At 43.5% G+C, this 72,089-nt stretch overlaps 3 protein-coding genes, 3 non-coding genes and 2 pseudogenes across 6 annotated transcripts in view; 4 read left to right on the top strand and 4 right to left on the bottom strand.

The window, feature by feature from the left end:
- Positions 1–12,265: 12,265 nt before the first annotated feature.
- Positions 12,266–17,354, top strand: LOC133130141 (oocyte zinc finger protein XlCOF22-like). The gene is made up of 4 exons (XM_061244444.1): positions 12,266–12,611; positions 13,454–13,596; positions 15,497–15,617; positions 15,755–17,354. The coding sequence occupies exons 1-4, from the start codon at positions 12,329–12,331 to the stop codon at positions 17,347–17,349; spliced, it is 2,142 nt and encodes a 713-aa protein (XP_061100428.1). The 5' UTR covers positions 12,266–12,328; the 3' UTR covers positions 17,350–17,354.
- Positions 17,355–23,854: 6,500 nt separating this feature from the next.
- On the bottom strand, positions 23,855–33,773 carry LOC133130142 (oocyte zinc finger protein XlCOF6-like). Its single transcript, XM_061244445.1, has 2 exons — positions 33,441–33,773; positions 23,855–26,925 (listed from the first exon to the last, which is right to left on the bottom strand). Exons 1-2 carry the CDS (start codon positions 33,721–33,723, stop codon positions 25,082–25,084), a joined length of 2,127 nt encoding a protein of 708 aa, XP_061100429.1. The 5' UTR covers positions 33,724–33,773; the 3' UTR covers positions 23,855–25,081.
- Positions 33,774–36,516: 2,743 nt separating this feature from the next.
- trnar-ccu (transfer RNA arginine (anticodon CCU)) lies at positions 36,517–36,589 on the top strand. The gene has a single exon. It is a non-coding gene; the product is annotated as a tRNA-Arg (tRNA).
- Positions 36,590–39,575: 2,986 nt separating this feature from the next.
- On the bottom strand, positions 39,576–51,065 carry LOC133130476 (zinc finger protein 569-like; annotated as a pseudogene).
- On the top strand, positions 44,430–44,502 carry trnar-ccu (transfer RNA arginine (anticodon CCU)). The gene has a single exon. It is a non-coding gene; the product is annotated as a tRNA-Arg (tRNA).
- Positions 51,066–52,937: 1,872 nt separating the features above from the next.
- On the top strand, positions 52,938–53,010 carry trnar-ccu (transfer RNA arginine (anticodon CCU)). The gene has a single exon. It is a non-coding gene; the product is annotated as a tRNA-Arg (tRNA).
- A 2,255-nt stretch (positions 53,011–55,265) lies between these two features.
- On the bottom strand, positions 55,266–64,646 carry LOC133130475 (zinc finger protein 629-like; annotated as a pseudogene).
- A 4,804-nt stretch (positions 64,647–69,450) lies between these two features.
- The window catches only part of LOC133130158 (gastrula zinc finger protein XlCGF7.1-like), a 3,301-nt gene continuing 662 nt past the window's right edge, over positions 69,451–72,089 (bottom strand). Inside the window, exons 2-3 of the mRNA XM_061244476.1 lie at positions 71,337–71,566; positions 69,451–71,254 (exon numbers count right to left, since the gene is read on the bottom strand). Of these exons, the coding sequence (XP_061100460.1) occupies positions 70,266–71,132 (867 nt within the window). The 5' untranslated portion in view covers positions 71,133–71,254; positions 71,337–71,566 and the 3' untranslated portion in view covers positions 69,451–70,265. The remainder of the gene's footprint in view (positions 71,255–71,336; positions 71,567–72,089) is intronic.

Here is a 72,089-nt window from a genome sequence, read left to right as displayed (position 1 = left end):
GTTGTTGTTTTGACTGTAATGTTGTTATTGTCAATGCTTTAATACACAATTCACTTGTCAGGCAATTAAAGCACCTTTGAATCTTGAGAAAGAGAGAGGGAGGGGAGGGGAAATTAATTACAATTATTAATATAAATATTATACAATTAATAACTACATCCTGAATATTAATTAAAATTCTGAGAGAGAGGGAGAGGGGGAGGGAGGGAGGGGAGAGAGGGAGAGAGGGGGAGGGGAGAGAGGGAGAGAGGGAGAGGGGGAGGGAGGGAGGGGAGAGAGGGGGGGGAGGGAGGGGAGAGAGGGGAGGGAGGGGAGGGAGGGGGGAGGGGAGAGAGGGAGGGAGGGAGGGAGGGGGGAGGGGGGAGAGGGAGGGGAGGGGGGAGGGGGGAGAGGGAGGGGAGGGGGGAGGGGAGAGAGGGAGGGGGGGAGGGAGGGAGAGAGGGAGGGGGGAGGGAGGAGAGGGGGAGAGGGGAGGGGAGAGAGGGAGGGAGAGAGGGAGGGGGGAGGGAGAGGGAGGGAGGAGAGGGAGGAGAGGGGGAGAGGGGAGGGAGGGAGGGAGGGGAGAGAGAGGGAGAGGGGGCAGTTAAAAGTGTGGAAAAGGTTTGGCTGATGCCAATGAAGCAATTTGAATTTGAGAGAGGGAGAGAGAGAGAGACAGAGAGGGAGAGATGGGCAGAGAGAGCGCAGGAGATACAGAGAAAGAGAGGCAGGGGGATAGAGAGGAGAAAGAAAGATACATACATATATGGGGAAAGGTTGTTGTTGTTCACTATGTGTGTTTGGCTGGGGGGGTTGTTGTTGTTTACTATGTGTGTTTGGCTGGGGGGGTTGTTGTTTTGACTGTAATGTTGTTATTGTCAATGCTTTAATACACAATTCACTTGTCAGGCAAAGCACATTTGAATCTTTAGAAAGAGGGGAATTAATTACAATTATGAATAAAATGTTTATACAATTAATAACTACATCCTGACTATTAATTAAAATTCTGAGGGAGAGAGGGAGACAGTGGGAGGGAAGGAGAGAAAGAGGGAGAGAGAGGGGGGAGGGAGGGAGGGAGGGAGGGAGGGAGAGGAGGGGAAAGGGGGAGGGAGGGAGGGAGGGAGGGAGGGGAGAGAGGGAGAGAGAGGGAGATGGGGCAGTAAAAAGGCAACTCCTATATCTGGCTCAGAATAGATTCTATTTTACAATCTAAACCAGTCTTCCTCTGTGCTTTATAAATACCACCAAGAGATCCACCCCATTACAAAGAGGACTGTTTCTCTGATTTACAGAGAGAAACTGTTCATTTTCACTCACTGGGATATGTGCTGATATGTGGAGATTGAAATGCCAGAACAGGAAAAGAGGTTGATTTTATTAACTCCAATGGAAACACACACATATTTACACTCCTCTTAACCCGTCACCAAACACAACGGCCAGACAAAACAATGACAGTGTGGTCAACAAGAGTGGGAAACAGGTTCTGCAGCTCTGTAAAAGTCCAGGTCTGTTCATAGTGAATGGTCGGACCAGGGGAGACTCCCTGGGAAGGTTTACATATTGTTCACATTTAGGACAAAGTGTGGTGGATTATGTCATCACTGACCTAGACCCCTGCTTCATCAGGGCATTCCTGGTTAAACCACAGCTCCCTATATCTGATCATTGTCAGACTGTACTGTACCTGGACAGCACAGAGAAGCTGCTGAGCAGTTCACCTGCAGAGAAGATCTGTCCCCTAAAGCCCCCATAGAAATGGAGTGAAGCCAATATTCACACATTAAAACTAAATTGAGAAAACCCAAAAATCAAAACATTACTTAACTTACACATGTACCTTTGAAGATGTGAACCTGGCTAGCAGAGATTTTAATGAGATGCTCAATACTTTGGCCTCGTTGGCAGATATTCCTCCTGTAAACATGAGAATGATCTAAAGAACACAAAGGCAGGTGTGGTTTGATCAGGAATGCAGAGCAACAAGAAATTGTTTGCGTTCTCTTTCAAACAAAAAACACAGAGATCCATGCTACCAAGAGCTTTGCACTAATTATTAAAATGCTCTAAAAGTATATAAACAGCTCTTGCATCGTAAAAAAGGAAAACATATTGAAGCCAAAATATGTCAAATTGAAGACGCTATTGATAGACACATTTTGGGATCTACACAAAAAGTTTGATGATCATAAGCCAGGACCAGCTATTCAAAATGGCACAATTTGGAAAAATGACTTTGAAAATCTCGATAAGGAAATCAAAATGGCAGACCTGACTCCACCAGATCAGGACCAAATGAATATGACATGATTTGGAAAAAAACAATAAAATCTAATCAAATCCACGAGACATCTGTATTAACAGAACTGAAATAGAGGATGAAATCAAAACCCTGAAGCACAGAAGAACATGCGGTCCTGACAACATGAGCAATGAAACGCTGCAAGGCCTGTGAGGCACATGGAAGATGCTCTATATAAACTGATCAACTTGATATTGGAAGCGGCTGTTTCCCTGAGCTATGGAACCAAGGGCTCACAACCCCCAGCTATAAAAAGGGCAACAAATTTCACCCCTATAATATAGAGGCGTATGTGTACTCAGTAACCCAGGAAAACGATTTAGTCTTTTTACCAAAAACACCCAGCCACATTTATTCTCTTCACACCTTAATAAACCAAAATACCAATTGAAATCTCGAAAAAATGTTCTCCTGTTTTATTGATTTTAAGAAAGCCATATTAGATCCCAGCTTTAAAAAGTCGGACAAAGGACCAATTTAAACATTCCAGCTGGAATTTGCCAAATACTAGATGTCTACAGCAACACTTCCAACTATGGCTTGTAGAGCAGAACTTGGTCTCTAACCCACTGCATATTCAGATGCAGAAAAGAGCTGTACAATTCTGGTTACATTTGACTCAGTCTGATCACAATTCAGTCCAGTACAAAGCCCTTTTAAATAATCATTTTCCACAAAAGGCAGACCTTCTTGACCAACTTGCTGATCAGCTCACTAGCATTAATCAGAGCCATGACCCACAAATCAAACTGATCGACCACCACCTAAAATCAAACTACACAAAACATTGGAGAACCGAAATTGAATCACAAAGCGAAACTGAATGCAATAAGCAAGTAAACAGAGACATCAAATTGGCAAACTACCTTCAACACCCTACATTAAGAGAAAGGAAAACACTGACTAAATACAGAGTGTGGATCATGAATTAGAAATTGAGAAAGGGAGACACACTAAATCTTGGAAGTCAAGAGAACAAGGACTGTGTAACCATTGTGATTTGCAGGAGGTGGAGACAGAGACACATTTTCTGCTGTCCTGTCCAAAATATCGGACAATTAGAACAGAATATTTCCCCAAATTTAAAAAAAGAATCCCTAATTTTTGCTTGATCCCTCAAGAACAAAAACTATTATTTGTTCTTGGAGAGCATGAACAATCCTTGCCAGTAGTGGCAGAGTTTGTGTTAGAATGCCACAATCTCAGAGAGAAAAAGCAGGAATAAATGTATACTGTATATTACTTAATGTATGTTACTAACGTATGTTACTAATTAATTGTTTTATATAACTGTCATTATACTCTTTGGATTCAATTATTTTATATTATTATATTCTCACTTTGATTTTGTACATATATTATTATTTATTTACTGATTATTTGTCAATGTTTATGATATTTATTGTATTGCTTTGGCAACATTGGTATTTTTTCCTTTCATGCCAATAAAGCAAATTTCAATTTCAATTTCAATTTGAGAGAGAGAGAATTGCAACACATGGCTAAACCGGCAGGTAAATTAAATAAATATAACGGCAGTATTAAGAATCTGGCAACCTCTAATCTTCACAAGGGGGCTGAAAATGGAGAAAAGGAAAAGAACAATTGTAATGATCAGCAGCCCTGCTACAGTGTCCACAGAAGCGCTCCCAAACCCACTCTCCCTCGACTGAAAAGGCCAGGCCTCTTGTAGCCCTCATAACCTGCTATTTGGCCACAGCAAGACTACAGTGGCCATCCCTGTATGAAGGGGCAGTGCTGCCACCTGGTGGACAGCACCCTACTTTCCCTTCTGTCACCAGAGCCCCAAACTCACTTTCCCAACCAGAAACCTTCTGGAGTTAGGATGTAGGATCAAGAACAGCACTTGCTAATCAAAACACATTCACTCCATACAATCTTCTGTACGTTTATTCACCATGAACCACATATGATTTTCTCTCAGATACTTTTTTTTCAAGATTTCATCAAAGCTTGTCATTTGTTCCAGATCATTACACCAGCTCTTTCACAGTTACATGTGATGGAGTATGTAGGTAATGAACAATCAGAAGGACTTTAAGTGGTGGAATCAGTGAATGAAAGGTAGAAACACAGTAGCCAGGAGGAGCAGCTAGTGAAACCCACCCAAAAATGCAGGAGGAGGGGGGAGTTTAGACAGCGGGCTCCCTGATGCGATCTTGACCTGCCCTGAGTGCAGCTCTTGTGTGCGCAGGAGACTGGCCGTTCTGGCCGGAGGTTTCCCAGCAACAGTGCTGAAACTGCGCTGTAGGGTGCACACTCACCCACTGTATTGTAGATGTACACGTGAGTCTATGCGTGTTATCTGTATCTGTTTAAACTCCACAATGGGCCTCACGCTTTCAGGACATGTCACAACTTTCAAATGATGGTGCCAAGTTTTGTTCAGCGCCTCATCTCTAAAACGGAATCGATGTCAGTCTATTTTATTCATCATATCGCTGATGAATATGATGTTACCTGCTCCTAAAGCATTACACGAAAGCCACAGTGCCCTCTTCATTTAGGTCAATGTCCCTAATCCGCACAACTCTGATAAATCAGTGCCATCCAGTCATGGGAAAACACAGACCCCCAGGTAAATACACATTTGCCACAAAGGATAAGCCAGTACATAACTTGCCTCTCCAAAGGGCTTATGTACACATTTCAATGCAGTATCAATAAACAGAATGGATTATATGCCAGTGATAAACGAAGGGCATTCCAGTCAGGTAGGTGCTGGGTGCTGGCACTTAGGCAAGAAGAATATCCAAAAATCTGAACACTGTACAAAGTGTACTTAAACCTGAAGAATGGTCTAACCCTGCTGAGATAAAATAATTCAACATAATGTTATCACATCATGATTCTCTCTCCGTTAGGGGAGGTTAGTGAACTGAGCCTCAGGACCAGCTGTGAGAGGGGACTCTTTCCTTTGCTCAGCTCTTAGCATCGCAGGGCTTTGTAATGGTAAGAGTTGGTGTCGCTATTGTTGCTTCCAAAAGTTGATTGTCCTCTTTGATATTTTGATTAATAATGGATATTGACCTAATTCTGCTCTGCATGCATTGTTTGTTGTCTCTGTAAAATCTCTAAAATAAAAATGTAGGTGCAATTGTTTCATGAGTAAATTGATGAGTTGCTTCATTACAGTTTCTCAATTGCTAAGGTACTTAAACTGGATCTTTTAGCAAAAACTCCCAAGTGATTACTTCAGCTCACAGAGGACCAACACATCTCTTAAAACTAAAAACACTTTTCACTTGTTTTAACCCATGCTGCAGATGCTCAAATGTTTCCTGCAAATCTCTACGAACAAATGCCCTCATGAATCAGTGGTTACACGCTGTCCTCTTACAACAAACACACACAACCTAAACTCAGGTCACACCTTTCTCCAGATGGAAACACAAATCAGTCATCATCTCAGGATCAATCAATAGGGCCACAGCTTGTGTCTGTGAGCTTCTGAACAACGGATTCTCAAAATGAACAGTGAGCTAGAGTGCCCTACTGTAAATTACTGTATTACCTACTTTACTGTATTTACAATATATACTGTGTACCATTTTCTTGGACAGAATTCTTGAGCTTCATGCTCTGGCCGAACCCCACGAATATGTCTTTGTTGACATGACAGAGTTTAACCTGAGGGAAAGGCGGAGCAGTGGAAGAAATATCATTGGCCAGCATGCCATTGTTGAGGTGCCAGAACAACGAGGATACAACGTGAGCCAATGTGCCTCCATCAGCCAGTGGGGCGTCCTCCACCGCCTTGCCTTACAACATGGTCCACCTGGCTGCATTCCTAAATAAAATGAAAACAACATGGTACACCTGGTTGCATTCCTAAATAACACAGAAAACAACATGGTACACCTGGTTGCATTGCTAAATAACACAGAAAACAACATGATACACCTGGTTGCATTCCTAAATAACACAGAAAACAACATGGTACACCTGGCTGCATTCCTAAATAACACAGAAAACAACATGGTACACCTGGCTACATTCCTAAATAACACAGAAAACAACATGGTACACCTGGCTGCATTCCTAAATAACACAGAAAACAACATGGTACACCTGGCTACATTCCTAAATAACACAGAAAACAACATGGTACACCTGGCTGCATTCCTAAATAACACAGAAAACAACATGGTACACCTGGCTACATTCCTAAATAACACAGAAAACAACATGGTACACCTGGCTGCATTCCTAAATAACACAGAAAACAACATGGTACACCTGGCTACATTCCTAAATAACACAGAAAACAACATGGTACACCTGGCTGCATTCCTAAATAACACAGAAAACAACATGGTACACCTGGCTGCATTCCTAAATAACACAGAAAACAACATGGTACAGCTGGTTGCATTCCCAAATAACACAGAAAACAACATGGTACACCTGGTTGCATTCCTAAATAACACAGAAAACAACATGGTACACCTGGTTTCATTGCTAAATAACACAGAAAACAACATGGTACACCTGGTTGCATTCCTAAATAACACAGAAAACAACATGGTACACCTGGTTGCATTCCTAAATAACACAGAAAACATGGTACACCTGGTCGCATTCCTAAATAACACAGAAAACAACATGGTACACCTGGTTGCATTCCTAAATAACACAGAAAACAACATGGTACACCTGGTTGCATTCCTAAATAACACAGAAAACATGGTACACCTGGTCGCATTCCTAAATAACACAGAAAACAACATGGTACACCTGGTTGCATTCCTAAATAACACAGAAAACAACATGGTACACCTGGTTGCATTCCTAAATAACACAGAAAACATGGTACACCTGGTCGCATTCCTAAATAACACAGAAAACAACATGGTACACCTGGCTGCATTCCTAAATAACACAGAAAACAACATGGTACACCTGGTTGCATTCCTAAATAACACAGAAAACAACATGGTACACCTGGCTGCATTCCTAAATAACACAGAAAACAACATGGTACACCTGGCTACATTCCTAAATAACACAGAAAACAACATGGTACACCTGGCTGCATTCCTAAATAACACAGAAAACAACATGGTACACCTGGCTACATTCCTAAATAACACAGAAAACAACATGGTACACCTGGCTGCATTCCTAAATAACACAGAAAACAACATGGTACACCTGGCTGCATTCCTAAATAACACAGAAAACAACATGGTACAGCTGGTTGCATTCCCAAATAACACAGAAAACAACATGGTACACCTGGTTGCATTCCTAAATAACACAGAAAACAACATGGTACACCTGGTTTCATTGCTAAATAACACAGAAAACAACATGGTACACCTGGTTGCATTCCTAAATAACACAGAAAACAACATGGTACACCTGGTTGCATTCCTAAATAACACAGAAAACAACATGGTACACCTGGTTGCATTCCTAAATAACACAGAAAACATGGTACACCTGGTCGCATTCCTAAATAACACAGAAAACAACATGGTACACCTGGTTGCATTCCTAAATAACACAGAAAACAACATGGTACACCTGGTTGCATTCCTAAATAACACAGAAAACATGGTACACCTGGTCGCATTCCTAAATAACACAGAAAACAACATGGTACACCTGGTTGCATTCCTAAATAACACAGAAAACAACATGGTACACCTGGTTGCATTGCTAAATAACACAGAAAACAACATGGTACACCTGGCTGCATTCCTAAATAACACAGAAAACAACATGGTACACCTGGCTGCATTCCTAAATAACACAGAAAACAACATGGTACACCTGGTTGCATTCCTAAATAACACAGAAAACAACATGGTACACCTGGCTGCATTCCTAAATAACACAGAAAACAACATGGTACACCTGGCTACATTCCTAAATAACACAGAAAACAACATGGTACACCTGGCTGCATTCCTAAATAACACAGAAAACAACATGGTACACCTGGCTACATTCCTAAATAACACAGAAAACAACATGGTACACCTGGCTGCATTCCTAAATAACACAGAAAACAACATGGTACACCTGGCTGCATTCCTAAATAACACAGAAAACAACATGGTACAGCTGGTTGCATTCCCAAATAACACAGAAAACAACATGGTACACCTGGTTGCATTCCTAAATAACACAGAAAACAACATGGTACACCTGGTTTCATTGCTAAATAACACAGAAAACAACATGGTACACCTGGTTGCATTCCTAAATAACACAGAAAACAACATGGTACACCTGGTTGCATTCCTAAATAACACAGAAAACATGGTACACCTGGTTGCATTCCTAAATAACACAGAAAACAACATGGTACACCTGGTCGCATTCCTAAATAACACAGAAAACAACATGGTACACCTGGTCGCATTCCTAAATAACACAGAAAACAACATGGTACACCTGGTTGCATTCCTAAATAACACGGAAAACAACATGGTACACCTGGTTGCATTCCTAAATAACACAGAAAACAACATGGTACACCTGGTTGCATTCCTAAATAACACAGAAAACAACATGGTACACCTGGTTGCATTCCTAAATAACACAGAAAACAACATGGTCCACCTGGTTGCATTCCTAAATAACACAGAAAACAACATGGTCCACCTGGTTGCATTCTTAATAACACAGAAAACAACATGGTACACCTGGCTGCATTCCTAAATAACACAGAAAACAACATGCAGCAACAGGAAGAAGGGGAGCCAGGGTGGCCAGAGCAGTCGCGATGTTGTCATTTGGGAGAACGTCAGTTTCCATCCTGCTGCTCTGGTTCCTGCCTGGCTCAATGACCAGGCAAGATATCTTGGTGTTATTTCTGCCCAAGTGACTAAGGTGCTTCACTGAGACCCAGAAGGTTGGTGGTTCAAGCCCCAGTGTGACCACAATAAGATCTGTGCAGCTGTGTGTCTGTCTGTGCCGTGGATCTTTCTGCCTCCAAACTCCCTTCAAACAAAATCTGGTACAAATAAAAGGTGAGGGGATCATTGCTGCACCCATTTTACACAAAACTGCCATTTTAGATATTCCATCAACATCCCTGAACAGGATAATATTATCCTTCCTTAGTTTTGGATTGGTGTTTCAGGTGGGGGAAGGAATAAAGGACTTGGGAACAAAAACAGGACAAGACGAACTAGCAGCGTGCAACTGAAAAGGACAGGTATAAATACACAGGGGAATGAGACAAACTAGGCGGGGTATGGGAGTGAGGGTGGTCTAACAAATAAACATCAGGTGAGACACATGAAAGGGTAATGGGACAATAACGAGGGGGAAACGAAAACGCCGACTGGATTCACAAAGACACACATGTAATACAAACGGCTCCGGACTAGAGAGTAGACAATTGCAGAGAATCAGGAGATGCAGAGATAGAGAGAGACAGGTGCGAATACTTCGCTGAAACTAAGCAAGTCATCAGTGATAGAATAGGGAGGCGGAGTTACAGAACAGAATTGAAACTGGAGATGCGTTAGTAAGTTAGTTAAGTGATTTAAATTACAAATACCCAAAACTAATGAATGTTAGATTGACAAACATATTAGTGTGTTAGTATAATTAGTACTGTACAAATTCTATGTTAGTTGGGATTAGTATATTAGTGCTATGTACAAACATGATATGGAGAGAAAGCAGGAAGTAAGGAATGCAAGATTGGAAGGAAGATTGAACCCTGGAACTGCCGTAAACACCCGAATAGTGGGGCACGCAGACAAGGGAGTGACTGGACTAGTAAACATTCAGACTCAGACATCACAGGGGAAGACGAGTGCAAAGACTAATGAATGTAAACAGAACACCAGACATGAATGTGAAAAATAATAAATTACAAGACTAAAGATAATAAACAATGATGAACTAACACACAGAACACAGGAACATAACAGTTTTAAAGTCAGAATCATTTGTCCCAGTTATAATAATTAAAGAACCTCTTCGTGTGTGAGAAATGTGTGTTGAGCAAAAAGTATGTGTTCATAATTTGTGCCACTACTGCAAGCTACATGCATTACCTGCATTAGTTATCTCATCCCAGGCTAATATAACATTATCTGGTAGTGCTCAAAATCAGAGAAACAACAAACAACAAGTCATGTTATTGTGTTGTCTGGAGGCTACATCCGTTTTCTTCAATACAGATTTGCACACCCATGCCATGGCTCAGGCAGTAAGAGCAGTCGTCTAGCAGTCGGAGGGTTGCTGGTTTGATCCCCCGCCCGGGCTGTGTTGGAGTGTCCCTGAGCAAGACACCTAACCCCTAAATGCTCCTGATTAGCTGGTCGGTGCCTTGCGTGGCAGCCAATCACCGTCGGTGTGTGAGTGTGTGTATGAATGGGTGAATGGAGAAGCATCAATTGTACAGCGCTTTAGATAAAGGTGCTATATAAATGCCTGCCATTTACATTGTCTATTTTAATAACCCGCCTTAATATTTTCTGTCACTCTAAGCCCCTATCGCTGCCAGGTCCGGCCACCCAGCCTGCAATCACCAAACAAAAACATTTCCCTTGTGAAGACGCACACTACCAGGCCCACAAACCGAAACCAGCGTCACCAGCTTTTAAACACCTGAGTAAATGAGCTACTCTCGTACACAAAGAGCTCTTGTACAGCGCAATATGTTTGAACAGACACACAGTTTTAATAAAGTTACTTTGATCAAACTTCATCAGACTCCTTGCTTTTAGCTCCTGGAGGGCTCCATAGGTCACTTCCATAGGGTCCCTGCCATTAGACCAGTGATGTGCTGCCATTAGACCAGTGATGTGCTGCCATTAGACCAGTGATGTGCTGCTGGGTGTAAGCAGCAGCAACACCTGAAGTCCCTCTGCTGCACTTGCTGATCGTACCACAGTTTTTTGTTTCTCTAGGCCTGCTCCAGTTTCTGGCCAGCCCCCTCTTGATAGATTTTGAGACAGTTTGGCCGGCTCACGTGGAGCAGCATAATTGGCTCGTTGCTCCAGAGGGAGGGTCTTGGCAGGGTTAGTAGATTGCCGCACAATAAAGCACGTCGGGCGCCTCGGAATCACGGTCAGGAGCATGAGACGAGACGAGACGGCTTGAAGAAGGCGTGTCGCTCTCCTTCGGGCCGCCGAGGGACGGGGTGTGGGCGGTGTGTCGTGTGTCTAATACTAACTCTAATTGAATCAGACGGGGTACAATTGGCTACCAAACTTGGAGAAAAAGGGAAAAATCTGAAATAAATGTATCAAATAAAAATAAAAAGATTTCGAGACAGTCCTGCTTCTGCTAGGCGTACAAAATAATTTGTATGCCTATGCCCATATTTTGAGGACACACTAGTTTCAGGTGTGCCCACTTTTAGCAAACCCTGGAAATATGTACGTATATCATCAACAAAATTTTAGCTGAACTATTTTCTCATCCAGTATCTAGTGTACATAATGAACATATGCAATAGTAGACACATAAGCAATTTTTGACACAGCCTACGTTTCAAAAGTGCAAAGACGAATAGTTTTGTCTTGGGATCGACAAATCACAGCGATGCCGTCAGAAACTAAAGTAGGGCGTGGCAGATCATTTCTAGGGGAGGGTCTCTGGTCACACCCGCAGAACCGTTTAACTCCTCCAACAGACACCCACGACCCTTCTTTTTGAAAGAAGACATTGATAAGGTATCGAGAGACAATATTGTTGGCTCCCTGCACATTACAAAATTGCAAAGGGAAAATGTGCATTTAAGAGGCAAGGAAAGGCTTTAATCAAGCATACAATTATGGGCACATGCCAAAGTAAATGGGATAATGAAAGTAAAGGATAGAGAGTTTTTTTTGTTTTTTGTTTTTGGAGTGCGTAAAATAATATTGAGAGACTAGTGAACGGTGGGACAGGTTTGGGATACTTGGGAGGTCAGTAGGTGGCGGTATGCACCTCAACATTAGTATATCCGCCAATAAACTCAAGGACGAAGAAGATCCTCCCAACGCGAGAGTCCGCAGGACTGTTCCATACGCGTGTTGTGTGTAGTTAGTTTATAATTTGCAAGAAATGTCGTCTTGTGCTTCTTTTCAGGTTCAGGTGGCCGCCATCATGGAGGTTTTAGCGAAAACGGCGGTTGCAGAAATTACGAAATTAGTTGATGACGAGTCTGCTGCCTTACGATTGGCGATGTGCAGAAGCCAAAGAGAGAACGAAACGTTAAAAGATAAGTTACTGCTGATGGAGGGAGAGCTCAGGGCTGTGCGAGGATACGGAGAGGGAACGCCGGGCAGTTCTCTAGACCTCTCATTTGAAGTTCAGGTTTGCGACGAATTCAGAGAGGGACAAAGACGTGAGTTGCTCACCCTATTACATGAAAATGTGGTCGCACTTTGAAAAATATAATTTGTTGTCAATCGCAGCTGCAGTTGGAGGACAGCGCATTATTTCAGTTGTAGTTCTGATGTATTAGCCAAATGAAAAGGTGTTCACTTGTAGTTGACTAGTATTTGGTTTGGGGGAAAAAAGCGTTAAAATTCTAATAAACTAATAACTCCGTAATTTTATATCAAATAAATACATTTGCATGAACAGAACACTATGAATGCTTTTAAGGCATTATCCAGTATGACTCATGATGTTGTGACACTGTGTACCCCTGAGTAAAGGGTAAATAAAAACAAATTGAACAGAGACTTGCTAAAGTTTTACCTCAGTTTTGGGGTCCTTCAGAAGATTCTGTATGATGCCACTTCCTGTTTAAGGACTAATCAAAATAAAATGTTTTATGAATTTTCTCCAGATTGCCTGGATGACATTGATTAAAATTTCAGTGCTGGGACAGATAACTTTGAAGCCTAAAAATCTATTGAACGTGATCATATTTGTAATATTTTGATAGATAGTATAATTATGCCCAAGGGAGAGATTTTTTTGTTTGTTTTTTTAAACAATTTTTGTAGCATTTTTGCATTCAGCATGTTGGTGTGAGCAGCCATCCCGGATGACATTTTGCCAATCTGAAGTGTATGAGTTCCTTCAATTTCTAATGGTCACAATTTTTCATGTAATTAACCCATGGAGGATAGTATTGATTATTATGGAGAGAAAAAAAAAAAAACTTACGTTTATATCATGAATATTTCGGATTTCAAAATAGACACGTCTCGTCATTGACCCGTTTGCCTCCAACAGCTAAGGTTGCAGGGAAAGGAAGCGTTTCTGCCGCGGAGAGAGTCTTGGACGAGCGATCGAGCGCACATCTGACCAGAGACGACCAGAACCTCCCAGTGGAGAAGAGACGGGCAACAGCAGATGTCTTTGATATAAAGTATGAGGTAAATTCAATAGAATTGCATGAGTTTGTATTTATGTTTTGTGATTTCGGTGAGGACAAATGTGAAGTAATGTCAGGGTGGTTATTGCCCTCACTAAAATCACAGAGGGTAGTTGTCCTTGCCTTGCTGGTACGAACAAGAAAAACGAACAGCCAAGATGCAGTCTCTTTAATATTCTGTTGGCTATTAATTTTGGTATTTTAATTTATTTTGAATGAGTAGCTAACATGGTGGTTGGTCAGACACAGGTTTTTATACGCAATTTGCTCTAGAGGGCATTGGAGAAGCACAATTAAAGTATTAAATATGTCCATTCTTTAGTTTTTGGAGAAGTAAGCTAAATTTATCATGCTATTTTCAACCGGTTGAGAATGTTCTCCGCATAGTTCGTCACTCCCCGATGACTCATGACCCACAGTCTGCGTCGCTGGCCTCCAGGCAAGACAATCCAAATATTTGACTAACGTTAGGTTCATTTAAAGGGGCACTGTCACGCTTGTTTCAGTTGAGATTATTTGGATTAAATGCTTTCATTTTGTGTATGCCTTTTTAAAATCAGCATCAGTGTAGCCGTTTACTAAATATGGGGCAAAAATTCTAAGGGCTTGCATCTCCAGCCTGTGTTTCCCAGGAGGTAACGGGCGCTCGAACTCCACCCTTGAACGCAGGCCACCCATCCAGGCGGTCACATGACACTCCCAGTAAAATACGGTAACGTTAGCAAATATATCACGGAACCTAATTTGGCTAGCCTGAGCTGTAAGACGTACAGCTGACTTCGCCGAGTTAGAAGGAAGCGCTTTTCGATTTTGACGAAGAAATGCAATTTACAGTTTTGAACCGGAATTTACAGAGGAAGAATTACGTGAGCGAGAGAGACGAGGCAGCCGAACCCTGTGTGCGAACCCTTGCCTAACGTTACCGAGACAACAAGGAGTTTGCATCGCTTTACATCAAAGTATATTAACTTAGAACCCTTGCTACTTCCTGCAATACTTACCTACTTCTTCTGCAGCAATAGGAGGATTGATTGGGAGAAGTATCCACAGTAAAGATTTTGATACAGCTTGTTAGCTTGATATTTGCACTCCTGGACCCCTTGGTTGTGTATACTTCTTCCAATTAATCCTCCTGTTGCTGCATAAGAAGTTGTCTGTCAATCATAGCTAATTGACAGTTTCCATTACCACGCCCAGACAGTTTGGATGAACTTTTGTCATGGGAAATTTAGGCTTAGAAAATACACTTAAATGACCGAATAGTCTGCAAATTATAAAATGATTCGTTTTGTAGTTGGCTAAAGACAACTGTCCAAGTGTCTCACTTAAACACCATGTTGCTACTCCTTTAAAGCAATTTCAGTGTTTTGGTTTTGCATGCATTGCACTGGCGGCATTTAGTGCGCTAAAATGAATAGTAATGGAAGGAAATGCTGTTCTTTTTGCTTTGTTGTCTTTTGTAATGTAGCCTATATGATGTATAATATAGCAACTGTCTACCACACATACTACTTATATTCGTAGGTGACGTGCTCCTGAATGCGCACTTGATGGCAAAGTGGACACTACATATTTTCAGGAGCCAGTAGTTTTTGGCCGTGCCACCACTTTTAATGACTTTTAATGACTTTCTCGTGCAGTGTACCCAATTTACGTATATGAAATGGCAAGCAAGTAAGCTGCAAAATCGCATACTACCACACAATTTAGTCTGCCCAAATAGAATGTGAATGGTTTTAGGATGTCCGGAACCAATACCTGGACGTCATACAACTATAATTCACAGAATGTCGTATGTGAACACTTGGACACTATGCTAGTATCCCACAATACAATGTGATGGGTCTCAGCCCAAGCAACCAGGAGGGAAGTTCTGAATCTTCACACTTCCTGTTTGTCAGCCTGTAGATGGGGAGCAGGATTGGTCTGAATCTCTGCTGCTCAGTGAGGATAGGCTGGAAGAGGATCCAAAGAGCAGCCAATCACAGGCGGTACAGAAAATCAATGTGGAGAACACATGCGGTAATGGCCCATGGGGATTAATAATGATATATTTGTAATTAGTCATTACTGGTTAGTTGCGAAGGGCATCAAGTCAAGTTGTGACATATTGCCAATTAATTTTAGTTTTCTATGTTTTTTTCTGTATTTTTGTGCAGGCACTTCAGGGGCAGCTGCTGCGAATGATGGTGAAGGACCCCTCTGTAAGGAGGAGGAGCTGCACATGCAGCCCTGCCCTGCAGGAGACCCAGAAAAGGAGCTGCAAGCAGAACTCAAACAGGAGCCAGAGGAGCAGCCTCTCACCCCCACACTCCCCCTGCTGGAGTCCACAGACTTGGGGCTGGGGATTCAGGCTGTGTGGAGCGAGGCCAACAGCTCAGGAATGGTTTGGGAAAAACAGGGACATTGTGGGGGAATCGCTGAGCACGGACACGCCCAATTAGACTTCTCCCCTTGGAATGACAGAGGCTTGGAGAAGCACGAGGGGTCCATGTCACACCTCGAGCTGCAACAAAATGGCCGCTCCCTTGAGGAGAAGCGCATCCTTTGGCAGGCTGATGACATTTCGGCAGAGATGCCGTTCCCTCTGGGTTCTCCAGGACAGTGTGATGGAAGCGCCCCGTGTGAGGCGGGTTCTGACACGTCAGCAGAAGCAAAGAGTCCCTGCAGAACTGAGGGACAGGAGGAGGAGTTCATCTGCACACGCTGTGGGAAGACGTTCCCGGACGCTCTCGAACTGAAGACGCACGAGGAGCAGCACAGCGCGGGGAAACGGTTCAGCTGTTCAGAGTGCGGCAAGGGTTTCACTTCCTCCAGCGTCCTGGAGAAGCACGAGCAGGTTCACAGCAGGGTGAAACCGTTCAGCTGCTCTGTGTGCGGCAAGAGCTTCTCCCAGTCACACGTCCTCAAAGCGCACGAAAGCACTCACACAGGGCAGAAACTGCACATTTGCGCAGAGTGCGGGAAACATTTCCCCTACAAAGCCTGGCTTAAAGCCCACCAGCGTGTTCACACCAAAGAGAAACCGTTCACTTGTGAGCAGTGTGGAAGGTGCTTCTCCCTGAAGAGCAATCTTAAAATTCACCAGGTTACTCACACAGGAGAAAAATGCTTCAGCTGCACAGTGTGCAATAAGAGCTTTACTCAGCTGAGTAGTCTTTATTCTCACCAAAGGATCCACACGGGGGAGAAGCCGTTCACTTGTGAGCTGTGTGGAAAGTGCTTCTCTTGGAAGTGCCATCTTAAAATTCACCAGTTCACTCACGCAGGAAAGAAATGCTTCAGCTGCACAGTGTGCAATAAAAGCTTTACCTATCTCCGTGTTCTTCAGCAACATCAGAGAGTCCACACAGGGGAGAGACCCCACTGCTGCAACAAGTGTGGGAAGAGCTTCACCCAACTAGGCAGTCTTAAAACTCACCAAAAGGTCCACACCAAAGAGAAACCGTTCACTTGCGAACAGTGTGGAAAGTGTTTCTCCCAGAAGGGCAGTCTTAAAACTCACCAAGTTACTCACACAGGAGAGAAACCACACTGTTGCAACGAGTGTGGAAAGAGCTTTACCCAATTAGGAAACCTTAAAACCCACCAAAGGGTCCACACTGGAAGAAAACCGTTCAGTTGCACACTGTGCAGCAGGAGTTTCTCCCAGAATCGCACTCTTCAGAGACACGTACTTTCTCACAATCAGGACTCCAGACTAACAGGGTCCCAACGTCCCGGGGCAATAAATAATGTGTTTGGGAGGAACTGAAATCATTCCCAGGACTTCTTTTGTTTGGGGGGTGGGGGGTGGGCTAAATCTTTGTTACAATTTTCTGTCATCATCCTCAGAGCCAGTTGAGTGTCATCCCTTTGTATGCACTGGTTGAGCCACAAAAATATCTCCACTAAACCATTTCCCGAGCACTGGCCCCTGCTTGCACAAAAATCTAGCTCAGTGCAACTAGCTGTTTGTAGAGACTGCGTAACATAAAATGACCTTAACTAACGTTGGTTAAAAAAAATGAAAATCGATTAAAAACAGAAATAAGAAATGGCTAGCATTTATGTAGCGTGTACAATTGATGCTTCTCATTCACCCATTCACACACCAACGGTGATTGGCTGCCATGCAAGGCACCAACCAGCACGTTAGGAGCATTTCGGGGTTAGGTGTCTTGCTCAGGCGCACTTCAACACGGCCCAGGCGGGGGATCGAACCGGCGGCCCTCTGACTGCCAGACAACAGCTCTCACGACCTGAGCCAATGTCACCCCTACATAAGCAATCCGACATCGAACCGCAGCATTTGCTGGTTTAAAATAACACCACGCAGTTTGTCAAATTGGAAAGTGACTCATCGTAGCTCTGTAAAATACCAGCATAGCTTGTCTAATATTTTGCTAATTATAAACCTGATGGTTTTGTCATGGTATTGCGAACCCATGACTATACATTTATGAGTAGACTAGTGGCTATTTAGTGTACGTAAATTCTATTAGAAATGAAAATCAACCGGTCAGGAACAGACAAACCAAGTCAACAATTTGGTTCATTATGAACAAGGAAAAAAAAACAACTGGTGAACTAAATTGTCAAAAGACCTGGTAGACTGAGGAAGACCACTGTCGTGGATGACCGGAGAATACTCTCTATGGTGAAGAAAACCCTCTTGACAACGGCAACTGGTTGCAGGTGTAGATGTGTGGACGTCAGTATGTGTGGTGTCGTATGGATGTAAATGCCCTCCGATTAAAGCAGACGGCGTGCATTTCGGCTGCATTTCTCATTGTGTCTTCAACGTCAAAGGGCTAGAGTACAGATCCGAAATGTGTCGCTGTCCCATGATTTAGGTGCTCCCTGTATACAGTGCGGTCTGTAATTATTTGGACAGCGGTACAATTTCTGTTCTTTTGGCTCTGAACTCCACACATTGGATTTTAAATGAAACCATCAGTATGAGGTTAAGGTGCAGCCTGTCACCTTTAATTTGAGGGCATTTACATCCATAGTGGGTAGGAATAACATCCCTTTTCGTACATAGTCCGTCCATTTTAGGGGACCAGTAGTAATTAGATGTGTATTCAATCACTTCCGTTATTGCTGTCTCCTGAAGAGTGGTTCTGATCTGATCTGTCATACATGTTTTTGAGGGATTTTCTTTGTTATGCCGAGAATAGGGGCGGCCGGTAGCGTAGTGGTTAAGGTAAATGACTGGGAGACGCAAGGTCGGTGGTTCTAATCCACAATAAGCCACAATACAATCCGCAGAGTCATTGGGCCCTTGAGCAGGGCCCTTGAGCAAGGCCCTTCACCCTCCATTGCTCCAGGGGAGGATTGTCTCCTGCTTAGTCTATAATCAACTGTACGTCGCTCTGGATAAGAGCGTCTGCCAAATGCCAATAATGTAATGTCATTCTTCGGTCAGCTGTCTTCCTTAGCCTACCAGTCTCATTGCAATTGCTGAGCTCACTAGTGCTGTCTTATTCTAAACAATTGGTTCCTGTAAGCCTGTTGTTTGACCTCTTGTCTTATTTCTCAGCCTTGTTATGGCTTCCTTGACCTTCAGTGGCTCCCATCCGGTCCCTGTATAACCAAAGTGAGAGCTGTGTCTGCATCCTCGGCACAAAGTCAAGCACGTTTCCAGTGGGTGTGGGACTCTGCCAAGGTTGCCCCTTGTCACTGGTCCTGTTTGTGGTATTCATGGACAGGATCTCAAGGCACAGCCGAGAGTGTCCGGTTTGGTGACCTCAGAATTGCGTCTCTGCTTTTTGCGGACGACGTGGTTCTGCTGGCTTCATCGGACCGTGACCTTCAGCACGCATTGGAGCGGTTTGCAGCCGAGTGTGAAGCGGTCGGGATGAGAGTCAGCACCTCCAAGTCCGAGGCCATGGTTCTCTGCCGGAAAACGGTGGATAGCTCCCTCTGGGTTGGGAACGAGTCTTTGCCCCCAAGTGAAGGAGTTCAAGTATCTCGGGGTCTTGTTCACGAGTGAGGGTAGAAGGGAGCGTGAGATCGACCGGCGGATCGGTGCAGTGTCAGCACTTCATTATTCCTCAGCCTGGTTTCTCGTGGCTTTCAGTGGTTCAGCTCTGGTCCTCATGTTGGAAAACGACAGTAACGGGCTCCAAAGGCAATCCAAAGCTTACAATCAAGACTAGATACGGAAAGCTTTTTTATAGCTGCACTAAGCAAGCAATGTCCAGTAACTGTCCTATTACTTTTAGGCCGCTAAAATCAGGGAGGGGGGGGGGGGGGTCCAGATAATGGATGGATGGATGGATGGATGGACCTCTATTCTCCAGTTTGTATCCCATGCATGAATAATTGTTTCTTTTTTATTTTCACATCTACTACGTACAGTTGTGTTCAAAATAATAGCAGTGCGTTTAAAAACGTGAGTAAAGCTCAAAATCCTTATAATAGCTTTTATTTCGATGCATTGGGAACACTGCACATTATATCCTAAATCAAAACATGAAGAAAAATGTGTCAATTTTTTAATTACTTTACAGAAAATGAAGAAAAATGAATATTGGGCTGTTCAAAGGAATAGCAGTGTCTGCATCTTTCCTTACAAACTCAAATATTTACTGTATAAACTGAAAAATCTTCAGGATTTAGCATTCCTGTGAATCACTAAATTAATAACCACGGTTTCTGAGAACTGCTTCACATCTGTGTTGCATGGAATCAACCAACTTCTGGCACCTATGAACAGGTATTTCAGCCCAGGATGATTTGACAACATTCCACAGTTCCTCTGCATTTCTTGGTTTTGCCTCAGAAACAGCATTTTTGATGTCACCCCACACCCCAAGTTTTCAATCGGATTAAGGTCCGGGGATTGGGCTGGCCACTCCATAACTTTAATTTTGTTAGTCTGGAACCAAGATGCTGCTCGCTTACTGGTGTGTTTGGGGTCATTGTCTTGTTGAAACACCCATTTCAAGGGCATTTCCTCTTCGGCATAAGGCAGCATGACCTCTTCAAGTATTTTGATATAGGCAAACTGATCCATGATCCCTTGTATGCGATAAGTAGGCCCGACACCATAGTAAGAGAAACATCCCCATATCATGATGCTTGCACCACCATGCTTCACTGTCTTCAGAGTGTACTGTGGCTTGAATTCAGTGTTTGGTGGTCGTCTGACAAACTGCCTGCGTCCCTTGGACCCAAAAAGAACTATCTTACTTTCATCAGTCCACAAAATGTTTCTCCATTTCTCTTGAGGCCAGTTGATGTGTTCTTTGGCAAATTGTATCCTCTTCAGCACGTCTTTTTTTTTTTTTTAACAGTGGGACTTTGCGGGGGCTTCTTGCCGATTCTTCTTGCCTAATTGTCACAGTACTCACCGGTAACTTCAGATTGTCTTTGATCACCCTGGAGCTGATCATTGGCTGAGTCTGGCTATTCTTCGATCCATTCGAATGGTAGTCTTTCGTTTTCTTCCACGTCTCTCTGGTTTTGCTTTCCATTTTAAAGCATTGGAGATCATTTTAGCCGAGCAGCCTATTATTTTCTGCACTTCTTTATACGTTTTTCCCTCTCCAATCAACATTTTAATCAAAAGTACGCTGTTCTTTTGAACAATGTGTGGAACGACCCATTTTTCTCAGGTTTTCAGAGAGAAATGCATGCAAACATGTGCTGGCTTCATCCTTAAATAAGGGCCACCTGATTCACACCTGTTTTTTCACAGAATGAATGACCTCACTAATTGAACTCCACACTGCTATTATTTTGAACATGCCTCTTTCAATTAATTATTCAATTACAGACTCAGGAGCATGTGTATCATGAATGTTGGGTCTGTTGGTTTTCTATGACTCTGCTACACCTACTGGTAAATTATTTGCCATGTAGTAATATATTTTCTACCAAAAACAGTGATTGATCTGTTAAGTCATGTTGGACTGCTATTATTTTGAACACAACTGTATCTGGCAGTGCCATGAAGCCCTGGATCAAAACCTGTTTTAGCAAATGCTAAGGTGGGACAGACCTAGAATTCTCAACCTGAAGTTGGCTACCTGTTGAAAATAACACCTTTCAATTGAAATGTCCACCATCCATTTGCTGTAGTTTAGGTCCGATGCACCAAACATTTGGCTGAATCCAATGCATTCACTGCAGATGAAGGACACTGCTCGGAGTGCAATACAACAGTACTCTCTTACAAACCGAAGAGAAACTGGGTGGATGTCACTAGCGTAGGCTGTTTGTACGGGCTCAGTGGCTCAGTAGCTCAGTGGTCCCACTTCCACCCTCCTCCCGTCTGCCTCAGACACAGCTTTATCACTTCCCGAGACTTATTTGAGGCCACTGAAGAGTTTTATTTCTACTCTTGTCCAAAATAATTGACATTTTGCATCATGAGCTCAAAAATAAATGACATTTTGCATCATAAGCTATTCCTAAAATAAATGTTATCACATTGTACTGGCATACAGCTGTTCTGCAAACCGTCCTTGACAAAGCTAGCCCACCCCCACAACGCAAGACATCCTGCCCTGCAAGCTGTTGTTTTAACAGAGAGGAATCATAAAAGACGAATCATGCAAAACATGGCGTTATTCTATACTTTCCAATTTTCCTTTTAAGCATACACATTATTTTATTCAATTCAGGTTACATATGGGTCACAATACTCCTAGCACAAATTAGCAGTTAATCAGTTTGAAAATATATAGGCATACTCAATCATACTTTAACATTTGATTAATGGTGGTTTCTTGTGTTTCCACAAGCTCATCTGTAATAAATGACATAGGTTCATTGGACTACATATTCTACAGTTGACACTGTGGTTTCTTGCGTTTCCATAAGCTCATCTGCAATTAATGATATAGGTTCATTGGCTTGCATATTGATTACATGAGTTATATATTATAGGCTGCATACATATTGGTATACTTTTAGCATGAAGCTTTAAGAGTTTTGGAGGAACCAGCTTGCTCAACTCGAACGGTTTGATGTTTTAGTCTGATTTTGATCGATTGTCATAAAAAGGGCGAAGAACATCTTGTCCTACAACATCACAGGTGAGCATCGTCTGATGAAACAGATCCACAGTAAAATAACAATATACTTGAGTTTAACTTTCTTATTTATTTGCAAATGAACAACAGAAAGTGAGAGCTTTCCGGCTCTCTAATTTGAATCAGACACAGTAAAACTTACAGTTTTCAGTACTCTGACCCAGAAGGGGGGGCTTTACCATAACAAAAAGACAGGAAGCTGGCCACTAACATTCGTCAGTATTTTGTCTCCAGATAAACCCCTTGTTGAGCTTGCTGTTAGACCGGAATGTGCCAGCTACCGCCTTCGAGGAGAAGCAGAGACATTAATCTCACGGGCTGTCTTGTCTGCTGGGGTGTGAGAGACAGAGAGACTCCTAGTAAGCACTTAATTCAGAAAGTGGTTTAATTGTAATAAAAGATTTAAAATAAAAGGTCATTTTTAAATCACGTGATTGTCTTTATGTTAACACACAATTCCAATTCAGAAAATTGGCCTTACAGGTGCCATGGTCCAGCATGAGTCTTTGTGAAGTAAGACCGTTAGTGACCATGGACGCTGTGGGAGAGTTATATAGGATTTTAATCCACTGAATGAATGACTCTCCATTTTACATTTACATTTTAGTCATTTGGCAGACGCTTTTAATCCAAAGCGACTTACAAAGTGCATAGGTTCTTCCACAAGTCAAATCAATTTAATGTAGCAAATAAAAAGCTCCAGAAATCTTCTGAGGCCTATTAAGACAACTAACGTAACTTAAACTACATGTATGCAGGCACAGAACAAAGTACACAATCATGTGATAGCGTTATATCCAATAGGCCCCAGAAGTTGTGTTGTCATTCGTATTGCAAAGATCTATGGTTCGTTAGCATTTTCTGGCCTTCCGGATCCAAAAAAAAAATCAACGATCTATGGGAACATGAATGTTTTTTTGTTTTTTTTATCCTATAAAATTTGGATTTGGACATCTGGACGTATGTTTGTATATGAAAAAAGAATGCTTTTCATCCTATTTTTATAGTTAAAAAAAATCTGTTGTTAGCAACTCGTCGCAGAACAACATCACACACAGTGCCTGGCTGTATTTTCAGTTACCAAAAATAATAATTTATACTTTTTATAATTTATTATTATTTTTTACTTAAGGTTGTATATATATATATATATATATATATATATATATATATATATATATATATAGCTATACATGTATTTATTCTTGTATAGCTATACATACAATCCCCCCCCCCCAAATAATTTTTTTACATTTTTCCCTTTTTCTCCCAATTTGGCCAGTAGCTCAGTGGCCCTGGATCCTGTGACCCTGAGAGGGTCCCAATTAGACCGTTACTCCGAGGCGCTCCGGGGTGCTGCATGCGGCGATCCCACTAACCCTGCCAAGTTCCAATTATGCCGCTCCACGAGAGTCGGCCAAACTTGGCTTTTGGCAGGACTGGGAATCGAACCCCGGCAACAAACTGCAACCGCAAGTCCGCTGCAGCTTAGCCTGTTGCACCACCACGGCCCCCGACATGTATTTATTCTTGTCATGGTTGGCATTCTCTTTGGTTATTCAAAATTTTGTATCCTTATTGGTAAATGGTAAATGGCAGGCATTTATATAGCGCCTTTATCCAAAGCGCTGTACAATTGATGCTTCTTCATTCACCCATTCATACACATACACACACATTAAATTACGTTATTGGCATTTGGCAGACGCTCTTATCCAGAGCGACGTACAACAAAGTGCATACCCATAACCAGGGATAAGTTCGCTGAAAGACCCTAGAGGGAACTACAATTTCAATTGCACACACACACACCGACGGCGATTGGCTGCCATGCAAGGCCCCGACCAGCTCGTCAGGAGCATTTGGGGGCTGGGTGTCTTGCTCAGGGACACTTTGACACAGCCCGGGCGGGGGATCGAACCGGCAACCCTCCGACTGCCAGACGACTGCTCTTACTGCTTGAGCCATGTCGCCCCCCAGAGCCACCGTGGAGCCACTTATTCTCATAAATAACTATTGTACGTGTACCTAGATGCACCAATGGCGGTACACAATAAATAACAATACACATATTGGCAAAACAAATCAATCGGCATGAACTTTTTGTCACAAAGGCGTCCTGGGAATTTTGTCAGTTTGTCCCGAACATGGGAGGTTGGGACACTGTTGAGTCTGGAGCCCTGACTGTGAGTCTCTGAAGAATGTGAGCAGGGAGGAACTCCTGCTCGAACCTCCCCATGTGGATCCTTTGATGAGATTTAACCTCCCCGTGTGGATCCTTTGATGAGATTTAACCTCCCCATGCGGATCCTTTGATGAGATTTAACCTCCCCATGCGGATCCTTTGATGAGATTTAACCTCCCCATGTGGATCCTTTGATGAGATTTAACCTCCCCATGTGGATCCTTTGATGAGATTTAACCTCCCCATGCGGATCCTTTGATGAGATTTAAGATGACCTAGTCGTGCAAAGGTCTTTCCACACTCAGTAGGGTTTCTCCCGTGTGTGGACACCGGTGCTTTTTAAGATTGCTCTTCACGGAGAAGCACTTTCCACACTGCTCACAAGCAAACGGTTTCTCTCTGGTGTGGACCCTTTGGTGGTTTTTAAGATGACCAAGTCGGGCAAAGGTCTTCCCACACTCATTGCAGCAGTGCAGTTTCTCTCCAGTATGGACAGTCTGGTGAGTTTTAAGATGGGCCTTCTGGGTAAAGCACTTTCCACACTGCTCACAAGTGAACGGTTTCTCACCGGTGTGGACCCTTTGATGATATTTAAGACTGCTCTTCACCAAGAAGTACTTTCCACACTGCTCACAAGTGAACGGTTTCTCACCGGTGTGGATCCTTTGGTGAGTTTTAAGACTGCTCTTCAGCAAGAAGCACTTTCCACACTGCTCACAAGCAAACGGTTTCTCTCCTGTGTGGATCCTTTGATGACATTTAAGACTACCTCGTCGGGTAAAGCTCTTCCCACACTTGTTGCAGCAGTGGGGTTTCTCTCCTGTGTGGATTCTCTGATGTTGCTGAAGAACATGGAGATGGAAAAAGCTCTTATTGCACACTGTGCAGCTGAAGCATTTATCTCCTGTGTGAGTAACCTGGTGAGACTTAAGATTACCTAGTTGGGTAAAGCTCTTCCCACACTCGTTGCAGCAGTGGGGTTTCTCTCCTGTGTGGACTCTCTGATGTTGCTTAAGAATATGGAGATAGGCAAAGCTCTTATTACACACTGTGCAGCTGAAGCATTTCTCCCCTGTGTGAGTAACCTGGTGAGTTTTAAGATTGCTCTTCTTGGAGAAGCACTTTCCACACTGTTCACAAGTGAACGGTTTCTCACCGGTGTGGACCCTTTGGTGAGTTTTAAGACTGCTCTTCACCAAGAAGTAATTTCCACACTGCTCATAAGTGAACGGTTTCTCTCTGGTGTGAACACGCTGGTGGGATTTAAACCAAGCTTTGTTGGGGAAGCTTTTTCCACACTCTGTGCAAATGAACGGTTTCTGCCCTATGTGAGTGTGTTTGTGTGCTTTGAGGACGTGTGACTGGGAGAAACTCTTGCCGCACACAGAGCAGGTGAACGGTTTCACCCTGCTGTGAACCTGCTTGTGCTTCTCCAGGACGCTGGAGGAAGTGAAACCCTTGCCGCACTCTGAACAGCTGAACCGTTTCCCCGCGCTGTGCTGCTCCTCGTGTGTCTTCAGTTTGAGAGCGTCCGGGAACGTCTTCCCACAGCGTGTGCAGATTAACTCCTCCTCCTGTCCCTCAGTTCTGCAGGGACTCTTTGCTTCTGCTGACGTGTCAGAACTCGCCTCACACGGGGCGCTTCCATCACACTCTCCTGGAGAACCCAGAGGGAACGGCATCTCTGCCGAAATGTCAACAGCAAGTCCACCAATGCTCGTCTCCTCAAGAGGGCAGCCATTCTGTTTCTGCTCGAGGTGTGATGCTGAACCCTCGCCCTTCTCCGAGTGTGGCCTCTGAGAATCTGTGTAATGCGGAGGAGAGAAGTCGTCATTTAACCAGGCTTCTCCATGCTCCGAGCTTCCTCCACACTGTCCGTTTTGTTCCTGATCAACTCCCAAGCCATTGGCCACGCTCCACACAGCCTGGAGCTCCATCCCCCAGTCTGCAGACTCCAGCAGGGGGAGTGTGGGGGTGAGAGGCTGCTCCTCTGGCTCCTGTTTGAGTTCTGCTTGCAGCTCCTTTTCTGGGTCTCCTGCAGGGCAGAGTGGCATGTGCAGCTCCTCCTCCTTACAGAGGGGTCCTTCACCATCATTAGCAGCAGCTGCCCCTGAATTGCCTGCACAAAAATATAAATATTTTAATCTCAACTGCAGTTAATTGGTAATATGTCACAACTTTACTTGGCTTGATGTCCTTAGCAACTATAACCAGTAATGACTAATTACAAATATATCATCATTAATCCCCATGGGAAGCTACCACAGGTATTCTCACAGGTAGCAGCAGAGATTCAGACCAATCCTGCTCTAGTTGATCAAGAATGTATCAATACATTAAACCCTGTTTAAAAAGTGGAATAATCGTTTAGATTATAGGGGTGTTACACGTCTGCACAAAAAATTGGATAGTCTGACATTGTATAAACCAAACCCACGGAATATCAAGGCTGAATCTTTATAGAAGAGTTGAGTAAGAATGCAAGTGCAGAAGTATATTATTCCATAGCTAATGTTATTCGTAACACAATTTTATACACATTGAGCAAGTGTTTACTCTGTGGGAGAAAAATATAATGTAGTACAATGTATCCAGATATGTACAATTCATATAGTTAGAAAACTGCTTAAAAGAATGAATTGTGCTTGTGACAGATAACCAGCAAAAATGTAAGGGAGAGGTGAGTGCTCGGCCGCGGCTTCAGGAGATAAGGCAGAACACCCTCCCATCGTTGGGTGTGCTCAGGTGCTTGTTATGATAGAAAAGAATGAGGAGGAAGGGCATCCAAGGTCGGTTCCTCCTTAACCAGCCTAGGAGGAAAAACGGATGATAAATGTAAGCTTTGTAGTTACTGCAGCAGTGTGTTAATTGCGAAACAAATGTCATATGACTTAAGGAGCAGAGCCCAGGGGTACAACGCGTGATGGAAAAATACTGAAACAGTGTCTGAAGATGATTGGCTTTCACCGTAATGCATGCATGCGATAACTTAGGATGTGTAATGGTATAAGAATAGACACCCTGTCTGCTAAAATCTAGAGTGTTTTCTCACATTGGTGTGAGGCATTCTCCATGCTTTGTTATAGGGTTAATAAAGTTTGTATTATTGAAACTCTCCTTGCTGTGAAAGAACTGGGTTCTTTTAAATGGGAAAGGTTGCTAGCAAGACGTCCCTCCTTGGACTTTCCCCCACAGTAACTTGGCGTAGTCGGCAGGATCTCTAACTCGTTTCTGTCTCAGAAGGGGCTGAGTCTCACCAGTCCGAGACTGGAAAGGGATAATCCCTAAAACGAAGACCGCCTTCGGGAGGAGAAAGCAATACAGGATCTGAATACTGAGGAAGGAGAAAGACTGAGCGGCAAACCCACAGCAACGAGAACGAGACTTGGGCAGACTACACCGGGTGTAGGGCGTGCCTATGCGTCGGCGAACGCACCGGTCTGGGACCGGAGATCTCGTAAGGCCTTAAAGACTCATTTCAGGTTGGTACCTTTCTGTAATTGTTAAAATGGGGAATAGTTGCGGGAAGGAGCTAAATGTGGGCTGTGATAAATTTACAGGACTCCGAAGAATAATGTGGAACCAACACGGACCACCAGCCGTGGAAGGTTTAAAAATTTGGCAAGAACATGGGTTTCCTTTAAATGGCACATTTTCAACACAGAGGTTAGAGGATGTTAGAAAGAATATGGAAAGTTGTACTAAGAAAAGACCAGAGGCCGAGGAGGGTATTACGCCCGTGTTTGAAGAACTACTAAAAGGAGGAATTATTGTGCCGTGTACAGGTTCCCCATGTAACACGCCTATACTGCCAGTACGAAAGCCTGATGGAAGTTGGCGATTTGTACAAGATTTGAGGGCTGTAAATTCGGCTATAATTCCTAGAGCCCCTGTGGTGCCTAACCCCGCTACTATTATGTCCCAGATCCCGGGTGAAGCATGCTGGTTTACTGTGATCGATCTAGCAAATGCATTTTTCAGTATTCCTGTAGCTCAGGAATCGCAACCATGGTTTGCATTTACATTTTGAGGGAAACAATATACGTGGACTCGAATGCCACAGGGCTACGTTGAAAGCTCTGCTGTTTACTCTGCCGCACTAAGTGAATGTTGGGAAGGATTTTCACTTTTCCCCAAGGAAGCACATTGGTGCAATATGTTGATGATTTATTGGTCTGTTCAGAAACAGAACAAGATTGCACTGCAGACACTGTTGCGCTTCTCACATTCCTAGCAGAAACTGGGAATAAAGTGAAAAAGGCAAAATTACAATTGGTACAAGAAACAGTGCGATGTCTAGGTCATGACATTTCTAAAGACGGCCGTTCGTTGGGCTTAGAGAGAATCGAAGCGATTCTCAAAGTACCCAAACCACAGACTAAAACTCAGAAGATGTCTTTTTTTAGGCATGACAGGATACTGTAGATCCTGGATCATGGATTATGCGCAAAGAACGCAACTTTTGCAGGATATAATACATGGTAAAAAGTTAGGGTCACATGACCCCTTAGAATGGACTGAGGCGGCAGAAGCCGCATTTTTTGACCAAAAAGGGCAATTACAACTAGCCCCTACATTAGGAACACCAAATATGGACAAAGACTTTACTCTGACGGTACAAGAGAAGGGCGGATATATGTCCGCTGTCCTGCTCCAGGAGCATGGAGGTAAACAACGACCTGTCGGGTATTACTCGACGAGACTGGACTCAGTAATCCGGGGACTTCCCGCCTGCATGCGAGCAGTTGCAGCGGCTGCTGCGGCTGTAGAAGCCACCTGTGCTTTAGTGGCTTATCGACAGCTCACTGTCCTGGTTCCGCATGCTGTGGCAGAAATACTGCCGAAACAAAAAACCGCTCACCTTTCAGCTTCGCGCATGCTCCACTACCAACATGCATTAACAACCCTACCTAATGTTGTTGTGAAACGATGCACTGTTTTAAATCCCGCTACTCTTCTTCCCACAGAGGCAGACGGAGGAGCACATGACTGTGTATGACTGCGCACACACTGGGGACGACACCCCCGTGGCTAGAGGAAATGCAGCGGCCGATGCGGCTGCTAAGGCAGCAGCACACGCCCCTGTGAAAACGACCCTCCAAATGTTGAATGAACAAAAAGACCCACAGCTCACAATACAAGAGAGTCGGGAAATGGCTACCGCCACAGAGAAGGCAAAATGGAAAAACAAAGGGTCAAAGGTCGTTGGTCTGTGGGTGGGGAAAGCCTCAGGTAAACCTTTTCTACCCCAATGTTTGGCTCCATACTACCTGAAATTGACACATGGAAAGACCCATGTGTCAGAAGGAGGGATGGTGGCAGAAACTGAACAATATTGGGACCTCAGCACATGTGCATTCAAAAGTCACTCACAAAATGTTTGTTCCAGATGCATCGTGTGTGCAACACACAACGTCGGAGTAGCAGTAAAAACGGAACCAGGCACTCAACCACCAGCACAAGAGCTGTTTGAGTACTTACCGATGGATTTCATTGAACTAACCCCTTGCAGAGGCAAAAAATATTGTTTGGTGATCGTTGACATGTTTTCAAAATGTTTTTCCTTGCAGACATGGAGATGCAACAACGGTGGCAACGTATGGTGGAAATGGGCTAATCACACAGCGATGAAAGAAACTGAAGGGAGAGGGGACTGTGTGGTTTGCGCTGAACACACACCAGACCATTGGGTCATTCCGACACCCTACAACACTTCCACATGCGCAAGACGGCTGATGGAGCACCGAGAGACTTGTGAGGCAATGTGTGGGGTTGTAAACATAAATGATGAATGTGCAGCAGCAAACCAAACTGGTAGAAGAACTATATTGTTGAATATGACTAGAACAAAAAACTGTTTATGTGTACAAAATTGTTCTAGAGGGGCAGGGACCTGCCCGTATTTGTGTTTAATGATGCAAGGATCAAGACACTATAATGCTTCTGCCCACTGTACAAATGTGACCATGTGGCCCGAAACTAAGAGGGAAGGAAATATCACAAAATGGGGAGTGGGTGAATCTAAAATAGAATGTTACAAATGTACAAATGGGGAAGTAAATGTAGGGGGATTCCCAGCCAGCAACTGTAGCAAATGTGGAACGCAAGTGAATTGGAAAATACACAGTCAAGAAACGGGAGTGCACGACCTCCGCAGGGGGCTCTCCAGGGGACGGGGACACCGCTGGCCGACTTACGGTGGGCCTGCGGTCTCTCCCGACCCTTAACCCAGACATTGCCCACCAATTGGACTGGAACTTTCGCTCGGGTTATGAAGGTGCTTCGGGTGGATGTAGGTACCTTCCATGACCAGAGCGCTCGAAGTATGCGCCGAAGAGCGCATCAAGGCGACAGTAGAGTGTACTTAGATGCTATTGGCCAACCGAGGGGCATCCCATATGAACATAAGGCCATGGATGAGGTAAAAGCAGGCCTCGCATCTATATTTATATGGATACAACCTAATAAAAATGTAGAGTGGATAAATTATATATACTATAATCAACAGCGATTTATTAATTATACCGATGAGGCTTTGACCGCCCTGGGCGAACAATTGGATGCCCACAAGTAAAATGGCCTGGCAAAACCGCCAGTAAGGCGGATTGGCTATTAGCAGAAAAAGGAGGCGTATGTCAAATGTATGGAGACCAATGTTGCAAATACATCCCTAACAATACTAGCCTGGAAGGTTCCTTTACTGATGCTATGCTTAAAATTAAAAACCTACGAAAAAAACTTAGTGGGAACTCAGGAGTCAGTCCATGGGGGAATTGGTCATGGCTTCTAGATTCCTGGTACGGTGTTTTTGTTAAAATTGAAATGTTTGTTATATTGGCATTGGTGTTTTGTTGTCTGTCTGTTCTGGCTCCACGGTGGTGGAACGAACTCCCCGTTGAGGTCAGAACTGTAGAATCTCTCCCCACCTTCAAGCGCAAGCTGAAGACACATCTCTTCAAGCAGCACCTCTCCCCATCCCTCCCTACCTCCCTGTGAACCTTAATTGTTGTCTCTGACTTGCTTTGTGTATCGGTATTTTTAGTTGGCTAGGTAAGCAGTGTTTGGATAGTTAACTTTGGTCACTTTTGCTGTTTGTTTGTTTGTTTCTTTGTTCTCAAAAAAAAATAAAAAAAAATTTTTTTAAAAAGGGCCCTCGTCCTTATCTTTGTTGTACAGGTAGCAGTTGAAATTGTACTTCCCTCTAGGGTCTTTCAGCGAACTTATCCCTGGTTATGGGTATGCACTTTGTTGTACGTCGCTCTGGATAAGAGCATCTGCCAAATGCCAATAATGTAATGTAATGTTGTTGCTGTGTTCCACTCCTGCGGAAGGTTATAGGAAAATGGATAGGAAAATAGGAAAATAGGAAAATGACCACTCATCTGCTATGGCGGCAAGAATACCAGCCCCTGCAACAAACAGAGGAACAAGAGTGTCAAGAGCTGCGAGAGGTGTTCGAACAACTGCCCTACGACGCAGGAGCCAAGAGCGGATGAGCAAAGCAGACAAATGTTTTTTTTTTTGTTTTTTTTGTTTTTTTCTCTTTGAACATGTTATCATGTATATGATAAAAGGAAAATATAATGTAGTACAATGTGACCTATGATATATGTATCCAGATATGTACAATGCATATAGTTAGAAAACTGCTTAAAAGAATGAATTGTGCTTGTGACAGATAACCAGCAAAAAAGTAAGGGAGGGGTGAGTGCTCGGCCGCGGCTTCAGGAGATAAGGCAGAACACCCTCCCATCGTTGGGTGCGCTCAGGTGCTTGTTATGATAGAAAGGAATGAGGAGGAAGGGCATCCAAGGTCGGTTCCTCCTTAACCAGCCGAGGAGGAAAAACGGAGGATAAATGTAAGCTTTGTAGTTACTGCAGCAGTGTGTTAATTGCGAAACAAATGTCATATGACTTAAGGAGCAGAGCCCAGGGGTACAACGCGTGATGGAAAAATACTGAAACACTGTCTGAAGATGATTGGCTTTCACCGTAATGTATGCATGCGAAAACTTAGGATGTGTAATGGTATAAGGATAGACACCCTGTCTGCTAAAATCTAGAGTGTTTTTTCGCATTGGTGTGAGGCATACTCCGTGCTTTGTTATAGGGTTAATAAAGTTCGTATTATTGAAACTCTCCTTGTTGTGAAAGAACTGGGTTCTTTTAAACGGGAAAGGTTGCTTGCAAGACGTCCCTCCTTGGAATTTCCCCCACAGGGGGAATCGCACCCAAGGTCGGTTCCTCCTGCCCACAACTAAAAATATCTCCGAAACGAAAATAGATAAGCCAACCATTTGTATAAGCCAGATATGAAACATTTTATATGATACGTTCAAATGCGCCCTACGTACAAGGGCTTTTCTTTCCAAAGATGAAAAATCAGTTCGTGCCGTGACACGATTTCCATGGCGACACCTAGCGAACTTCAAATGGCTATACCGGAAAAACGAATGTAATTTGCAGGAATGTAATACTTTATCATTGTCGACGACTTCTACATTGGAATGGCAACTGAAATATTGCGCCGTGCTCCAACTAGTGCTAGGCTACCTCTCTGAAAATAAACAGCTACGATTGCAAACAGATTTTTAATGAAAAAATAATTTCCATGTAATAAGCTATGCAACTCACGTATTTGTGATTCTTTGAATTCGTCGCAAACCTGAACATCAAAAGAGATGTTGAGAGAATCGCCCGGCGTTCCCTCTCCGTATCCTCGCACAGCCCTGAGCTCTCCCTCCATCAGCAGTAACTTCGTTTTTAGCGCTTCGTTCTCTCTTTGGCTTCTCCACATCTCCAATCGCAAGGCAGCAGACCCGTCGTCGACTAGTTTAGTGATTTCTACTACTGCCGTTTTTGCCAAATACTCCATGATGGAGGCCACCTGCACCTGAAAAGAATTACAAGTCGACATTTCGTGCTAATTGCTTGGACTAACCATACACAACACGCGTAGGAAACAGTCCTGAGTAATCTCGCGTTGGGAGAGAATCTTCTTCTTCTTTGAGTTTATTGGCGGATCCGCCCCCTACTGAACCTCCCATATTCTACTTCCCAACCCGGGTATCTCTTCCAAATCGCATGATCATCCAACCTCTTTTACCCTTTCATATAACCCTTTCCTCTCTGAATAATATTTTGTGCACTGCACAGTTCTTATTGAACATTTTCTTTGACATGCATTCCTCATACATATCTGAAGTATGTTTAGGCATCAAAAATAAAGTTGAGGCATCAAAAATAAATCTTAATCTCAATAATATTACATCTTCTCCACTTCTCTTCTGCGCTTCCTTTCAGACTGCGTGACATTAATCGATTTCTGTATGTTATTGTATCTCCGTCCTTTACGTTCTCGATCCCATTTACTTTGGCATTTGGCCATTATTTTATGCTTAATTAAAGCCTTTCCTTCACCCCTCCCAAATGGTCTGTGCAAGATTTCATTTTCTCTTAAATACAGGGCCCTCTTTCTGTCAGCACCCTCATTCTCATCTACACCAACATGTAAAATGGTAAATTTTGGCTTTTATATAGCACCTTTATCCAAAGCACTGCACAATTGATGTTTCTCATTCTCCCATTCATACACACACACACAGGGCAATTGGCTGCCATGCAAGGCGCTGACTAGCTCATCAGGAGCATTTGGGGGTTAGGTGTCTTGCTCAGGGACACTTCGACACAGCCCGGGCGGGGGATCGAACCGGCAACCCTCCGACTGCCAGACAACTGCTCTTACTGCCTGAGCCATGCCGCCCCCATGTGCAGGGAACCAATAATATTGTTGTTGTAGTTTTTAATAATATCGTGAATCTTGTGATAAAACTATAATAATATATAAAAACATTTTTACATTCAACTGACTGTGAAACATTGTTTGGAGAAAAGTGTTGTGTATTTGTTTCTCCTGACAAACCAACAACGTCTGGCACCAACAATCATTCCATGGTCGAAATCAGTAAGATCACATTTATTCCCCATTCTGACATTCGGTCTAAAGACAGCTGAACCTCTTGACCACGTCTGCATTCTTTTATGCATTTAGTCGCTGCTATATGATTTAATGTTTGCATTAACGAGCTGGTGTACAGATCTACCTACTAAAGTGATCATTCACTGTGTAGTGAATTAATTTTGCTCGTTTACTGCATCCAACCATTCAAAACCTGATTTAAAGTGGCTCTAAATGGCCTGGAAATAGTTTAAATAAGCATAAATGATCACAGAGGGATCTATCCACTTCACATCCACCAAATATTGATTCACGGTAATGTAGAAAACGTAGGTAAACATTTTTCATCACGCAACACGTTTCATTACGGAAAATGGCACGGATGACTGGACGTCATGAGTAAGTGCATTTATTCTGCGTGTACTGCAACTTCGTTTAATATAAACTGCATCTCAATATAATACATACGTGATGTGTAGTGGCGTAGCCAGGATGCTAAAACTGCATTATCGATATCTGTATCTATGTTCGAGGAAAGGCAGAAATAACTAACTCCAAGAGCAAGTGTATTACTTACGATTATATTGGCAAATACTTGTGCTGTATTGCAACTTTTCTCTGTTCGTCTGAATATTTAGTGATGCGCATTTGTAAGTTACCACTAAGATAATACCTCTGCGTTTTTGCATACTCTGCACTTCCACAGTGTCGTTTTTTCCAAAATGTCCATCCTGCAGAGTGTGATGCCCCCTTGTGCTTGGAGCTAAACATGAACTGTTTTGAAAAATGGCACGCACATGTTTGTGAGTGGCATCTTCGTTGAATGTAGTTTGTGCGGTGATTTCAATAAATTCCTGAATCAAATAAATGTATTTGTTTCTGTCTTCTAATTGGCTCACTGAGTATTGCTTTGTCTTAGAGGTAGGAAGGGGTCAGGCCAGGTGTGAAAAGCCTACTTACCTGGCAGGACCGCAAACCACATAAATATTCATTGAAGAAAGGCCATTAGCCCTCCCATTGTCAGCTGGTGCTGAAACATAGTAGTGACAGCACTCAGTTTATTTTCATTTATTTTATGTTTCTAATTGGATACCCAAGACCTAGATGAACAAATTTCAGTGATCCAAACATTTTGTTACAATTTATGTGTTTTTACAGCATTCATGTCTGTTTTAAAAACTACTCTTTACAATTTGTGTGATTCTACAGCAATTTACAACAAACATATTATTCTGACCTACTTACTGTTGCCATATTACTGTTGCTGAGTTTGTGCTAAAAACAAAGACACAGACACTTTGGAATCACTATATATAAAGTTTGTTAAAATGACACAAATGTCAGAGCAAGACACAGTCACCAGTTTTCCTCATCTTGCCCTCAGACCCCAGAGGGTTAAAAGTTGAAATGCAAATTCTACATAGAAATAAGCAGTGAGACTAAAACATGTTTCACTCATTAGATCAGGTCCCTCTTGATGTCATAAATGAGCTGGACCCAATAGCTAAGAGTATGGTAATAAAATGAACTCCAGCCATTTCATCCCCACATAGGAATAGATGGAAATGTTTAGACTGATATGAATGGATATTGCAATGACTTTCTCTAATTTTGCTGATGCTGAATGCATCCCATCACAACCTCATACAAGTAGTCTGAATCCATTCACAGATTTACCTTTACAACAAAAAAACGAGACCTTTCTTGGCTTTGTTATATCAAGAGGGCCCCAGCCCTAGGGGTGACCACAGTGCCCCAGTGGCCTAATGGATAAGGCACTGGCCTCCTAAGCCAGGGATTGTGGGTTCGAGTCCCATCTGGGGTGGACTTCTCTTTTGCTTTGTCCCTTTGCTTGGGGTGGGGGAGCATATTTAATGAAAATGCCTTTATAATTGGTAGAATGGTGTCATGGGAAACCTCAGATAGACGCACATTTATTTACACATCAGGATTCCTAGAGGAACTGGAGTGGAAACAGAGCGAGGCAGGAGAGTGGTGCAGCAGAGGCGTGCTGGGCCCATAACCCAGAGGTCCAGGTTTCCCCGCACTGTGCTGCTCCTCGTGCGTCTTCAGTGTAAGAGCGTCCGGGAACATCTTCCCACAGCGGGCGCTGACCTCCTCTTCCCTGGAGGGCTAGCGTTCAGGATTCAGTGCCATCACCGCCGCGACCTGGGTTCGATTCCCGGTCGGGGAATGTATCTGAGAGTAGCAATCTTGGCCTGACCCGGTCCAAAGCAAAACGGACCCATGAGCAGTAGCCCCTCCTCAATCGATCAAGTGGTTTACTCCTGACTGGGTCTCTGAACTCTGTTCTTCACGCACGGCACCAATTCTCCTTCTTTCAGCACACCTACCTGCAGTTACTTTAAGCTCTTTGTATTCAAGAATATAAGAAACTGATTACTGATACAGGAGGATATGCAGCATATGATCACTTAAACAGTCAGATAAATGATGACAATAATAATAAAAAACAGGTTATTCATATATATATATATATATATATATATATGTGTGTGTGTGTGTGTTTGTGATCTAAGTGACTTTGGCTGTGGAATGATTGTTGGTGCCAGACAGGGTGGTTTGAGTATCTGACAAACTGCTGATCTCCTGGGATCTTCACACACAACAGTCTCTAGAGTTTGCAGAGAATGGTGCGAAAAACAGAAAACATCCAGCGAGCAGCAGTTCTGTGGGAAACGCAAGACTGGCCAAAAGCTGAGGAGAACGGCAAGACTGGTCAAAGCTGACAGGAAGGCGACAGTAAAGCAAATAACTTCCCTGAACACACAAGGCATCCAACATCCACGTGAATTGGCCACAGCAGCAAAGACTTAATAGGTCTTAAATATAAGAATAATAATAATAATAATAATAATAATAATAATAATAATATATATTGAAGGGTGGGTAGCACTGCTGCCTCACAGCAAGGAGGTCCTGGGTTCGAATCCCCGTTGGCCAGGGCCTCTCTGTGCGGACATGCACGTTAGGCTGATTGGAGAGTCTAAATTGCCCATAGGTATGAATGTGTGAGTGAATGGTGTGTGTGCCCTGCGATGGACTGGCGACCTGTCCAGGGTTTATTCCTGCCTTTCGCCCAATGTACGCTGGGATAGGCTCCAGCCCCCCCCTGCGACCCTGTTCAGGATAAGCGGGTTAAGATGATGGATGGATGGATGGATGGATGGATATTGAAGGTGGTTTGCCAGGTAACAATGTCTGCTGAGGCCTGAGGTCTTTGCTTTGTGAAAATATCAACACCGCGGTGTGAATGTGCTGAAGCGATCTTAAGAAGCGTTTCTGAGTCACAGCGCTCCGGTCTGAGTGGTGAGACGGCAGACTTGAGCAGCTTGTGCTTCTGGGAGTGTGTTTATTACACTGAAGACTTCTGGTAGTGATGGTTTTGGATTTTTCTAGATCGAGGAGAATATCCTCTGCATATAAACTCATTTTATGGGAAGTATCTGGAGTCTGTATTCCTGTAATGTTATTGTTTTGTCGGATGGCAGCAGGGCTCTATGAATATGGCATATTAAGCGGAAGAGAGTGGGCATGCGTGTCTGGTGTGTTCGGGAAAATGCCCTTTTTACATATTGTCGTGTCTAGGAAACAACAGAATTCAAAGTCCAATCTCTAATTTGTTGAAAAACAGCTTCACGAGGGAAAAGACACCACAGCAGCAAGCTCATCAGGAAAATCAGACTTTATTAGCACAAGTGCACAAAGCCGGATCAATTCTGCAGAATTGAACCTCGATTGCTGGTTTCACACTCATTTTATACACGTCTTTCAACATAACTCCTCCTAAAAATACCAGCTGATCTCTGACACGCCACAATGATTTAACACTCTTGAGTGCCAACATCATTGTGGAAATCGCCCAAATTATAATTTTGCTTTGTAAGCTATTGAAAAATAAATGTTCTCTCGTCACCATTTTGCTTTGCAAGCTATGCTCTAAAAATAAATATTTTCTTTAAACATGACATTTGTTTTGGAAGCTTATTCTTAAATGTTCTCTTGTCCAAAAGAATTGACATTTTGCATCATAAGCTATTCCTAAAATACATTTTCTTATGTTACGTTCCACGTAACTGAAACTACATGTATGCAGGCACAGAACAAAGTACACAATCATGTGATAGCGTTATATCCAATAGGCCCCAGAAGTTGTGTTGTCATTCCTATCGAAACGATCTATGGTTTGATAGCATTTTCTAGACCTCCATATCCAAAAAAAGTCAACGACCTATGGGAACTTGAATGTATTTATCCTTGTATAGCTATATATACAATTCCCCCCCCCCAAATAATGTTCTTACATTTTCCCCTTTTTCTCCCAATTTGGTAGCCAGTTATACCCTATCTAATCCAGTCAGTGCTAGTTGGGGGTACACCGCCTTACGACCCCGTCCCTCAGTGGCCCTGGATCTTGTGACCCTGAGAGGGACACGCCTTCTCCAAGCCTTCTCAGCTCAATTAGACCGTTACTCCGAGGCGCTCCGGGGTGCTGCATGCGGCGATCCCACTAACCCTGCCAAGTTCCAATTATGCCGCTCCACGAGAGCCGGCCAAACTTGGCTTTTGGCAGGACTGGGAATCGAACCCCGGCAACAAACTGCAACCGCAAGTCCGCTGCATCTTAGCCTGTTGCACCACCACGGCCCCCGACATGCATTTATTCTTGTCATGGTTGGCATTCTCGTTGGTTATTCCAAATTTTATTTATTCTCATAAATAACTATTGTACGTGTACCTAGATGCACCAATGGCGGTACACGATAAATAACAAGACAGATATTGGCAAAAGAAATCAATCGGCATGAACTTTTTGTCACAAAGGCGTCCTGGGAATTTTGTCAGTTTGTCCCGAACATGGGAGGTTGGGACACTGTTGAGTCTGGAGCCCTGATTGTGAGTCTCTGAAGAATGTGAGCAGGGAGGAACTCCTGCTCTAACCTCCCCATGTGGATCCTTTGATGAGATTTAACCTCCCCATGTGGATCCTTTGATGAGATTTAACCTCCCCATGTGGATCCTTTGATGAGATTTAACCTCCCCATGTGGATCCTTTGATGATATTTATCCTCCCCATGTGGATCCTTTGATGAGATTTAACCTCCCCATGCGGATCCTTTGATGAGATTTAACCTCCCCATGTGGATCCTTTGATGAGATTTAACCTCCCCATGTGGATCCTTTGATGAGATTTAAGATGACCTAGTCGTGCAAAGGTCTTTCCACACTCATCGCAGCCGTGTGGTTTCTCTCCAGTCTGGACACTCTGGTGCTTTTTAAGACCGCTCTTCTTGGAGAAGCACTTTCCACACTGCTCACAATGAACTGTTTCTCTCTCATGTGGACCCTTTGGTGGGTTTTAAGATTACCTTGTTGGGCAAAGCTCTTCCCACACTCATTGCAGTGGTGTGGTTTCTCTCCAGTGTGGACACTCTGGTGAATTTTAAGAGTGGCCTTCTGGGTAAAGCACTTTCCACACTGCTCACAAGTGAACGGTTTCTCACTCATGTGGACCCTTTGGTGAGTTTTAAGATTAGCTTGTTGGGCAAAGCTCTTCCCACACTTATTGCAACAGTGCAGTTTCTCTCCAGTGTGGACACTCTGGTGAATTTTAAGATTGCTCTTAATGGAGAAGCACTTTCCACACTGCTCACAAGCAAATGGTTTCTCACCGGTGTGGACCCTTTGGTGAGTTTTAAGAATACTCTTCACCAAGAAGCACTTTCCACACTGCTCACAAGTGAACGGTTTCTCTCTGCTGTGAACACGCTGGTGGGATTTAGGCCAAGCTTTGTCAGGGAAGTGTTTTCCGCACTCTGTCCAAATGAACGGTTTCTGCCCTGTGTGAGTGTGTTTGTGTGCTTTGAGGACGTGTGACTGGGAGAAGCTCTTGCCGCACACAGAGCAGGTGAACGGTTTCTCCCTGCTGTGAACCTGCTCGTGCTTCTCCAGGACGCTGGAGGAAGTGAAACCCTTGCCGCACTCTGAACAGCTGAACCGTTTCCCCGCGCTGTGCTGCTCCTCGTGCGTCTTCAGTTCAAGAGCGTCCGGGAACGTCTTCCCACAGCGTGTGCAGATGAACTCCTCCTGTCCCTCAGTTCTGCAGGGACTCTTTGCTTCTGCTGACGTGTCAGGACTCGCCTCACACGGGGCGCTTCCATCACACTCTCCTGGAGAACCCAGAGGGAACAGCATCTCTGCCGAAATGTCATCAGGCAGCCCATAAGAGCACTCTTTGCCGAGGGGGCGGCCATTTTGTTTCTGCTCGAGGTGTGATGCTGACCCCTCGTCCTTCTCCGAGCGTGGCCTCTGAAAATCTGTGTAATGTGGAGGAGAGAAGTCATCGTCTAACCGGGCTTCTCCATGCTCCGAGCTTCCTCCACACTGTCCGTTTTGTTCCTGATCAACTCCCAAGCCGTTGGCCACGCTCCACACAGCCTGGAGCTCCATCCCCCAGTCTGCAGACTCCAGCAGGGGGAGTGTGGGGGTGAGAGGCTGCTCCTCTGGCTCCTGTTTGAGTTCTGCTTGCAGCTCCTTTTCTGGGTCTCCTGCAGGGCAGAGTGGCATGTGCAGCTCCTCCTCCTTACAGAGGGGTCCTTCACCACCTTTAGCTGCAGCTGCCCCTGAAGTGCCTGCACAAAAACATAAATATCTTGAAATCTCAACTGCAGGTAATTGGTAATGTGTCACACTTTGACTTGGTGTAGCATGGTTAGCTCAGCTCATCATTAATCCCCATGGGAAGCTACCACAGGTATTCTCACAGGTAGCAGAAGAGATTCTGAGCAATCCTGCTGTAAATCTTTGATCAAGGAGGTGTGCAGTAATACATTAAACCCTGTTTAAAAAGTGGAATAATCGTTGGTAATTGCAATACAAAACTGGATAGTCTGACAGTATAAATCAAACCCATGGAATATCAAAGATAAATCGTTATAGAAAATGCAGTTTAAACATATCCAAGGTAGAGGGCCGGGTTACATAGAAGTCTATATGCACCAAAAAAGGTCAGTTGAGGAATTGAATATTCCATGGGTCATATCTCAGCTAATGCTATTAGTAACGTGTTTTATGTTTACACACACCGTTTTTATAAGCCAGATATTAAACATTTTATATAAGTTCAAAATGGTCCCTACATGCAAATTTCAGAAGAACCAGGGCTTTTCTTTCCAACGTTATGGACTTATAAATACCACATTTCGGGCCGTGACACGTTTTAATGGCGAACTTTAAATGGCTTTACCGGAAAAACTGAGGTTCAAATTTGAAAGAATTTTATATTTCATCATTGCCGACCAACACACAAAAAAAGAAAAGATCCAAGAGGTGCTGTGGTGCAAAGCTCCTGGAGTTGGCAAAGATCGGCCCTTCTACATTAGAACTGAAATATTGCACCGTACCAAACTAGAGCTAGGCTACCTCTCTGCAAATAAACAGCTACGATGGCCACAAAACAGATTTTTCAATCTAAAAAAAGGTGCGACGAAATTTCCATGTAATAAGCTGTGCAACTCACGTCAAACCGGAACTTGAAATTAGAGTTTTACAGAACTACCTGGCGTTCCCTCTCCGTATCCTCGCACAGCCCTGAGCTCTCCCTCCATCAGCAGTAACTTCGTTTTTAGCGCTTCGTTCTCTCTGTGGCTTCTGCTCATCTCCAATCGCAAGGCATCGTCGACTAGTTTAGTAATTTCAACTACTGCTGTTTTCGCTAAAACCTGCAAGATGGAGGCCACCTGAACCTGAAAAGACGACATTTCTTGCAAATTATGAACTAGCGAGACACAACAACCTCATATAAAACACTCATGTGAACTTGTAGTGGGGGAGGATCTTCTTCTTGTTTGAGTTCACGTTAAGTTGCATACTGCCACCTATTGACCTCCCGTTTGTTTGCGCATGACAAACCAACAACGTCTGGCACCAACAATCATTCCATGGTCAAAATCAGTAAGATCACATTTATTCCCCATTCTGACGTTTGGTCTAAAAACAGCTGAACCTCTTGGCCACGTCTGCATTCTTTCATGCATTTAGTCGCTGCCATATGATTGGCTGATTAAATGTTGACATTAACGAGCTGGTGTACAGCTCTACCTACTAAAGTGATCATTCACTGTGTAGTTGTAACACACACAAAGTTGGTACGGTAGTGATGGGGTTCCTTTAAGAAGTTTTTGCCGCATTTTAGGCTATTTTCTTATATTCTTGCTCCTACAAGTTTGCAATTACATGCCTCTCATATTAGGTGTCGGAGACTGAGAAGAGTTCGTCTTGGGTCATCCGTCAGTTGCCTGGTGGACACCACTAGAGGGCGCCCCGCTGCCGCTCATCAATTTTCTTCCTTTTAAGTAGGAGTTGAAACGGATTTTTTTTTTTTTCTCCAAACAAACATTTTCACGGACTGATTCTAGACAGTTCAATTTGTGAATTCCGATCAACACATTCAGAGGTTGTTAACAAGCTGCAGCATAAAAAATATTATTATGTTAGGTCTTACAAAGTAAGATTTTGTTATTGTCATTTTTATTTTATGCTGTATCATTGTGTAAGTTTCCTTTTCACATTCGCAAAGAAAACGGTATGCTGTGTGGAATTGTAGGACTCAGTTTCTATTGTCTGAACTGGAACGCACTAAGTACATACATCGTCCCTGGAATACATTTTTCCTTGTGGTCCCTACTAAAAGCTGGCTTCTGCATTCTGCATTTACAACCAACATATTAGTCTGACCTACTTACTGTTGCCATATTACTGTTGCTGAGTTTGTGCTAAAAACAAAGACACAGACACTTTGGAATCACTATATATGAAGTTTGTTAAAATGACACAAATGTCAGAGCAAGACACAGTCACCAGTTTTCCTCATTTTGCCCTCGGAACCCAGAGGGTTAAAAGTTGAAAAATAGCTAAATGCAAATTCTACATAGAAATAAGCAGTGAGACAAAAACATGTTTTGCTCATTAGATCAGGTCCCTCTTGATGTCATAAATGAGCTGGACCCAATAGCTAAGAGTCTGGTAATAAAATGAACTCCAGCCATTTCATCCCCACATAGGAAGAGATGGAAATGTTTACATTACATTACATTACATGGCATTTAGCAGACGCTCTTATCCAGAGCGACGTACAACGAAGTGCAAATCAAACACAAGCATAGGTGCAAAGAGGACCTGAGAGGACAGTACAGTTCCTAGTGTCCGAGTGTAAACATACAGATAATCAGAACCCTTGAAGAGTACAATCAACTTCCAAACTAGCATACCACAGTTGGCAGCTAGAATACCCTGAGTACAACAATACAACAGCCAATAAAAAAACAACAACAATATCTATACAAGTAACAATATCTATACAATCTATACATGAGTGCCATTACAGTCTAAGGCTAATCATGGTGGTGAATTAGGGAGGGAAAGGTGTAGCCTGAAGAGATGAGTCTTCAGTCTGCACTTGTATAGACTGATATGAATGGATATTGCAATGACTTTCTCTAATTTTGCTGATGCTGAATGCATCCCATCACAACCTCATACAAGTAGTCTGAATCCATTCACAGATTTACCTTTACAACAAAAAAACGAGACCTTTCTTGGCTTTGTTATATCAAGAGGGCCCCAGCCCTAGGGGTGACCACAGTGCCCCAGTGGCCTAATGGATAAGGCACTGGCCTCCTAAGCCAGGGATTGTGGGTTCGAGTCCCATCTGGGGTGGACTTCTCTTTTGCTTTGTCCCTTTGCTTGGGGTGGGGGAGCATATTTAATGAAAATGCTTTTATAATTGGTTGAATGGTGTCATGGGAAACCTCAGATAGACGCACATTTATTTACACATCAGGATTCCTAGAGGAACTGGAATGGAAACAGAGCGAGGCAGGAGAGAGGTGCAGCAGAGGCGTGCTGGGCCCATAACCCAGAGGTCCAGGTTTCCCCGCACTGTGCTGCTCCTCGTGCGTCTTCAGTGTAAGAGCGTCCGGGAACATCTTCCCACAGCGGGTGCTGACCTCCTCTCCCTGGAGGGCTAGCGTTTAGGATTCTGTGCCATCACCCCCGCGACCTGGGTTCGATTCCCGGTCGGGGAATGTATCTGAGAGTAGCAATCTTGGGCTGACCCGGTCCCAAGCAAAACGGACCCATGAGCAGTAGCCCCTCCTCAATCGATCAAGCGGTTTACTCCTGACTGGGTCTCTGAACTCTGTTCTTCACGCACGGCACCAATTCTCCTTCTTTCAGCACACCTACCTGCAGTTACTTTAAGCTCTTTGTATTCAAGAATATAAGAAACTGATTACTGATACAGGAGGATATGCAGCATATGGTCACTCATACAGTCAGATAAATGATGACAATAATAATAAAAAAACAGGTTATATATATATATATAAAACGTTATTCCATTTTTTTCCTCACACACAATACCCCATAATGACAACGTGAAAAAAGCTTTTTTGAGATTTTTGTGTGTGTGTGTGTGTGTTTGTGATCTAAGTGACTTTGGCTGTGGAATGATTGTTGGTGCCAGACAGGGTGGTTTGAGTATCTGACAAACTGCTGATCTCCTGGGATCTTCACACACAACAGTCTCTAGAGTTTGCAGAGAATGGTGCGAAAAACAAAAAAACATCCAGCGAGCAGCAGTTCTGTGGGAAACGCAAGACTGGCCAAAAGCTGAGGAGAACGGCAAGACTGGTCAAAGCTGACAGGAAGGCGACAGTAAAGCAAATAACTTCCCTGAACACACGAGGCATCCAACATCCACGTGAATTGGCCACAGCAGCAAAGACTTAATAGGTCTTAAATATAATAATAATAATAATAATAATAATAATATATATTGAAGGGTGGGGCGGCACGGATGGCGCAGTGGGTAGCACTGCTGCCTCACAGCAAGGAGGTGCTGGGTTCGAATCCCCGTCGGCCAGGGCCTCTCTGTGCGGACATGCACGTTAGGCTGATTGGAGAGTCTAAATTGCCCATAGGTATGAGTGTGTGAGTGAATGGTGTGTGTGCCCTGCGATGGACTGGCGACCTGTCCAGGGTTTATTCCTGCCTTTCGCCCAATGTATGCTGGGATAGGCTCCAGCCCCCCCCCCCCCCCCCCCCCCCCGCGACCCTGTTCAGGATAAGCGGGTTAAGATGATGGATGGATGGATGGATGGATGGATGGATGGATATTGAAGGTGGTTTGCCAGGTAACAATGTCTGCTGAGGCCTGAGGTCTTTGCTTTGTGAAAATATCAACACCGCGGTGTGAATGTGCTGAAGCGATCTTAAGAAGCGTTTTTTAAGCGTTTCTGAGTCACAGCGCTCCGGTCTGAGTGGTGAGACGGCAGACTTGAGCAGCTTGTGCTTCTGGGAGTGTGTTTATTACACTGAAGACTTCTGGTAGTGATGGTTTTGGATTTTTCTAGATCGAGGAGAATATCCTCTGCATATAAACTCATTTTATGGGAAGTATCTGGAGTCTGTATTCCTGTAATGTTATCGTTTTCTCGGATGGCAGCAGGGCTCTATGAATATGGCATATGAAGCGGGAGAGAGTGGGCAAGCGTGTCGGGTGTTAGGGAAAATGCCCTTTTTACATATTGTCGTGTCTAGGAAAGAACAGAATTCAAAGTCCAATCTCTAAGTTGTTGAAAAACAGCTTCACGAGGGAAAAGACACCACAGCAGCAAGCTCATCAGGAAAATCAGACTTTATTAGCACAAGTGCACAAAGCCGGATCAATTCTGCAGAATTGAACCTCGATTGCTGGTTTCACACTCATTTTATACACGTCTTGCAACATAACTCCTCCTAAAAATACCAGCTGATCTCTGACACGCCACAATGATTTAACACTCTTGAGTGCCAACATCATTGTGGAAATCGCCCAAATTATAATTTTGCTTTGTAAGCTATTGAAAAATAAAAGTTCTCTCGTCACCATTTTGCTTTGCAAGCTATGCTCTAAAAATAAATATTTTCTTTAAACATGACATTTGTTTTGGAAGCTTATTCTTAAATGTTCTCTTGTCCAAAAGAATTGACATTTTGCATCATAAGCTATTCCTAAAATACATTTTCTTATGTTACGTTCCACGTAACTGAAACTACATGTATGCAGGCACAGAACAAAGTACACAATCATGTGATAGCGTTATATCCAATAGGCCCCAGAAGTTGTGTTGTCATTCCTATCGAAACGATCTATGGTTTGATAGCATTTTCTAGACCTCCATATCCAAAAAAAGTCAACGACCTATGGGAACTTGAATGTATTTATCCTTGTATAGCTATATATACAATTCCCCCCCCCCCAAATAATGTTCTTACATTTTCCCCTTTTTCTCCCAATTTGGTAGCCAGTTATACCCTATCTAATCCAGTCAGTGCTAGTTGGGGGTACACCGCCTTACGACCCCGTCCCTCAGTGGCCCTGGATCTTGTGACCCTGAGAGGGACACGCCTTCTCCAAGCCTTCTCAGCTCAATTAGACCGTTACTCCGAGGCGCTCCGGGGTGCTGCATGCGGCGATCCCACTAACCCTGCCAAGTTCCAATTATGCCGCTCCACGAGAGCCGGCCAAACTTGGCTTTTGGCAGGACTGGGAATCGAACCCCGGCAACAAACTGCAACCGCAAGTCCGCTGCATCTTAGCCTGTTGCACCACCACGGCCCCCGACATGCATTTATTCTTGTCATGGTTGGCATTCTCTTTGGTCATTCAAAATTTTGTATCCAAAGTCTTATCGGTAAATGGCAGGCATTTATATAGCACCTTTATCCAAAGCGCTGTACAATTGATGCTTCACCCATTCATACACACGCTCACACACCGATGGTGATTGGCTGCCATGCAAGGCCCCGACCAGCTCGTCAAGAGCATTTGGGGGTTAGGTGTCTTGCTCAGGGACACTTCAACACAGCCCGGGCGGGGGATCGAACCGGCAACCCTCCGACTGCCAGACGACTGCTCTTACTGCTTGAGCCATGTCACCCCCCAGAGCCACTGTGGAGCCACTTATTCTCATAAATAACTATTGTACGTGTACCTAGATGCACCAATGGCGGTACACAATAAATAACAATACACATATTGGCAAAACAAATCAATCGGCATGAACTTTTTGTCACAAAGGCGTCCTGGGAATTTTGTCAGTTTGTCCCGAACATGGGAGGTTGGGACACTGTTGAGTCTGGAGCCCTGACTGTGAGTCTCTGAAGAATGTGAGCAGGGAGGAACTCCTGCTCGAACCTCCCCATGTAGATCCTTTGATGAGATTTAACCTCCCCATGTGGATCCTTTGATGAGATTTAACCTCACCATGTGGATCCTTTGATGAGATTTAACCTCCCCATGTGGATCCTTTGATGAGATTTAACCTCCCCATGCGGATCCTTTGATGAGATTTAACCTCCCCATGCGGATCCTTTGATGAGATTTAACCTCCCCATGTGGATCCTTTGATGAGATTTAACCTCCCCATGTGGATCCTTTGATGAGATTTAACCTCCCCATGCGGATCCTTTGATGAGATTTAACCTCCCCATGTGGATCCTTTGATGAGATTTAACCTCCCCATGCGGATCCTTTGATGAGATTTAACCTCCCCATGTGGATCCTTTGATGAGATTTAACCTCCCCATGTGGATCCTTTGAAGAGATTTAACCTCCCCATGCGGATCTTTTGATGAGATTTAAGATGACCTAGTCGTGCAAAGGTCTTCCCACACTCATCGCAGCGGTGTGGTTTCTCTCCAGTCTGGACACTCTGGTGCTTTTTAAGACCGCTCTTCTTGGAGAAGCACTTTCCACACTGCTCACAATGAACTGTTTCTCTCTCATGTGGACCCTTTGGTGGGTTTTAAGATTACCTTGTTGGGCAAAGCTCTTCCCACACTCATTGCAGCGGTGTGGTTTCTCTCCAGTGTGGACACTCTGGTGAATTTTAAGAGTGGCCTTCTGGGTAAAGCACTTTCCACACTGCTCACAAGTGAACGGTTTCTCACTCATGTGGACCCTTTGGTGAGTTTTAAGATTAGCTTGTTGGGCAAAGCTCTTCCCACACTTATTGCAACAGTGCAGTTTCTCTCCAGTGTGGACACTCTGGTGAATTTTAAGATTGCTCTTAATGGAGAAGCACTTTCCACACTGCTCACAAGCAAATGGTTTCTCACCGGTGTGGACCCTTTGGTGAGTTTTAAGAATACTCTTCACCAAGAAGCACTTTCCACACTGCTCACAAGTGAACGGTTTCTCTCTGCTGTGAACACGCTGGTGGGATTTAGGCCAAGCTTTGTCAGGGAAGTGTTTTCCGCACTCTGTCCAAATGAACGGTTTCTGCCCTGTGTGAGTGTGTTTGTGTGCTTTGACGACGTGTGACTGGGAGAAGCTCTTGCCGCACACAGAGCAGGTGAACGGTTTCTCCCTGCTGTGAACCTGCTCGTGCTTCTCCAGGACGCTGGAGGAAGTGAAACCCTTGCCGCACTCTGAACAGCTGAACCGTTTCCCCGCGCTGTGCTGCTCCTCGTGCGTCTTCAGTTCAAGAGCGTCCGGGAACGTCTTCCCACAGCGTGTGCAGATGAACTCCTCCTGTCCCTCAGTTCTGCAGGGACTCTTTGCTTCTGCTGACGTGTCAGAACTCGCCTCACACGGGGCGCTTCCATCACACTCTCCTGGAGAACCCAGAGGGAACGGCATCTCTGCCGAAACCTCATCAGGCAGCCCATGAGAGCACTCTTTGCCGAGGGGGCGGCCATTTTGTTTCTGCTCGAGGTGTGATGCTGACCCCTCGCCCTTCTCCGAGCGTGGCCTCTGAGAATCTGTGTAATGTGGAGGAGAGAAGTCATCGTCTAACCGGGTGTCTCCAGGCTCCAAGCTTCCTCCACACTGTCCGTTTTGTTCCTGATCAACTCCCAAGCTGTTGGCCTCGCTCCACACAGCCTGGAGCTCCATCCCCCAGTCTGCAGACTCCAGCAGGGGGAGTGTGGGGGTGAGAGGCTGCTCCTCTGGCTCCTGTTTGAGTTCTGCTTGCAGCTCCTTTTCTGGGTCTCCTGCAGGGCAGAGTGGCATGTGCAGCTCCTCCTCCTTACAGAGGGGTCCTTCACCACCTTTAGCTGCAGCTGCCCCTGAAGTGCCTGCACAAAAACATAAATATCTTGAAATATCAACTGCAGGTAATTGGTAATGTGTCACACTTTGACTTGGTGTAGCATGGTTAGCTCAGCTCATCATTAATCCCCATGGGAAGCTACCACAGGTATTCTCACAGGTAGCAGAAGAGATTCTGAGCAATCCTGCTGTAAATCTTTGATCAAGGAGGTGTGCAGTAATACATTAAACCCTGTTTAAAAAGTGGAATAATCGTTGGTAATTGCAATACAAAACTGGATAGTCTGACAGTATAAATCAAACCCATGGAATATCAAAGATAAATCGTTATAGAAAATGCAGTTTAAACATATCCAAGGTAGAGGGCCGGGTTACATAGAAGTCTATATGCACCAAAAATGGTCAGTTGAGGAATTGAATATTCCATGGGTCATATCTCAGCTAATGCTATTAGTAACGTGTTTTATGTTTACACACACCGTTTTTATAAGCCAGATATTAAACATTTTATATAAGTTCAAAATGGTCCCTACATGCAAATTTCAGAAGAACCAGGGCTTTTCTTTCCAACGTTATGGACTTATAAATACCACATTTCGGGCCGTGACACGTTTTAATGGCGAACTTTAAATGGCTTTACCGGAAAAACTGAGGTTCAAATTTGAAAGAATTTTATATTTCATCATTGCCGACCAACACACAAAAAAAGAAAAGATCCAAGAGGTGCTGTGGTGCAAAGCTCCTGGAGTTGGCAAAGATCGGCCCTTCTACATTAGAACTGAAATATTGCACCGTACCAAACTAGAGCTAGGCTACCTCTCTGCAAATAAACAGCTGCGATGGCCACAAAACAGATTTTTCAATCTAAAAAAAGGTGCGACGAAATTTCCATGTAATAAGCTGTGCAACTCACGTCAAACCGGAACTTGAAATTAGAGTTTTACAGAACTACCTGGCGTACCCTCTCCGTATCCTCGCACAGCCCTGAGCTCTCCCTCCATCAGCAGTAACTTCGCTTTTAGCGCTTCGTTCTCTCTTTGGCTTCTGCACATCTCCAATCGCAAGGCATCGTCGACTAGTTTAGTAATTTCAACTACTGCGGTTTTCGCTAAAACCTGCAAGATGGAGGCCACCTGAACCTGAAAAGACGACATTTCTTGCAAATTATGAACTAGCGAGACACAACAACCTCATATAAAACACTCATGTGAACTTGTAGTGGGGGAGGATCTTCTTCTTGTTTGAGTTCACGTTAAGTTGCATACTGCCACCTATTGACCTCCCGTTTGTTTGCGCATGACAAACCAACAACGTCTGGCACCAACAATCATTCCATGGTCAAAATCAGTAAGATCACATTTATTCCCCATTCTGACGTTTGGTCTAAAAACAGCTGAACCTCTTGGCCACGTCTGCATTCTTTCATGCATTTAGTCGCTGCCATACGATTGGCTGATTAAATGTTGACATTAACGAGCTGGTGTACAGCTCTACCTACTAAAGTGATCATTCACTGTGTAGTTGTAACACACACAAAGTTGGTAAGGTAGTGATGGGGTTCCTTTAAGAAGTTTTTGCCGCATTTTAGGCTATTTTCTTATATTCTTGCTCCTACAAGTTTGCAATTACATGCCTCTCATATTAGGTGTCGGAGACTGAGAAGAGTTCGTCTTGGGTCATCCGTCAGTTGCCTGGTGGACACCACTAGAGGGCGCCCCGCTGCCGCTCATCAATTTTCTTCCTTTTAAGTAGGAGTTGAAACGGATTTTTTTTTTTTTTCTCCAAACAAACATTTTCACGGACTGATTCTAGACAGTTCAATTTGTGAATTCCGATCAACACATTCAGAGGTTGTTAACAAGCTGCAGCATAAAAAATATTATTATGTTAGGTCTTACAAAGTAAGATTTTGTTATTGTCATTTTTATTTTATGCTGTATCATTGTGTAAGTTTCCTTTTCACATTCGCAAAGAAAACGGTATGCTGTGTGGAATTGTAGGACTCAGTGCGTTCCAGTTCAGACAATAGAAACTAAGTACATACATCGTCCCTGGAATACATTTTTCCTTGTGGTCCCTACTAAAAGCTGGCTTCTGCATTCTGCATTTACAACCAACATATTATTCTGACCTACTTACTGTTGCCATATTACTGTTGCTGAGTTTGTGCTAAAAACAAAGACACAGACACTTTGGAATCACTATATATAAAGTTTGTTAAAATGACACAAATGTCAGAGCAAGACACAGTCACCAGTTTTCCTCATTTTGCCCTCGGAACCCAGAGAGTTAAAAGTTGAAAAATAGCTAAATGCAAATTCTACATAGAAATAAGCAGTGAGACAAAAACATGTTTTGCTCATTAGATCAGGTCCCTCTTGATGTCATAAATGAGCTGGACCCAATAGCTAAGAGTCTGGTAATAAAATGAACTCCAGCCATTTCATCCCCACATAGGAAGAGATGGAAATGTTTACATTACATTACATTACATGGCATTTAGCAGACGCTCTTATCCAGAGCGACGTACAACAAAGTGCAAATCAAACACAAGCATAGGTGCAAAGAGCACCTGAGAGGACAGTACAGTTCCTAGTGTCCGAGTGTAAACATACAGATAATCAGAACCCTTGAAGAGTACAATCAACTTCCAAACTAGCATACCACAGTTGGCAGCTAGAATACCCTGAGTACAACAATACAACAGCCAATAAAAAAACAACAACAATATCTATACAAGTAACAATATCTATACAATCTATACATGAGTGCCATTACAGTCTAAGGCTAATCATGGTGGTGAATTAGGGAGGGAAAGGTGTAGCCTGAAGAGATGAGTCTTCAGTCTGCACTTGTATAGACTGATATGAATGGATATTGCAATAACTTTCTCTAATTTTGCTGATGCTGAATGCATCCCATCACAACCTCATACAATGTAGTCTGAATCCATTCACAGATTTACCTTTACAACAAAAAAACAAGAGACCTTTCTTGTCTTTCTTATATCAAGAGGGCCCCAACCCTAGCCTCTCATAGATGGAGTGACCACAGAGCCCCAGTGGCCTAATGGATAAGGCACTGGCCTCCTAAGCCAGGGATTGTGGGTTCGAGTCCCATCTGGGGTGGCTCTGTCTTTTGCTTGCCAGTGATCCTCACACACAATACCCCATAATGACAACGTGAAAAAAGCTTTTTTGAGATTTTTGCAAATTTATTAAAAATAAAATAATAAAAATCACATGTACATAAGTATTCACAGCCTTTGCCATGAAGCTCAAAATTGAGCTCAGGTGCATACTGTTTCCACTGATCAATCTTGAGATGTTTCTACAGCTTAATTGGAGTCCACCTGTGGTAAATTCAGTTGATTGGACATGATTTGGAAAGGCACACATCTGTCTATATAAGGTCCCACAGTTGACAGTGCATGTCGGAGCACAAACCAAGCATGAAGTCAAAGGAATTCTCTGTAGACCTCCGAGACAGGATTGTCTCGAGGCACAAATCTGGGGAAGGGTACAGAAAAATGTATGCTGCTTTGAAGGTCCCAATGAGCACAGTGGCCTCCATCATCCGTAAATGGAAGAAGTTCGGAACCACCAGGACTCTTCCTAGAGCTGGCCGCCCGTCTAAACTGAGCAATCGGGGGAGAAGGGCCTTAGTCAGGGAGGTGACCAAGAACCCGATGGTCACTCTGTCAGAGCTCCAGCGAACCTTCCAGAAGGAGAACCTTCTCTGCAGCAATCCACCAATCAGGCCTGTATGGTAGAGTGGCCAGACGGAAGCCACTCCTTAGTAAAAGGCACATGGCAGCCCGCCTGGAGTTTGCCAAAAGGCACCTGAAGGACTCTCAGACCATGAGAAACGAAATTCTCTGGTCTGATGAGACAAAGATTGAACTCTTTGGCGTGAATGCCAGGCGTCATGTTTGGAGGAAACCAGGCACCGCTCATCACCTGGCCAATACCATCCCTACAGTGAAGCATGGTGGTGGCAGCATCATGCTGTGGGGATGTTTTTCAGCGGCAGGAACTGGGAGACTAGTCAGGATTGAGGGGAAGATGAATGCTTCAATGTACAGAGACATCCTGGATGAAAACCTGCTCCAGAGCGCTCTTGACCTCGACCGACTGGGGCAACGGTTCATCTTTCAGCAGGACAACGACCCTAAGCACACAGCCAAGATATCAAAGGAGTGGCTTCAGGACAACTCTGTGAATGTCCTTGAATGGCCCAGCAAGCATCTGTGTTGGACATTAGTTTATAGAATTTGGATAAAGGATTCAGCATGAGTTGTACTGTTAGCGGTGGTGGCTGCAGGCTGTTTGATATATTTTATCTTTGATTTCAGTGACTTTTTTAGTTGAAGGTGCTGCAGAAAATTCACTACCGATATCACATTTTTGGGCAAGTCATGGGGGCGACATTGGCTCAGGCAGTAAGAGCAGTTGTTTGGCATTTAGAGGGTTGTCGGTTCGATCCCCCGCCTGGGCTGTGTCGAAGTGTCCCTGAGCAAGACACCTAACCCCCATTTGCCCCTGACGAGCTGGTCAGCCAATCACTGTGAGTGGATGAATGAGAAGCATCAATTGTACAGTGCTTTAGATAAATGCCAACCATTTACCAAAGACATTAAGGAATTGTTTTCAAATATATGTTGATTTATTTTGGATTCTGCTATATTGGACTGAATTTGTACAGAAATTGAGTGAGCCCTGCTATTGTATTGACTTTCCACCAAGCTGTCAGGATTGTGGAGATTACTGGGTTCTTGAAGCAGTTGTGTTTTTTTAACGACTGAGTGAGGAAAAGTACATCAGTCATTGAAATGTCATTGTTTTCTGTTTGTTCTATGGTTGTTTTTTTAGATAATTGGGGAATAGCCATTTAACAATATATTAAAGGTTGTTTGCCAGGTAATAATGTCTGAAATTTAGGACTGCTCAGGCCCCAAGCTCTTTGCTTTGTGAAAATATCAATACCTCGGTACATGATGTTGCCTGAAGTGATGTTAAGAGGGTGTTTCTGAGTCACAGCGCATCAGTCTTTCAAACGGAGTGGTGAGACCGTGGATTTGGTCCAGATGACTGAGCGGCTTTTACATTACATTACATTAATGGCATTCGGCAGACGCTCTTATCCAGAGCGACGTACAGTTGATTATCCTAAGCAGGAGACAATCCTCCCCTGGAGCAATGCTGGGTTAAGGGCCTTGCTCAAGGGCCCAACGGCTGTGCGGATCTTATTGTGGCTACACCGGGATTAGAACCACCAACCTTGCGTGTCCCAGTCATGTACCTTAACCACTACGCTACATACATACGCTAATACATTGAATGTAGTGTCCCCAGCTGAATGATAGTCTGTCTCTTACTGATGATTACTTCATGATGTCTTTTACTGGTGAATTTCACAAACACACCGCAAAAGGAAAAACAAACATACATTTACCATGAAACCAAAATGGCCCTTAAAAACAAGACAGATAGCAAACCTTGTGCATACGACTAGCTATAAAGTTACAGGCATAGAAACACTCAATAGTTGAAACTAGAATATTCGTCGTGAAAGGGTTGTTAACAATAGGCGAATATAGCAGCTAATCTGTGAAAAAAAATCTGTGTAAATTTAGAAAAAAATTTTTTTAACTTAATGTTGTTGCTCAATTAGACCGTTACTCCGAGGCGCTCCGGGGTGCTGCATGCGGCGATCCCACTAACCCTGCCAAGTTCCAATTATGCCGCTCCACGAGAGCCGGCCAAACTTGGCTTTTGGCAGGACTGGGAATCGAACCCCGGCAACGAACTGCAACCGCAAGTCCGCTGCATCTTAGCCTGTTGCACCACCACGGCCCCCGACATGCATTTATTCTTGTCATGGTTGGCATTCTCTTTGGTCATTCAAAATTTTGTATCCAAAGTCTTATCGGTAAATGGCAGGCATTTATATAGCGCCTTTATCCAAAGCGCTGTACAATTGATGCTTCACCCATTCATACACACGCTCACACACCGATGGTGATTGGCTGCCATGCAAGGCCCCGACCAGCTCGTCAAGAGCATTTGGTGGTTAGGTGTCTTGCTCAGGGACACTTCAACACAGCCCGGGCGGGGGATCGAACCGGCAACCCTCCGACTGCCAGACAACTGCTCTTACTGCTTGAGCCATGTCACCCCCCAGAGCCACCGTGGAGCCACTTATTCTCAGAAGTAACTATTGTACGTGTACCTAGATGCACCAATGGCGGTACACAATAAATAACAATACACATATTGGCAAAACAAATCAATCGGCATTAACTTTTTGTCACAAAGGCGTCCTGGGAATTTTGTCAGTTTGTCCCGAACATAGGAGGTTGGGACACTGTTGAGTCTGGAGCCCTGACTGTGAGTCTCTGAAGAATGTGAGCAGGGAGGAACTCCTGCTCGAACCTCCCCATGTGGATCCTTTGATGAGATTTATCCTCGCCATGTGGATCCTTTGATGAGATTTATCCTCGCCATGTGGATCCTTTGATGAGATTTATCCTCGCCATGTGGATCCTTTGATGAGATTTATCCTCGCCATGTGGATCCTTTGATGAGATTTAACCTCCCCATGTGGATCCTTTGATGAGATTTATCCTCGCCATGTGGATCCTTTGATGAGATTTATCCTCGCCATGTGGATCCTTTGATGAGATTTAAGCTGACCTAGTCGTGCAAAGGTCTTTCCACACTCATTGCAGCAGTAGGGTTTATCCTGTGTGTGGACACTCTGGTGCTTTTTAAGATTGCTCTTCACGGAGAAGCACTTTCCACACTGCTCACAAGCAAACGGTTTCTCTCTGGTGTGGACCCTTTGGTGGTTTTTAAGATGACCAAGTCGGGCAAAGGTCTTCCCACACTCATTGCAGCAGTGCAGTTTCTCTCCAGTATGGACAGTCTGGTGAGTTTTAAGATGGGCCTTCTGGGTAAAGCACTTTCCACACTGCTCACAAGTGAACGGTTTCTCACCGGTGTGGACCCTTTGGTGAGTTTTAAGACTGCTCTTCACCAAGAAGTACTTTCCACACTGCTCACAAGTGAACGGTTTCTCACCGGTGTGGATCCTTTGGTGAGTTTTAAGACTGCTCTTCAGCAAGAAGCACTTTCCACACTGCTCACAAACAAACGGTTTCTCCCCGGTGTGGACCCTTTGATGACATTTAAGACTACTTAGTCGGGTAAAGCTCTTCCCACACTTGTTGCAGCAGTGGGGTCTCTCTCCTGTGTGGACTCTCTGGTGTTGCTTAAGCACATGGAGATGGAAAAAGCTCTTATTGCACACAGTGCAACTGAAGCATTTATCTCCTGTGTGAGTCACCTGGTGAGTTTTAAGATTGCTCTTCTTGGAGAAGCACTTTCCACACTGCTCACAAGTGAACGGTTTCTCTCTGGTGTGAACACGCTGGTGGGATTTAAGCCAAGCTTTGTCAGGGAAGCGTTTTCCACAAATGAAAGGTTTCTGCCCTGTGTGAGTGCGTTTGTGAGCTTTGAGGACGTGTGACTGGGAGAAGCTCTTGCCGCACACAGAGCAGGAGAACGGTTTCTCCCTGCTGTGAACCTGCTTGTGCTTCTCCAGGACGCTGGAGGAAGTGAAACCCTTGCCGCACTCTGAACAGCTGAACCGTTTCCCCGCGCTGTGCTGCTCCTCGTGCGTCTTCAGTTCAAGAGCGTCCGGGAACGTCTTCCCACAGCGTGTGCAGATGAACTCCTCCTCCTGTCCCTCAGTTCTGCAGGGACTCTTTGCTTCTGCTGACGTGTCAGAACCCGCCTCACACGGGGCGCTTCCATCACACTCTCCTGGAGAACCCAGAGGGAACGGCATCTCTGCCGAAATGTCATCAGGCAGCCCATGAGAGCACTCTTTGTCGAGGGGGCGGCCATTTTGTTTCTGCTCGAGGTGTGATGCTGACCCCTCGCCCTTCTCCGAGCGTGGCCTCTGAGAATCTGTGTAATGTGGAGGAGAGACGTCATCTTCTAACCGGGTGTCTCCAGGCTCCAAGCTTCCTCCACACTGCCCGTTTTGTTCCTGATCAACTCTCAAGCTGTTGGCCATGCTCCACACACCCTGGAGCTCCATCCCCCAGTCTGCAGACTCCAGCAGGGGGAGTGTGGGGGTGAGAGGCTGCTCCTCTGGCTCCTGTTTGAGTTCTGCTTGCAGCTCCTTTTCTGGGTCTCCTGCAGGGCAGGGCTGCATGTGCAGCTCCTCCTCCTTACAGAGGGGTCCTTCACCACCGTTAGCTGCAGCTGCCCCTGAAGTGCCTGCACAAAAACATAAATATCTTGAAATCTCAACTGCAGGTAATTGGTAATGTGTCACACTTTGACTTGGCTTGATGTCCTTCGCAACTATAACCAGTAATGGCTAATTACAAATATATTATCATTAATCCCCATGGGAAGCTACCACAGGTATTCTCACAGGTAGCAGCAGAAGAGTTAGAAGAGTTGAGTAAGAATGCAAGTACATAAGAGTCTATATAAAAAACGGTCAAATTAAGAATTTAATATTCCATAGCTAATGTTATTCGTAACGCAATTTAAAAAAACATTGAAAAAGTGTTTACTCTGTGGGAGAAAAATATAATGTAGTACAATGTACCCAGATATGGACAATGCATATCGTTAGAAAACTGCTTAAAAGAATATATTGTGCTTGTGACAGATAACCAGCAAAAATGTAAGGGAGGGGTGAGTGCTCTGTCACAGCTTACGTCATATAGGCATGCGTGCAGGAGATAAAGCAGAACACTCTCCCATTGTTGGGTGCGCTCATGTGCTTGATTATGATGCAAAATGAGGAAGAATCGCACCCAAGGTCGGTTCCTCCTGCCCACAACTCATTTACGAATATAGTTACACTAAAAATATCTCCGAAACGAAAATAGATAAGCCAACCATTTTTATAAGCCAGATATGAAACATTTTATATGATACGTTCAAATGCGCCCTACGTACAAGGGCTTTTCTTTCCAAAGATATGAAAAAAATCACAGTTCGTGCCGTGACACGATTTCCATGGCGACACCCAGCGAACTTCAAATGGCTATACCGGAAAAACGAAAATGAAGTTAAAATTTGCAGGAATGTTATACGTCATCATTGTCGACGACTTCTACATTGGAAGGGCAACTGAAATATTGCGCCGTGCTCCAACTAGTGCTAGGCTACCTCTCTGCAAATAAACAGCTACGATTGCAAACAGATTTTTAATAAAAAATAATTTCCATGTAATAAGCTATGCAACTCACGTATTTGTGATTCTTTGAATTCGTCGCAAACCTGAACATCAAAAGAGATGTTGAGAGAATCGCCCGGCGTTCCCTCTCCGTATCCTCGCACAGCCCTGAGCTCTCCCTCCATCAGCAGTAACTTCGTTTTTAGCGCTTCGTTCTCTCTTTGGCTTCTGCACATCTCCAATCGCAAGGCAGCAGACCCGTCGTCGACTAGTTTAGTGATTTCTACTACTGCCGTTTTTGCCAAATACTCCATGATGGAGGCCACCTGCACCTGAAAAGAATTACAAGTCGACATTTCGTGCTAATTGCTTGGACTAACCATACACAACACGCGTATGAAACAGTCCTGCGTAATCTCGCGTTGGGAGAGAACCTTCTTCTTCTTTGGGTTTATTGGCGGATCCGCCCTCTACTGAACCGCCCATATTCTACTTCCCAACCCGGGTATCTCTTCCAAATCGCATGATCATCCAACCTCTTTTACCCTTTCATATAACCCTTTCCTCTCTGAATAATATTTTGTGCACTGCACAGTCCTTATTGAACATTTTCTTTGATATGCATTCCTCACACATCTCTGAAGTATGTGTAGGCATCAAAAATAAAGTTGAGGCATCAAAAGTAAATCTTAATCTCAATAATGTTACATCTTCTCCACTTCTCTTCTGCGCTTCCTTTCAGACTGCGTGACATTAATTGATTCCTGTATGTTATAGTATCTCCGTCCTTTACGTTCTTGATCCCATTTACTTTATTTTATGCTTAATTAAAGCCTTTCCTTCACCCCTCCCCTGGTCTGTAAATCGTAACAACTAAACATGAAACATAACATGACATGAAACATAAAAACGTGGTGAGACTAGACGAACATAATACGTGACATGACAATAACATAACCAAGACAATAACTAAACATAAATCATGAAGATTCACGGTAATGTAGATAACGATTATAACATACATTTTGAGGTAAACATTTTTCATCACGGAACACATTTCATTACGGAAAATGGCACGACGTCGTCATGAGTAAGTGCATTTCTTCTGCGTGTACTGCAACTTCGTTTAATATAAATTGCATCTCAATATAATACATACGTGATGTGTAGTGGCGTAGCCAGGATGCTAAAACTGGGTGTCCTCGCATTATCGATATGAGCATACTGTATCTATGTTCGAGGAAAAAGCAGAAATAACTTTGCTAAACAGACAAAATCCAATAGCAAGTGTATTTCTTACGATCATTTTGGCAAATACGTGTGCTGTATTGCAACTTTTCTCTGTTCGTCTGAATATTCAGTGATGCGCATTTGTAAGTTACCACTAAGATAATACCTCTGCGTTCTTGCAAGACTTGCATACTCTGCACTTCCACATGGTGTCGTTTTTTCCCCAATGTCCATCCTGCAGAGTGTAATTCCCCTTGTGCTTGGAGCTAAACATGAACTGTTTTGAAAAATGGCACGCACATGTTTGTGAGTGGCATCTTCGTTGAATGTAGTTTGTGCGGTAATTTCAATAAATTGCTGAATCAAATAAATGTATTTGTTTCTGTCTTCTAAATTGAGTATTGCTTTGTCTTAGAGGTAGGGAGGGGTCAGGCCAGGTGTGAAAAGCCTACTTACCTGGCAGGACCGCAAACCACATAAATATTCATTGAAGAAAGGCCATTAGCCCTCCCATTGTCAGCTGGTGCTGAAACATAGTAGTGACAGCACTAGGTTGTTGTCATTTATTTTATGTTTCTAATTGGATACTCAAGACCTAGATGAACAAATTTCAGTGATCCAAAAATGTTGTTACAATTGATGTGTTTTTACAGCATTCATGTCTGTTTTAAAAACTACTCTTTACAATTTGTGTGATTCTAGAGCAATTTACAACAAACATATTATTCTGACCTACTTACTGTTGCCATATTACTGTTGCTGAGTTTGTGCTAAAAACAAAGACACAGACACTTCGGAATCACTGTATATAAAGTTTGTTAAAATGACACAAATGTCAGAGCAAGACACAGTCACCAGTTTTCCTCATCTTGCCCTCAGACCCCAGAGGGTTAAAAGTTGAAAAATAGCTAAATGCAAATTCTACATAGAAATAAGCAGTGAGACTTATACAGGTTTTGCTCATTAGATCAGGTCCCTCTTGATGTCATAAATGAGCTGGACCCAATAGCTAAGAGTCTGGTAATAAAATGAACTCCAGCCATTTCATCCCCACATGGAAATGTTTAGACTGATATGAATGGATATTGCAATGCTTTTCTCTAATTTTGCTGATGCTGAATGCATCCCATCACAACCTCATACAAGGTAGTCTGAATCCATTCACAGATTTAACTTTACAACAAAAAAACAAGAGACCTTTCCTCCTCATATAAACTATGGGAAGTATCTGGAGTCTGTATTCCTGTAATGTTATCGTTTTCTCGGATGGCAGCAGGGCTCTATGAATATGGCATATTAAGCGGAAGAGAGTGGGCATGCTTGTCTGGTGTGTTCGGGAAAATGCCCTTTTTACATATTGTCGTGTCTAGGAAACAACAGAATTCAAAGTCCAATCTCTAATTTGTTGAAAAACAGCTTCACGAGGGAAAAGACACCACAGCAGCAAGCTCATCAGGAAAATCAGACTTTATTAGCACAAAGTGCACAAAGCCGGATCAATTCTGCAGAATTGAACCTTGATTTTTTCGGTTTCCCACCCAATTGTATACACGTCTTTCAACATAACTCCTCCTAAAAATACCAGCTGATCTCTGACACGCCACAATGATTTTAGCACTCTTGGGTGCCAACATCATTGTGGAAATCGCCCAAATTATAATTTTGCTTTGTAAGTTATTTAAAAAGAAATGTTCGCTCGTCACCATTTCGCTCTGTAAGCTATTCTCTGAAAACGTTTTCTTTAAACGTGATGTTTGTTTTGTGAGCTTAGTCTTAAATGTTCTCCTGTCCAACATAATTTACATTTTGCATCATAAGCTCAAAAGTAAATGACATTTTGCATCATCAGCTATTCCTAAAATAAATGTTCTTATCACATTGTACAGGCCTACAGCTGTTCTGCAAACCGTCCTTGACAAAGCTAGCCCACCCCCACAACGCAAGACATCCTGCCCTGCAAGCTGTTGTTTTAACAAAGAGGAATCATAAAAGAAAAACCCACCAAAGGGTTTTATTCTATACTTTTATTCTACATGGTGTTATTCTATACTTTCCAATTTTCCATTTAAGCATAAACATTATTTTATTCAATTCAGGTTACATATGGGTCACTATACTTCTAGCACAAATTAGCAGTTAATCAGTTTGAAAATATATAGGCACTCAATCATACTTTAACATTTGATGAATGGTGGGTTCTCCCGTGTGTGGACACTGGTGAATTTTAAGATTGCTCTTCTTGGAGAAGCACTTACCACACTGCTTACAAGTGAAGGGTTTATCTCTCATGTGGACCTTTTGTTGGGTTTTAAGATTACCTTGTTGGGCAAAGCTCTTCCCACACTCATTGCAGCAGTGCAGTTTCTCTCGTGTGGACTCTCTGGTGAGTTTTAAGATGGGCCTTCTGGGTAAAGCACTTTCCACACAGCTCACAAGTGAACGGTTTCTCACCGGTGTGGATCCTTTGGTGAGTTTTAAGACTGCTCTTCACCAAGAAGCACTTTCCACACTGCTCACAAGCAAACTTTTTCTCTTTGGTGTGCACCCTTTGATGAGACTTAAGATTACCTAGTCGGGTAAAGCTCTTCCCACACTCGTTGCAGCAGTGGGGTTTCTCTCCTGTGTGGATTCTCTGATGTTGCTTAAGAATATGGAGATAGGCAAAGCTCTTATTGCACACTGTGCAGCTGAAGCATTTCTCTCCTGTGTGAGTAACCTGGTGAGATTTAAGCTTGCTCTTCCAGGAGAAGCACATTCCACACTGCTCACAAGTGAACGGTTTCTCTCTGGTGTGAACGAGCTGGTGGGATTTAAGCCAAGCTTTGTCAGGGAAGCGTTTTCCACAAATGAAAGGTTTCTGCCCTGTGTGAGTGCGTTTGTGTGCTTTGAAGATGTGTGACTGGGAGAAGCTCTTGCCACACAGAGAGCAGGTGAACGGTTTCTTCCTGCTGTGAACCAGCGTGTGCTTCTCCAGGACGCTGGAGGAAGTGAAACCCTTGCCGCACTCTGAACAGCTGAACCGTTTCCCCGCGCTGTGCTGCTCCTCGTGCGTCTTCAGTTCGAGAGCGTCCGGGAACGTCTTCCCACAGCGTGTGCAGATGAACTCCTCCTCCTGTCCCTCAGTTCTGCAGGGACTCTTTGCTTCTGCTGACGTGTCAGAACTCGCCTCACACGGGGCGCTTCCATCACACTCTCCTGGAGAACCCAGAGGGAACGCCATCTCTGCCGAAATGTCATCAGTTGGTCTACCAATGCTCGTCTCCTCTAGAGGGCAGCCATTTTGTTTCTGCTCGAGGTGTGATGCTGCCCCCTCTTCCGTCTCTGAGTGTGGCCTCTGAGAATCTCTGTAAAGTGGAGGAGAGAAGTTGTCGTCTAAACAGGTGTCTCCATGCTCCAACGTTCTTGCACCTGGCCTGTTTTTATCCTGATCAACTCTCAAGCCGTTGGCCTCGCTCCACACACACTGGAGCTCCATCCTCAAGTCTGCAGACTCCAGCAGGGGGAGTGTGGGGGTGAGAGGCTGCTCCTCTGGCTCCTGTTTGACTTCTGCTTGCAGCTCCTTTTCTGGGTCTCCTGCAGGGCAGAGTGGCATGTGCAGCTCCTCCTCCTTACAGAGGGGTCCTTCACCATCATTAGCAGCAGCTGCCCCTGAAGTGCCTGCACAAAAGCAAAAATATCTTGAAATCTCAACTGCAGTTTGTAATATGTCACAACTTGACTTGGCTTGGCGTCTTTAGCAACTATAATAACCATTTTTCATGGCGACACCCAGAGAACCTTAAATAGCTCTACCGGCGAAATAGAATTGCAAGTTCAAATTTGCAGGAATTCGCTCATTGTGGACCAACACACAGAAAAAGAAAAAAAACATGAGGCTAAATTTATCGTGTAACTGGAATATTGCGCGGTGTTCTAACTTGTTACAGCTTCCTACAAATAAACAGCTACGATTGACAACAAAACCACATTTTCATGTCGGTTAATAAGTTGTGCAACTCACGCATTTCTGCTTCTCTGGATTCGTCGCAAACCTCAAATTCAAATGAGAGGTTTAGAGAATTGTCCGGCGTTCCCTCTCCGTATCCTCGCACAGCCCTGAGCTCTCCCTCCATCAGCAGTAACTTCGCTTTTAGCGCTTCGTTCTCTCTTTGGCTTCTGCACATCTCCAACCGCCAAAAAGCAGACCCTTCATCGACTAGCTTAGTAATTTCTGCTGCTGCCGTTTTCGCTAAAACCTCCATGATGGAGGCCACCTGAATATGAAAAGAAGCAAAAAACGACATTTCTTGCAAACTAGCTACATGAAATAACGAGACACAACATCCGCGTATGAAACCATAGATATAGAAACGTAGACACGAAGATTTGACCTGCGTCTGCGCGGCCGACATATTGGGGCGGTCCGCTAATACGTAAATATAAACGAGTTTGTTCGGGTCACTTTATCACTGGTAAGCTTACTTTTAATGCGTTCTATCATATAACGCAGTGATATAACTAACCAGTGAGCAGAAAAATACCAAGGACCAGTTTTACCAAGAGTAAAGTAAAAAAAAAAAAAAAAAAAAAAACATCGGTTTCTGGACCCAACCCAAATAGGATAACTGATCGGCAGTGTCTACTTTTGACTCCTGCTTGTTAAATCCATCCATCCATCCATTATCTTAACCCGCTAATCCTGAACAAGGTCGCAGGGGGGCTAGAGCCTATCCCAGCATACATTGGGCGAAAGGCAGGAATATACCCTGGACAGGTTGCCAGTCCATCACAGGGCACACACACCATTCACTCACACACTCATACTCCAATCAGCCTAACCTGCATGTTTTGGACTGTGGGAGGAAACCGGAGTACCCGGAGGAAACCCACGCAGACACGGGGAGAACATGCAAACTTCGCACAGAGAGGCCCCGGCTGACCGGGATTCAAACCCTGGACCTCCTTGCTGTGAGGCGGCAGTGCTAACCACTGCACCAGTGCTTGTTAAATGAAATATGTTATTACTCAAACGCAGTTACTCCACTACATTTATTCGACAGCTTTAGCTACCTCTGCCAGTAAGAATATTAAAATAATAATTGCACATTAATGTTCCAGAAATAATTCAATATTACATAATATAACACGGCCCAAATGCATAACAAGTAGCCTACCTGTACTTTTGATACTTAAACTGCATATTTTGCTAAGAATAGCCTACTTTTGTTCTAAAGTGTAATTCTGAATGTAGAACTTTTTTGGAGAAACTCACAAAAGCTGAAATTCTAAATAATTTACAGTTGATGTTGCCTATTCATAGATTGGAGCCTGCTTGTACCAGTGGAAGTTGTGGCTATTCAGAAGGTTAATGTTTTGGCATAGAGCTGATTAGATCCACTCACAGTAACTGAATTTAATTACAACAAGTAACCAGTATCATGTTCAATTTCTCATGTTTATAACAGACCAAATTTCATGAAAATCGGTTCAGAAGTAAGCGAGATACAGTCGGTTTGTAGTGAAGTCTGCATCTCTCGATACACATTGTATTTGTTTACATTACATTATTGGAATTTGGCAAATGCTCTTATCCAGTACGACGTACAACAAAGTGCAAAGTGCATACCCATCACCAGGAACAAGTGTGCTGAAAGACCCTAGAGGGAAGTACAATTTAAAGTGCTAAGAGTACATGATAAGTACTAGGGCCCATTTCATTAATTTGACAATGGATTATCTAAAACTGTGTAATACAGCACAACGCAATAGAATGATATACACTTACACAGGAACAATAAACAGCTTACATAGCCAAATGAAACTAGCAAAAATATCCTAGCGAACAAGTTATTACAGAAGTAATAACACACACCGTTCATGGGAGAACTAAAAAACAACTACCAATCGGTTGAAGATTACAGGGAGGTGGGGGGAGAGGTGCAGTTTGAGGAGGTGTCTTCAGTCTGCGCTTGAAGGTGGTCAGAGTCTCTGCTGTTCTGACCTCCACGGGGAGGTCGTTCCATTACATTACATTACATTACATGAGACTAAGCAGGAGACAATCCTCCCCTGGAGCAATGCAGGGTTAAGGGCCTTGCTCAAGGGCCCAACGGCTGAGTGATTCTCATGAAGCCAAGCTATGCTATGTCTGTGAAGATTTTAAGGACATACTCATGAAAACTTAAAATAATTAACTTTTGAATGTACACAATGTCTATTATGTGGCACAGTTCATCGTTTGGTACCAAAATAGTATTTTATATGGTTTTTAACTGATTTTTGAGTCACAAATTCATTACAGTAATGCATCTGGAGAAAAATTTCATGGTTTCCCCTCAATTTAACATAATAAATATTCAAGCAAGTTTATGAAAAGAAATATACATTTGTTTAAAACTGTATAATTTAAGAGATTATAATCAGATATAGTGGTTTCCAACCATTTATAAAAAAATATTTGAGGAAAACGGAGTGTCCGAACATACAGCTTTCATTACCGTTGCACTGTGTTCACGGTCCTCTCTTAATCACAGCGTTTTTTTGAATAAAGTTTTTTTGACCCATAATGCACCACAAAGAAGAAGAGACAAGGTAAGATTGTTTGTCATATTTTGATGTTAATTGTGAAGTTTCTTTACACATCCCTATTTCCCCACCATAGGTGAACATTACCGTAATGTGTAATATTTCATGTTCTTGAAAAGTCATTGATTAGATGTTTTACTGTAAAGAAGGTATTAAGAAGCCCAACTGTCTGTGAAAATATTTTAGCTGAGTCATCATGGCTTCTGCCATTTTATGCTAGCTTAGCTAAATGTCATTCATTACCGTAATGTGTAGCTTTCATTACCATGCAATATAAAGGCCTGTTGCAGTAATGAAAGGTCATATTACGGTGATGTGTATGAACAGTTTCTTTTTTGAAAATAGCACACGTTTATATTACATATTGTTATATAGATATCAATAATGATAACTTATACTCCTTAATATGAAGAGCAAAGGACAGTGAATTTAAGAGGGCTGCATCGAGAGCTAGGGTGCTGAAACATACAGAGAAGATTTACAACAACCCAGAACTTCTACAGGAGTACAGGAGAAAGGAAAGAGAAAGGTAGGCCTAAATAAGGGAAGAGAAGAGCAGACAGAGATAAACAGACACATTGAGATAAACAGATAAACAGACACATTGAGACATGGTACAGAACACACAGCAGATACATAAAGTTCATGGAATGAGTGCACAGTTTCTAACAGTTTAAAAATGTTAAACTTTTAGAACAACATGGCTGCCATATGAATTAAAAATTCTGTGGGCGGGGCCTATTTAATTAAAAAATGTGTAACTCGTATGCATGGAGTGATCATATATACATATTATAATTTCTCATTCTCACACACACACACACACACACACACACTCCACTGAATGCTGCATTGGTGTCAAGGCAGTTGCATAGGCATAATAACTACTAGTGTAGTAGGCCAGTAAAGTTCCAGGGCCAGTAAGGTATATGTAGGAGGCTGAAGAAGTTCCTGTTTCAGAAGTTGTCTGTTTCATAGCAGTTTTCAACACTCATGCTTATCTTATTTTAACAGATATCAAAAGCGCAAGGAAAAAGGGTTGCTAAAGGCAGCAGCAGACCTGACACCCAGACAGCTGCAGAAACAAAGACAAAAATGGCGAAAAAATTCTAACAGATGTAACAAAAAGAAAAGAGCCCTCCAAAACATTATTAATGAAACCCCACCCTCAGATGATCCGGATGAAGTAAACGGCATCAACATTAACCCCCAACCCCAACCCCAACCCCATACATCCTATAGGGTCCTCCAACCAATATATGAAAACCATCAGTCACAGCAGACATCAACACCAAAGCGGAAAAAAATCATACAAACTGAGAGCCAAACAGGAAGACACAAAACAAGCTCAATGAAAAAAAAATGAACTCGACTGTCGGAAGAAGCTAAAACGGATGGAGAAAAACAGATCCACAGTGCTGCTTGCAAGTCGAGCCAAAAAGAGGAGAGAACCGTTTGAAACAACGTGTGAGAAACCAAAGGAAGATGGGTGATCATGTCAAAGTCTTCCTGCACAGAGATGATGTCTCCACAATAATTAATGGTAAAACTGGAGAAGTCAGAAAAGCTGGGCAGATTTACAGGAAGAGGTTCCTCACGGATACAGTGGAAAATCTCCACAAGAAATTCCTCAGAGAGAACCCTAGCCTGAAGGTCTCCCGCACCCAGTTTTTTAAGCACAGGCCCTTCTGGATTGTGAAACCAAGAGTGACAGACCAAGAAACATGTGCCTGTAAAATACATGAAAATTTCAGCAGCAGAGTAAAAAAAACTGCACCAACTCGGGGTAACAAGAACAATGTCCACAACCGATCTGGTGGCTTCGTCCGTTTGTGACAGAGCAAATATTCAATGCATGTATGGCAGATGTGATGCCTGCAAGGACCTTATGTTCCCTGTGGTCATGGATCCTACCACAAAAAAATAACATTGTGTCATGGAGTGAATGGGTCACTAGGTCGACACTTACGACAAAAAAACTGCAGGATGGCACTACTACTGAGATCGACATAAGAACAACAAGCCTGGAAAAGGAAGTTGCAACCACCAAGAAGCTTCTCGATCTAACCAAGACAGACCTGCCCCATTTCTGTACTCACTTGTACAACATTGGACACCAGTTCACACGTATTAAAAACCTGAAAGAGAACTTGACTGAGAATGAAGTTGTAGTCCATGTGTAGTTGTTGAAAGTGTTCACTACCGAAACATTGTTATTCATTACCGACATGCTTTTTTCATTACCGCAATGTATAGTATTTGATGATTTATTGAAATTACATGAATGAATTACCCTTAATGTTTAATCTCTTTATAAAATGTGTCAGAACCTTTATACTGTGTTTGAACTGTTTTTTCAATGTAATGCTTTAAAACCAAATCCCAATGAAAATTGATGTGAAAAACTGTTTACATGTTTGCATTAAAATATGTGTATATGTTAATAATACACATTTTGGGTGATACCCATTATCCTTGAGCATATTGAAGTGCTTGCCGTTGAAAAAAATGTGTTTTGTTGTTTCATATTTCTAATTAAAAATGTGTTACGGTCATGAATTTATTTCCTCACAGTCTCTCTAAAAATGTCTGAAAACACTTTAAAAATGTGCACTCGGATTATAATTTCAAATTGAATAGTGAAATTAGATCCTATTTGATATAAAGGGGAAAAAATATGTGTATGCAGTAGTGGTTGATTTTTGCAATGAGTTGTACCATGTTCATGAGAATCACCCGGCTGTGCGGATCTTATTTTGGCTACACCGGCATTAGAACCACCGACCTTGCGTGTCTCAGTCATTTACCTTAACCACTACGCTACAGGCCGCCACCAGAGCGGACAGTAGTCCTGACTGGAGAGGGTGAGGCACCAGGCTTCCTGCAGTGGCTAAACGAAGAGGTGAAGATTTCATTTTCTCTTAAATGCAGGGCCCTGTTCCGGTCAGCACCCTCATTCCCATATTCCCATCTACACCAAAATGTGCAGGGATCCAAAAATACTGCAGATACAGAGGATCCCAAAATTATTGGCACCCTTATTAAAAAAGAAAAAAGGCTGCAAATAATAACCAACACAGATAATAATCGATTTGCTGTGTTCAAACATATGGGAAAACTATGTACTTTTATTTCAAATATTTATGGACCTGACTGAGTGGAACGTCACTGCCCACAAAGAGCAGTTCAGCTTAGTTTTTCCTCAAGGATCCCCTAGGTTTCCTCCTAACTGTGTGACAGTATGTGCCTCTTAAAATTGGATTTGTTGGAGAAACTCCTGCTGTACAGTGTACAACTGAACGGTCCCCCCCCCCCCCCCCCCAGGTAAGTTAAGATGGCCATTCTTGCCAAAATGCTTTCCATATTGCCTGCAAGTGAAGGGTTTCTACCTGGTGTGTAATCTTTGGTGAGATTTAAGATTCGATGCATGGGCAAAACTCTTCCCACACTCTCTGCAGCGGTGTGGTTTCTGTTCTGTATGAACAAACTGGTGAATTTTAAGATTGTTTTTCTTGGAGAAGCACTTTCCACACTGCTCACAAGCAAACGGTTTCTCTTTGCTGTGGACAATTTGATGACATTTAAGATTACCTATTCGGGTAAAGCTCTTCCCACACTCGTTGCAGCAGTGGGGTTTCTCTCCTGTGTGGACACTCTGGTGTTGCTTAAGAACATGGAGATAGCCAAAGCTCTTATTGCACACAGGGCAGCTGAAGCATTTATCGCCTGTGTGAGTCACCTGGTGAGTTTTAAGCTTGCTCTTCCAGGAGAAGCACTTTCCACACTGCTCACAAGTGAACGGTTTCTCTCTGGTGTGAACACGCTGGTGGGATTTAAGCCAAGCTTTGTCAGGGAAGCGTTTCCCGCACTCTGTCCAAATGAACGGTTTCTGCCCTGTGTGAGTGCTTTCGTGAGCTTTGAGGACGTGTGACTGGGAGAAGCTCTTGCCGCACACAGAGCAGGTGAACAGTTTTTCCCTGCTGTGAACCTGCTCGTGCTTCTCCAGGACGCTGGAGGAAGTGAAACCCTTGCCGCACTCTGAACAGCTGAACCGTTTCCCCGCGCTGTGCTGCTCCTCGTGCGTCTTCAGTTCAAGAGTGTCTGGGAACGTCTTCCCACAGCGTGTGCAGATGAACTCCTCCTCCTGTCCCTCAGTTCTGCAGGGACTCTTTGCTTCTGCTGACGTGTCAGAACTCGCCTCACACGGGGCGCTTCCATCACACTCTCCTGGAGAACCCAGAGGGAACGGCATCTCTGCCGAAACCTCATCAGGCAGCCCATGAGAGCACTCTTTGCCGAGGGGGCGGCCATTTTGTTTCTGCTCGAGGTGTGATGCTGACCCCTCGTCCTTCTCCGAGTGTGGCCTCTGAGAATCTGTGTAATGTGGAGGAGAGAAGTCATCGTCTAACCGGGTGTCTCCATGCTCCGAGCTTCCTATGCACTGTCTGTTTTTTACCTGAGAAATTCCCAAGCCGTTGGCCTTGCTCCACACACACTGGAGCTCCATCCCCCAGTCTGCGGACTCCAGCAGGGGGAGTGTGGGGGTGAGATGCTGCTCCTCTGGTTCCTGTTTGAGTTCAGCTTGCAGCTCCTTTTCTGGGTCTCCTGCAGGGCAGGGTGGCATGTGCAGCTCCTCCACCTTACAGAGGGGTCCTTCACCACTGTTAGCAGCTGCCCCTGAATTGCCTGCACAAAAATAGAAATATTTTAATCTCAACTAATTGGTAATATGTGACACTTTGACTTGGCTTGATGTCCTTAGCAACTTTAACCAGTAATGACTAATTACAAATATATCATCATTAATCCCCATGGGAAGCTACCACAGGTATTCTCACAGGTAGCAGCAGAGATTCAGACCAATCCTGCTCTAGTTGATCAAGAATGTATCAATACATAAAACCCTGTTTAAAAAGTGGAATAATCGTTTTAGATTATAGGGGTGTTACACGTCTGCACAAAAAATTGGATAGTCTGACATTATATAAACCAAACCCACCGAATATCAAGGCTGAATATTTATAGAAGAGTTTTGTAAGAATGCAAGTACAAAAGAGTCTATATAAAAAATGGTCAAATTAAGAATTTAATATTCCATAGCTAATGTTATTCGTAGCGCGATTTTAAACACATTGAGCAAGTGTTTACTCATTTACGAATATAGTTACACTAAAAATATCTCCGAAACGAAAATAGATAAGCCAACCAT

Source organism: Conger conger, chromosome 6, assembly GCF_963514075.1.
Source record: "Conger conger chromosome 6, fConCon1.1, whole genome shotgun sequence".
NCBI classification, from domain to species: Eukaryota; Metazoa; Chordata; class Actinopteri; order Anguilliformes; family Congridae; genus Conger; species Conger conger.
This window is presented reverse-complemented; position numbering and strand designations above follow the sequence as displayed.

Coding starts and splice junctions, on each gene's coding strand:
- LOC133130142 (XM_061244445.1), bottom strand. CDS start 33,723: ATGTCGACTTGTAATTCTTTTCAGGTGCAGGTGGCCTCCATCATGGAG. Junction 26,926..33,440: donor ATTCAAAGAATCACAAATAC/GTGAGTTGCATA, acceptor ATTTTTGTGCAG/GCAATTCAGGGGCAGCTGCT.
- LOC133130141 (XM_061244444.1), top strand. CDS start 12,329: ATGTCGTCTTGTGCTTCTTTTCAGGTTCAGGTGGCCGCCATCATGGAG. Junction 12,612..13,453: donor ATTCAGAGAGGGACAAAGAC/GTGAGTTGCTCA, acceptor TGCCTCCAACAG/CTAAGGTTGCAGGGAAAGGA. Junction 15,618..15,754: donor CAATGTGGAGAACACATGCG/GTAATGGCCCAT, acceptor ATTTTTGTGCAG/GCACTTCAGGGGCAGCTGCT.